Source organism: Ornithodoros turicata, chromosome 6 (assembly GCF_037126465.1).
Source record: "Ornithodoros turicata isolate Travis chromosome 6, ASM3712646v1, whole genome shotgun sequence".
Classification (NCBI taxonomy): Eukaryota; Metazoa; Arthropoda; class Arachnida; order Ixodida; family Argasidae; genus Ornithodoros; species Ornithodoros turicata.
The window spans coordinates 15718715-15769836 of record NC_088206.1 but is presented as its reverse complement, the minus strand read 5'-3'; the positions used below and the strand labels follow the sequence as shown (position 1 = coordinate 15769836).

The following is a 51122-nucleotide window of genomic DNA, read 5'->3' as shown; positions in this document are numbered from 1 at the left end:
GAGTCGTGGGAGCACACAACAAGGTACACACAGTGCTGCTTTCTGTAAGATACGACGGAGGTAAGCACTACAGCTTTGTCGAGCTTTCGAAATAACCGCGTGCAGGTGTCGTTTCTCACTTCCTCTTTATTGAAACACGTTACCTCCACTCTCTTGCGTGACGGAAAATACCGAGTCGTTTTAGAGGGAAATTGCGAGTGGCAAAAATGGCAAATTCCTGTCGAATTCCAATGTTGTCTTGCCGAGGCAACATCGTATACTGCGAATCATGCTTGTGCGTATTTCGAGTGGCAGTTAACAGACCTGTGCTTCGCCTCCCACCTCAGGAAACCCTCTGGAAACTAGAGAATCCAAACAGATGAAGCAACCTAATCTAATCCAACGCATATCTGCATTTCACAAAATGACCGCTTTCATCGTAGCACCGTCAGCAGGACCGTCGCCATGATGAAGCAGAATTGGTCAACACAAATGCAGATAAAACAAAGAAAAACAAAGAAACTACCTAGCCCACACTTTTTCCCTAATTCTTATATTCTTCAATATAGAAACCCGCCCTCACTCACGTTTTTTTTTTAATAGATGTCTTCTTTTTTGTATTTACGAATCTGCACCCGGCGTGCGTCTGGGTTGCAACCCAACCTCGTATCAATATAGGGTCGGGGTGGGTGGGATATGTTTATTGAAGAAGAAAAAAAAGGAAAGAACGGCTCGGGGGCCGGCGTACCGCTTGCAGTGCAACAAAAGATGGCATATGTCGGCGACTGCAGCACTGCAGGGACACATCGCGGACGTCCGTCTATCCATCTTAGAGAGGAGCAGCGGGGTCAGTGCAACATATAGGGTCTGGCTGATTACGTATAAAATGCCTTTCACAAACTAGGAGGATAAAAAGTCGGGTGTGTGTGCGTCTCGTGTAACAGATAAAGTTTATCTTCTCGCCAGCGGAGTCTATAGTGCCGATACGTGATACCTCGATTGTGGGACGCGACTACTTTTCTTGTGAAATAAGGGGCCACGCGGTCATGGCACAGCAGGACTCGCCGTGCATATACTTGGAATTCCTTCTGCAGGCACAGCAACGTGACTACTTATACGTGCTGGTGTCATAAGTTGGGTGTCGGATGTTAAAGCAGAGAAGGGTAAGTTTTCGAACAACATTGCTTGAGACCACGCTACATTGAGGACGTACATACATGATGTCCCTCGAGGAAGTGTCATTTAATTCCTAAAGGTGGGCAGCCGATGATGACATAAAAGTTCGCAACCTCCTGGGTTACAGTTGGATGTGTGTCAGTGTTGTACCCGTTACCGCGCTACCGATACCGGGAAAGAAAACGCTCAACCTGCTACGCAGAATCAGCGGTAAATCATGGGGCTGCAATGCGCGGTCATTGCTCACCCTTCACAAAGCCCTGATCTTGTCACGCATTCTCTACGTGGCGCCATACGTAGACCTCGCGCCTACACAATGGCAGGCCCTCGAGCGCCTTCATCGCGCCGGAATAAGAACTGCGCTTGGTCTCCCAACCTTCTCTAGCATCACCCAAACGTACCTGGAAGCTAAGGAAAAGCCTGTTAGTGTCCACTCTGAGCTCAAAGGACTCCAGTTTTTGGATGATGCATCAACATATATCAACAAGCATTCCCTCTTCACCGACCTCGAACAAAGGACACACACATCCCTAGGACGCCTGGCTAGTGCCACCAGCTCTCCAGCCAACAGGGGGGCTCTTCCTCGGCTCCCAGCTAGTCCACCTACGCCGCCGTGGCGGGAGTTCGTGCCCGCAACAACGCTTCACATCCCGGGTCTACGGAAGAAGAGCGAGTCCAGCCCCCTGGTGGCCAGGATGGCGGCTGAGAACCTGATAAGCGACGTTTATCACACACATACTCTGGTGTTCACGGATGGCTCCATTGACCACCGTTCCAAAAGCGCTACCAGCGCGTACTACATCCCGTCAATAAACAAGGCCTGGCAAGGGAAATCAGTTCGTTACCCAATCTCATCTATACGACGGCCGAACTCCTGGCCTTGTTACACGCAGCTGCTGCGGTTCAAGTCACCGGAATAACTACGGCCGTTTTGCTTACGGACTCCAGAAGTGCCCTCAACAGCGTGATAAACCCCATGTGTGGTAGCATTCTAGCCCGATGTATAAGGAGATCGTGTGCCCAGCAGAGGCTAACCGGAGGTGAGCTTACGCTCCAATGGATCCCGTCTCATGACGGCATCAGAGGGACCAGCTAGCTCCCTCAGCACACAACAGCTGCAGCCCATCCTTAGCAGTCCCGGCCGACACTGACAAGCTCATGGTCGTCAAACAGCTAGTTGAGGTGCGTCATCATGCAGAATCACCGACCCTCTCTTCCCACGAAAGATCTTCCCCGTGGTATGCAGACAATGCTCCATCGATTACGCACAGGATCTGCGTTCACGAGCTCGCAACTGTTCAAGATCGGCTCCAAGGAGGACTCCAGTTGCGGACACTGTAATCATCCGTAAACAATTGCGCATATCCTGACAGAATGCCGAGCATACCATACTATGCGGGAAACCCATCTTCCCCACGCCAGGCCTGGCATACTGACGGACGTCCTCTTCCCCGAAGGTTCTTGTGCGGAACAACTTACAAAAACTCGCGGCCTCGTGCGCTTTCTTCAAGAAACGGGCCTAGCGGAGAGACCACTCTAGTGCACCTCTCACCTACAGTGTGCTTCCGTCCCATCAGTATCGGTCATCCTGCCTCTACATCACTTTGAAGTCCTCAACTCTCCTCTCCTACTTTCCTTTTTTTTGGCTATAGTCGTGACGATGCCCACTTGAGTGCGGCCAACAACGGCAAGCTACCTCGACCCCAACCCCTCACCCGCGATACCGATACCTGTTAATAGAGTAAAAAGTCGCACTACACTCAGGCGACTTTTTACCGAATGAGGAGGTCAGCATCGCCACTATGCGCAACATGTAAGACGCTCGAAGATACGCTCCACGTGACCATCCAATACCCCGCCTTCAAACAGCACCGAGAAAGGATGGACCCAAACGGAACAAAACTTCCCGTGGTGTTCCTGGGGATATCCTTTCCCGGAAATTCGGATCTCCCTGGGAGACAGACATTTTTCCGACAGATATATCACCCACATCTCCGAGTGGCCACGGTTTGGACTTCCCACAAACATCCGTCGTTTGTCTGCACAGGAAGTTACACGGAGATGCCGGGACGTTGCACGCGGGCACACTTGCGTACGTGCTCAGGGCCCTGTATTTTCTCATTATTATTGATACTATTTATTGAGCTGCTGCGTAAGTGGACAGATTCCTACTATACGTCTATAGGCGTTTTCTTCTGCCATTTTGTTTCAGCTTCGGCCACTGCATCTTTCTTTCTCAGTTGCTCCTCTTTGTTTCTTTCTGGTATTTCTGTTACGGACAATGGGCATGAATTTTTAAAAAGCAAAAAGCTCTTAGAACCACGAACTTAAAAAGGCAGTGGCATATACCTTTCCAGAGCGAAAACAGATACTATAGATTGCTTGTCTCGCGAGCTTCCACAAATTCGAGAGTCCTGTTTGCCTGCGGGTCAAACTAAAGGGTGAGGTGTTTAATTTCAGTGCGATTGCGTATACTGATAACACTGGACTCAAGAACTGCTTGGCGTATTAACACACTATAACGATAACGTCTGTGTTTCTTACTGCTTTTGGAGTTGGACGGACTAAAAATAATACGGAGAGGTTGAATTGCTATTGATTTGAGGCATTTAGCTGGTTCAGCGAAAGTCGAACTCACGACGCGACCACCTTGCCATGTTTCTCTCTCTCCTCTGATAATGCTCCCTGCAACATCCCATCAGGGACCCTATTCGGACAATTCTTCAAACGGCCGTTACGGTATATCCTGCGGATGTACAGTTACGGACGTCCATTCATGTAGCTCCCAGAGACGTTAATCTGATATCCATTTCAGGACATAGACGTTGGGATCTATTTCGAACGTCCACAGGAGATAGTGTTCTGTCTGGGGAAGCTGTCCTAGGCAAGCTCGACTCGCGCCCCTTCAGTTTCTGTAAGCTGCTAGGTAAATGGCTGTGCTCAAAATTGACAAAGAAAGCGGAGAAAGCCCTCTTCGTTTTTCTTAAAGGAAGCGGCATCGTAGACCGCTTCTAAACTAGTGTAGCTTCTAATGCTGCAGGCCTCGCCCAATCCAGACCAGCAACGATCTGAGCTCAAAGCTCTTTTGACATTTCTGGACACCATCGGACTTCGATCGTTATTGTGAAGGGGCTCGTTATTTTATTCCCCACATCCCCACCAGCAATGGGGTAGAGTATCGCCTCTGGCGATGAACCTCCCCACTCTTCCTCTCAAAATAAAGTTGTTGTTGTTGTTGAGACTCAAAACCAAAAGTGTCACGAGTCATTCACTCACGAGTGACACGTGCTAAAGACTTTTCTGTGGATAAGTATGACCACCTGTACCACCTATAAGAAATGGAGTTGCAGGCGACATATGAAGTCACCACATAGCTCACGAAGAAGTGAGTAAAAAGAATCGAAATACCGATATCGATACTCCTTTTTTAAAGTAACGGAGGTAACTTTGCCCGATGCATTTGTTGAAAATGCACCAGCCTCAGCACTCTTGACCAAATCATACTGTGTAATCACCCAGGGCAACAATGCCAGACGAGACCAGAGAACCACAAATCATGTCAGGTTTAACGACGCATAGCTGCTGCTTCTTAGAATAACTGGATGGTTTCTGGAGCTATCTCCCTGGTGGGCATCTGCTGCTCCATTTCTTTTGAGCCTCTGCGTAATAGACGACTTTACAAAGATGCGCACGCCACCAAGCTCGCGGCGCAAAGCAGCATGGGAACTTTGAGGGACACTGCTCTGTCGTCTGCTTCAGTTATGGTTTACCCCTGCTGACGCTGCTGCTGCGCAAACCGGGAATGTTGTTGTTGTTCTTCTTCTTCTACCTCCGTCTCTCGCCATCTCGTAATGCTCTATGGCCCTCGAAGTTCCCATGACTCCTTGCGTGGCACAGGTGGCGCTTGCTTTTGCAAGAAGCTCAACAATACAAGGTCTATTACGGATGTGCGGCATAAGTGGATGTGTGTGCCATCCTGTAGAGTACTGTCCGTGAATAAAGCTGACCTATAGGCGGATTCTGTGGGTGGCTGTTTGCGGCGGTCTCTCCAGGCTTCTTGGGACAATAGCTGTCAAATTGGGATGGATGAAAGAGAGATAATCAGTAGGTCGGTGGGGCGCCTTCCAGAGTTCTCTGGATTCTTGGGCTGTCGTCTTCCTCAGATAGACTTCGCAGTTGGCTTTCCAGAAAGGTATGGCGCTGAGCTTAGTCTTACTTAGAGCTTCCTTGGTTGTTTTGTCTGCTGCTTCATTCCTTGATGTACCACAGTGGGAGGGAATCCACTGCAGTGTTACACTGTGACCTGACTGTATGGCATCCCTTAGGGTGATAAGAATTTTGTACACCATTTAATTCGAATCACTTCTTTGGATGATGGCAACTAGGGAAGACTTCGAATCTGCGCAGATGAGCCAAGTTTTCGGGGCAGATTTTTTGATGTGACATAGTGCTTTATACCGGGTGTTTCTCGAAAATTTGAGAACGTGTCGTGTCGTCCCTCCTCTGTCCCTTTCTCGGGTTCCAAATTTTCACCATGTACCAGCTGGCCTGCACCATTGCCCTTTTGCCATCACGAAAATCCCCGGCCGGTTCGTGAACAGGTGGCGTCACCGAAGAAATGTCTTTTCGGTAAAGATCCTTGGTACATCGGCTACAAACTGAGTAGTGAGCGGTTCATTTGCATACACTCACTAATTAAATAAACGTCCTATTTTTTTAATTTTACTTCGCACCTTACGGAACCCCTGTTTTACGCATCGGGACCTTCAGGGGAAAATATTGCAAGAAAAAAAACGCATCGACCGAACAAAAAACACAAACACTTTTCATGTGAGACGCAACTTGAGTCCTTTACCCATGACATCCATGCTAACCGCGACATGCGTTTCCTTAACAGACGTAATATTTATCGACTTCTCTCGTTGGCTTTAAAATACGTTACTTGTGTGGAAGTGGTTTGTAGAAAGGGCATCTGCTCCGCAATACGAAACCCGTAAAATGAATGCGAGAGGGAAGCTCCTTGCACGTGGAACATTACGTGTGTATGCACAATGTGTGACAGAGTGTGTCGCGCAGACAAGCGTGAAACCGACACGAGTAAAAAGAAACAGACAATTGCTGTTCGACAAACGCGTGATTGCTTTTCTGTGTGTACGTTTGTGTGTGGACGAATAGGAAGGAGCAAAGAACCCTCTGACCATTGACCCTCTTCTATGGGCCATCGATACAGACGCGCATATTCACGGCATCCCGCTTCCAATCTCTGGAACGTGGAAGGTGGCTGCTTACGCAGATGATGTTACGGTCCTACTGCGTGACGCTGGTTCGGTTGATGAGGTCCTACGCGTCTATGATGCATATGCAGTCATCTCGGGGAGGGTTACTCAACTATCGGAAGACCAAGCTAATGCGTCTCAGAGATTGGGCTTCCTATTCATTTCTGCCCTTCTCATGCGCTACATCCCTTAAAATATTAGGTGTTGTGTTCGATCGTTACTGTCCTACGGCCTCAAACTGGACGACTGCACTGCAAGATCTCTGCTCCAGGTGTAAAGCTTCTAATGCATACGCGCTGTTCTACCTAGAGCGTGCATATCTGGCTCGGAGTGTCTTCTGTGGCCGGTTGTGGCATCTGAGCCACGTTACAGTTGCTCCTCGTTCCGTACTTATACCTGCCCATACTGCCCTTCTGTCCTTCTTTTGGAGGAAGCGGCGCGGTAGGCCACTAGCTTGTACTCTGCTATGTTTTCCTCTGTCTCAGGGTGGACTGGCCCTACCTGACATAAGCCTGATGAGCAAAGGAATTGCCCTGAACACCGTCCTACGGATACTTCGTGGTGAGCCAACGCCAACGCAAGTGCTCCTAAAGTACTGGATGGGTCCATTAGCGCGATACCTTTTGCCAGAGGCATATGATCCATCATTCCCAGCGGCGCGATCTCCGCAGCGTTTCCATGCTACTGTTCATGCTTATCATCACAAACTGGAGTCTCTCTCTGTGTCTGTGAGTGCCCCATCACGAATGTCCCAAGCAGTTTTATGGAGCGAAGTGCAAGTCAGCGCAAACTGGATTGGACGCCTTCAGCAGGTTACAACAGTTCCATGGGCGTCAGCCATAGGCTCGTGGCTCCCTGCTCTCTTGCGTGACGTGGTGTGGAACTTTGCATGGGGCATCCAACCCACGCGGGACCGCCTTCAGACATGGAACTTGACCCCGACGGACAATTGCCCCTACTGTAACTGTGTCGAGACGAACCACCACGTGCTTTTTGACTGTCGGATTGCAAGAATTTTTTGGCAATTGGCTCGGCGGCATACGAACATCATATGCCCAGTGCCCTTACATCGTCGACAGTCCTGCCACCAGAGTAGCGCACTTTTAACGGCTTGCGGGGCACAGGTTCTGTGGGCAGCGCGCTGCAAAGCTGTGGCACTGCGTCTGCGCAACATCCCTGTTTTCCTATTGGTGCGGAAATTGAGAGTTAGCGTAATCGCCATCCTGCAGCAGGACCTCTTCGCGCTGGGAGGGGAAGGCTTCCGGCGTCGATGCCGTGATCACCCTTCCATTGTCATTCAGGATGCGTATGTTAGCATCGTTGGTGCACCTCCATAAATGTATAAAGGCCATCTCATATGTACATAGCCACAGTGGCGAATATGGTCGTCATATGTATATATAGTCACAGTTGTGTAGTCATATGTACCATATGTCATATGTCCCATAGTCATGCAACCATATATACATTGTATCTTGTGCATTATAACTAATTCCAACTAGTGTATTGGTGTGTATTAGTATTAGTATATACTCGTATGTTCTATAGTATGAGTCGTCTAATAAATTTTCTCAAACAACAAGAACCTTGTAACCGAGATCGCAAGATTTCATGGCAACGATAATAATATCATAGGGACAGAATGCACATACATAAAATGATGACGGGTTGCGAAACGTAGCTCGGGGAGAACAAATAAGTCCCATATTCCCCTCTGTTCGCTTGCAAGGTGTATATTGAAGGAAGACCAGGCCCAAAAGCCAGTCTTCGCGGACACGCCGCCAAATTAGGGTCCGAGTAAAAGAGATAAACACTGTACGACATATAGCGGACATTAAATTTTAGCCAAGCTCCACTATGTTCACTGGCCATTCATTGGTGTATTTCGCAACTTTTTAACGCCAGCTACTGTGCTATAGGTCCACATCGTGGTGTTCAACTGGTCACCGACAAATATACTAAATGCAAGGAATGAGATCTAAGTTAGAAGCAACAGATTGAGCACGAAGTTGGATGGATTGCGGTGAAAGAGCTCTCTCAAATATGTGACCGGCGGGACGATACAGCGAGAAGTAAGAAACCTTTACGGCAAGTTGCCTCTCTTTCACACTAACTTGGTTGTCGTGGCAGATTACCACATATAATGGGTTTCCATTTTATCTTCTCCTTTGACTTTCTATGCAGGCAGCTTCAAATTAATCGCTCTTTTCGAACGGCGAAACTCGCACAGCACTGCTAGGCGCTGCTGCCTGGTACCAGGGCATTACGCCGCGTTTCCCTTCGAGGAGCCGCTGTCGACAGAAAACTCTAGCGCACGGTGCCCATATGACGTGCGACCATAGACAAGATGGCAGTTTTGACAAAAGCACCCGCTTGAGGGTAGTTCCAACAATGGCTAATTTGTGTTACCCCTGTGATTTTAACGCAATTTGTCTAAGGCAAACTTCGGTCAAATGAAAAGCCGCAAAATACCCTCACATAACGTTGCACGAAGTTGGCATGTACATCTGCCGCGCACACCTATCGTCATCGCGTCGTGTTTTAATTTGTCGTCCGTAAAAATGTCGTCTGCGATTTGAGCGGCCGATCTGTCTGGCTGACCTTTCCTTTCTGCTTGCCTTTTTTTTTTTTTTTTTTGTAATAAACATACCCCCCCCCCCCCATTATGCGAAACACGCGTACACGTGGATCACGTGGTTGGTGCATGTTGCATTTATATTATATGATGCGCTGATTCGCATTGTTGCTCTGTCGGTCATGGTCGTGTGACTCCCTATCCCCCCCCCCCCTGTCTCTCTCCTTTTGACCTGAAGAAACATAACACACCTAGTTTGTACGAAGTATATACGTTTTGTGTGCAGGATGAATGTAGCGTAACAACACGTATTGACGATTTATTACGAGCCTTTTATTTGTACACCACTCGATAAATATTACATTATATGAATGCAGCGAAAGAAGACCGATATATAGATGTGTCCACGCACAGAAGTATATGCTAATAAGTACATGAATAAGTATAAAGAAGTATATGTATAAGTAACGAATCACCGTCCGTATAGGGCCGGTCACAAAAAGGACGCACTGAGGAGAAATTTCTTTAATCAAGTATCAAGTATCAAACGTCTCGACTATGTTGTTGGAACGTTGACTATACCCTATCCAGCCGACTACCACGTGACTGGCCCTTTTTTCTTTTTTCTTTCAGTAAACACATCACCCCCCCTCCCCCTCTGGTGCATCCTTCCTTAGCCAGCTGTTGGGCGTTTCTTCATTGCTTAGCATATCATATAGTACATTTGCATATATTAATGAAGCTCCACAACCGTAGTGTAGCATCCCAGCTCTCGGTCATCGCCTCTTATTCTGTAGGTGAGTCTCGTCACTAACTAGAAAAAGAAGAAGACGAAGAAAATGAAGAGAACACAAACATGATACGATAATGTAACTTCGATGTAACTCTAATTGTATTGGGTTGTTTGGGGGAAAAAACGCGCCATTCGGAGTTTTTCTTTGGCGCCAAGGGACCCTGCCGTTAGTGTAACCGTGAAATGCCTAAGTGTTTCCCGCACTCCGCCGCCCAGCGGCCCATAAAAGTATAGTCGACCCTGTCGCATCTCGTGGAGGTAAATGAGACCCCCGATGTAGACGACTTCAGAAAATCCCAGTGCTCTTCGCGAGCGCATTGCATCCTGGGCGCTTGCTGAGCGGGGAGAAATCGGAACAGTTTGGAGGCCACTCGTTTCTTATACGTGTTAGTAAACTCCCACAGTTCAGAGCTGCGCTAAGCACACTGGGATTTTCTGGACTCATCTATTTTGTGTCCGTTCGATGTTGCGTATTGCCCTAATACCCATTATGGACTTAAGTTTTCAACGATGATGATTTTAATGGGTTCGATAGTACCAGGGATGGGCAGTACTTAAATACATTGTAATTTAAAACATAAATACCTGTATTTATGTTTTGTATTTAGATACAGATTAGAGAAATGTATTTATAATTATATTTAAATATACCAATTATCGGGTATTTAATCTCATAAATACTTTATAAATACTCCTAAATACATAATATGCTGACGCATATCTAGGGTTCTCCGTTTTCGGTTTTTATTTTTGGGCGTATGTTTTTCGGTGTTTATTGATTGTCACAAAATCGGCGTTTTTCGATGGTTTACCCTGCAGTTATCGGCGAATAGAAATCCTAGCGCGCGACCGCGCGACGCTCATTAAACATGACGTTGTTCCCTGCGGTGGCGTTTTACGGCTAAGGAGAAAGTAAACGGACATTTTTCACAACCATCGTATTCCTGTATGGTTTTCTGATCTGCATCAATAACTTGCTGGGCATGTGCAGCAATTTATCTCTGTAATGTCCTGGAATGTCCCTCCGTATTCGGTGCTTTTCGATTAAAACAGAATGAGGTTAAATTTACCCGGCGTATGTTTTTCGGCGTTTTTCGGTTAAAACCGAAAACGCGGAACTCTAGTCATATCCTAAAATTTCCCTGCATTTGACCCTTCTGTAGCGAATCTGATTGTGCGGCCGAACAGAAGATGCCTAAACGATGCAGGATCTTCCATCAGGTTCTTCCAGGAACTTCTCAATATTAAAATCATCATAGTAATCTAACAAATAAATGTTAAGTTGCTGCTTGCTGATTTGTTGTTATAATCATCATAATTTCCGTGATTCCATACGCCACCTTGCTCAATTTATGATGGTAGTTATACAGACTTAAATACTGTATTTATATTTTGTATTTATAGACACTGATATTGAAAAGAGTACTTAAATACCCCCTTTTCAACAAATTATTTTGTACTTATATTTAAATACTCAAAAATGTATTTATGCCCCTCTCTGAACGCCTATACTAACGTCGGTGCTGATCACGATAACCAGTACTTAGCCGAGATATCGCTGCTAATCGAACTTTGCCGCCTTCCTGCCGGCGTATGGGTGCACGCTATGCCAGGGAAGCTGCACGCGTCAACACGTGTCACCGGTCTCTGTCTTCACATGTGAACATCGTGAGAACTGTTGAACATCTGAAAGTGAACTGTTGGGACTTACGGGAGGGGACCACATGCTTATGTAGAATGTCAGAGCGATACGGTAAGTTCTTTCAGCCACGATGGGACACGACACAAATTTGCAGAGGTTTGACACCACTCCTGGGATCGGGAAGTTGATGCCAAAAAGTGAGAATCTGGCGTCCAAAGTCAGTGTCCTGCTGTTGACGTCTGAAAGAGAGACAAACGCGATATACCCTCTCTGACTGTTCGCTCTATTCATCCGCACTATACCACAGAGGCGCAGAGATACGCATATTCCGTGTTGGCAAGCACACCTATTGTTAACGACGGTGGTGATGAGAGAAAAAAGCAAAAAAAGAGAGAAAAAAAAAGCGGGGACATCTTTAAAGTAGAACCGTCAACCACGTACCGCTTTCTTCTGCTCTCGAAGAAGCGGACAAGTCGCATACAGGGTGTCTCAGCTAAATGCCAACATCTTTTTGAAATATATATATATATATATATATATAATGCAGGAAAAAAAGCCATTAAAGAAACAAATAAATGATACTAGACGTGTTTGAAATTCAAACTTACAGATTAATATGGCTTCTATGGCTGCACGCAGAGAAACAGATACTCATAGAACGATGCGGCAGCACCAGAGGACACGTGTTTCGCCGTGTTTGCGGCTCGTCGGCTCTGGGTAGCTGCGCATCGTTCCGAATTGGCAAACCAGGGGTCACTCAGCGAGCGATATACACCTGGGAGGGTGACTGAGCACTCCTCAATGCCACAGTGCAAGCCAGTGAATTGTAATGCAGGAAAAAAAGCCATTAAAGAAACAAATAAATGATACTAGACGTGTTTGAAATTCAAACTTACAGATTAATATGGCTTCTATGGCTGCACGCAGAGAAACAGATACTCATAGAACGATGCGGCAGCACCAGAGGACACGTGTTTCGCCGTGTTTGCGGCTCGTCGGCTCTGGGTAGCTGCGCATCGTTCCGAATTGGCAAACCAGGGGTCACTCAGCGAGCGATATACACCTGGGAGGGTGACTGAGCACTCCTCAATGCCACAGTGCAAGCCAGTGAATTGTAATGCAGGAAAAAAAGCCATTAAAGAAACAAATAAATGATACTAGACGTGTTTGAAATTCAAACTTACAGATTAATATGGCTTCTATGGCTGCACGCAGAGAAACAGATACTCATAGAACGATGCGGCAGCACCAGAGGACACGTGTTTCGCCGTGTTTGCGGCTCGTCGGCTCTGGGTAGCTGCGCATCGTTCCGAATTGGCAAACCAGGGGTCACTCAGCGAGCGATATACACCTGGGAGGGTGACTGAGCACTCCTCAATGCCACAGTGCAAGCCAGTGAATTGTAATGCAGGAAAAAAAGCCATTAAAGAAACAAATAAATGATACTAGACGTGTTTGAAATTCAAACTTACAGATTAATATGGCTGCATGGCGCATCGTTCCGAATATTCGGAACGATGCGCAGCTACCCAGAGCCGACGAGCCGCAAACACGGCGAAACACGTGTCCTCTGGTGCTGCCGCATCGTTCTATGAGTATCTGTTTCTCTGCGTGCAGCCATAGAAGCCATATTAATCTGTAAGTTTGAATTTCAAACACGTCTAGTATCATTTATTTGTTTCTTTAATGGCTTTTTTTCCTGCATTACAATTCACTGGCTTGCACTGTGGCATTGAGGAGTGCTCAGTCACCCTCCCAGGTGTATATCGCTCGCTGAGTGACCCCTGGTTTGCCAATTCGGAACGATGCGCAGCTACCCAGAGCCGACGAGCCGCAAACACGGCGAAACACGTGTCCTCTGGTGCTGCCGCATCGTTCTATGAGTATCTGTTTCTCTGCGTGCAGCCATAGAAGCCATATTAATCTGTAAGTTTGAATTTCAAACACGTCTAGTATCATTTATTTGTTTCTTTAATGGCTTTTTTTCCTGCATTACAATTCACTGGCTTGCACTGTGGCATTGAGGAGTGCTCAGTCACCCTCCCAGGTGTATATCGCTCGCTGAGTGACCCCTGGTTTGCCAATTCGGAACGATGCGCAGCTACCCAGAGCCGACGAGCCGCAAACACGGCGAAACACGTGTCCTCTGGTGCTGCCGCATCGTTCTATGAGTATCTATATATATATATATATATATATAGGTCGAGCGAAGTACAAAAAATCAAACGGCCACGAAGTATCACACTTGTGGAAGGAAAAAGACGCTGGCAATTTAGGGAAGTTGGGAACACTAGTTCATTTAATGGTACGTTAAAAGTTAAATGTAAAAAAAAGAGTCGACGCTTCGACACGTTGTCGAAACCTTGACCCTTTCTTTCATTTAACTAGTGGATCAAGAGCAGAGTTGTACACGTTACTCGAAAAAGGTAATTGATTACAGTTACTGTTACTGCTGCACGAAAAGTAATTCTTTACCGTTACAAATTACTTCATCAAAAATGTAATACGTTACCGATTAAAAATGTAACGCGTTACTTTTCCCGTTACTTTTAAATTGCGGGCCATAGCAAAGCCAACAAAACTGCAGTGAATGCAACCATGCAGCTCTTGTTGCAAATTCTAATATGAGACACCAACATACATGATAAGTGAAATTCACAAATACACATGAAAGCAACATATAAAACACATACACGCGTTTAAAACAACATCGAAACTTCGGCTTCGTTTTGTTACTGTTGTTATGTTCAGCCCCCACAATTTATCAATACAGTCACCTATTTTACTGTTGCTCTAATAGGTCGCGGTTGTAATATTATCATATCATCATATTATCGCGGTTACTATCATATTACTGTGGTAATAACGCGTGTGTATAACACGTGTGGACTAGAGACGGCCGTCACAGTGACCTCTGCGTCATTGCTTCAGTCGAACTGGTGGTGGAACAGAAGAACAGATTGGCTTGCTGAAAAGGGTTGCCATTGTTGACAGAAGGTTAAAGAAGTAATCAATTACTCAGTAATTGATTACCGCAAATTGTAATCAGATTACTTGGAACATTACTTGCTCACAAAATCAATTGATTACGTTAAAAACTTACTGAAAAAGTAACTGATTACTAGTAATGCAATTACTAGTAACGCGTTACGTACAACTCTGATCAAGAGTAATGCGACAACGCCTATATACAGGGGGGTTTGCTCGTTGACTATCGAGGTAGATTGACTCGTCAAGGAAAGTACACGAAACGCGCTTACTGGACAGCAGGGAGTATACGGTGCACCCCGCAGATCAATCCGGTACCCATGCACATACCCAGGAGCGCGACCTACTAGATTTTAACGCCCATGTCATAATAAGTAATCCCTATGAGGAGCCCGTCCGCACGTTCCGCTAGGGGCCCTACTCATCGGCACGCGAGATCTGCACCACGATTGGACGATGGAAATTTGAATTCTGAACGCGCAGAAGCGTATATGTGCGACTACCGTAACAGACGACAGCAATAGCTCCCATGAAAACGCGTAGAATGATGATGATAACCAGCCTCAGAATGGAACATCTGTGGAATATCCACCAATTGTACAGAAATACTAAGTTAAGTTGAAGTACACAGTATTGTAGAAGTTGAGTAAGCAATAGCTGGGACGATGAGGAGCGCCACCGCTACCTTCCAAAAATGCGGCGCTGGGAAGCGGTGCCTACGACATGGTCGTTATAATCTAGTATGTCGTGCCCGGGAGACCCCCTGGAGGGACATGGGAGGTACCGGGTTCGAATCCTGGTCTCAGCTGTGCTATGTTCTTTTTTTTCTTCTTCTTTGTTTCTGTGTTTCCTGAGTCACTTTCAGATACATGTCGGCAAAGGTTCCTGAGAAGTCTGCCCAGGACGCACAATTCCCCATGGCGTCAGTCGCGACGTTGCCCACCTCTGTGAGGCCGACAACGGCGAGACCCTCCACTAGCACCACCACCACCACACCAACACCACCAATAAGCCTTTCTCGACGTGTGAAGTCATCTCGGCAATTAGCGAGCACAGCCCTCTAGCATGAGAGTAACCGTGTACAGTGCCGTGTATGCCAAAGGGAGTCTGGCCATTAATGGGACCTGCCTATACCCGAGGCTCCACCCACTTTTTGAGGTATCTAGCTAATCACAGGTCGAAATACAGTTGTCTCTTATGACATCCATCCAGTACTTATACCTCACCCATATTTAGTGGGTGCCACCATTTTGGAGAAAATTGATGGATTTGGATTGAAACGGGTACCACTGGTGACAGACCAAAACGACGGATTTTGCGCCCACTTTTATCAACGCCATCTGCACGGAGACAGGCATGTTGGGAAGGCTCAAAATTGCAGAAATGGTTGCTGGCAGAAGTCGGTACAACAGCTTCCTCGTAGCAGACGACTGCCGGTATAAAGTTTTGTAATGTAAGTAGATCGAATCAAAAATGAGCAAAGATGTATGCATAAATAAAATGCAATTATATAGTGCAAAATCCTACGTATAAGGGTCGTCCTTCTTGCTATTTTCTTTGTGTCACGGTCTTAAGTAGGCCTAACGTTAGCGGCGAAACACCCCATTTTCGCGTAAATAATGATGGCGGAGCGAAAGTTGAAGCTGATGTTGCAGGCGTACATGAGAATATATATACTTACAGTATGAAATTAAAGTAGACTGTGAAAATTTTTTGTCACGAAATCTCCGCTTCGTCGTTCCAAGAACCATCCTCCATCTTGGAGAAAATTTGGTGTCGTGGCAGCTCCCAAAACGGTAACCAATGGAGTACGCCTAAGTTTGATTGACAAGTCGAGACTCTTTTTTCGGCTCTTCCCAATGGCCAGACTCCCTTTGGCATACACGACACTGACTGTCTCTTCATACGAGCGACATTCGCCGTAGAAGCGGAAGATGCGAAAAACGTCATATAGCTTTCTGAGCGTGAGCGCTCAACGTCCAGTGTTCTGTAGCAGACGAGAGGAAAGACGCTGACGTTGTCGTCTGCTAACTGTCGTCTGCTAAGTGCGCAGCACGCCACTCCCGATATTCCGCACGGTGTGAATGCTCAATATATAACACGGGACGAAACTTCGTCTTGATGAGCAGTGTTTTTACTTTTTCTTCCACTAGAATCTTCCGTGAGGATGTCGCTCGTGTGAGAATACACAGTAAACTGAAACTCATCAATTCCGTAATCCCTTACGTGTCTCAATATCACTTACGTGGGATGAATTCGAATTCAAACCTCGTGTATATGCCCCGCTTGATAATACAAGGCACAGAATCGCAACGTTCGACATCGAGATGTACTAGTGTTGCCCTCGACGTGAATCCTGCAGAACAAAGCAGATTTTATCGCAGACAGAAAGTGAATTTATACCTGGGCTGCGTCAAACAAGCGACTACGTCCTGCTTACCACAGTTACTGACTGAGACATGTCCAGCATGAGCTAGTCCAACGAAGACCAGGAAGAAGACGAGGAGACGCATCTTGCAAAAGTGTCGAGCCGAGCTGAGGCCACGTCACGTTCACGGGCCTCGAATGGGTGGCCGGGTTTGTTTATAGAACTCTAACACCTGTCGGCAATTCGTCAAGGCTTGTCGTCTGCTTTTTTAATGTCCCGGTCCGGATGATGGTGTCACTGGTGCATTCACGCTGTCTGATTATGAGTCATCCACGACGCGGCACGAATTCATGGCACCGTCCAAGCTCTGGAATATCTGAAGTCTTGTCCACCCTATGAATGGTATCCTTTACCACGACTCAAGAGCCGAGCTACAGAACACTTCCGAACTTGAGGTACTATCTTCAAAATTACAGCTTCTTCAAACTGCTTCAAGAGTTCCCCACTGTTCCCTGCTGCTTGGGCATGATATGATTATCTCGCAATCAGTTCCTGATTACAGCAGTATCACAGGAAATGAGACAGCGGATGCTGCTGCTGTCACTGTCCACGGCGTCAATGTATGTGACCGTGTCCTGTTTGCTTATACTGATGCGAACTTGTTCCTGCGGCTGTTTCCTGTAGATAAATTGTATCAGTATGGTCAAGCTGTGGCAGCTGCAAATGACTAACTTAAATCCACAGAAGACGCTGCACAAAGAGGCGCCTTGAGGCAGACCCTTGGCCATCTCGACAGCAGAGACTTCAGTATAGAGAATGTCTTAGGCGTATGGGACGCTAAGCACAGGAACGCGGCCTTCAATGCTCTTGTCAATTTCATTGTGAAAGCTGGACTAGAAACCCTATACTAGACGGTGCGTGGACATTACTTGATCCTTGATGTGAACGGAGTCGCAGTCGTGACGCTCTCCCCGCTGAACCTTTGCGTTGCGCTCGCACCTTCTGTGGTGCGATCGTACCGTTTCTTCTTCTTTTTTTTTTGGGGGGGGGGGGAGCAGAATTCGCTTACGCGAATTCAATCTCCCCTTGTTACTTAACCAACCAACAACAACAAGACGCTGCAGATTTTTTTTTCTCTCTCTCTCTCTTTTTTTGTATATGGACGATAAACCTAACATACCTGATTAATTCTTATGGAGTGTACATTTTGTATGTTGGGTTAACGTGGTTGATTGATTGACAGTTTATTACATTCTTTTATTGGTACGTCACTTGACAATTATATTGGACGTGCAGTAAGAGACACATATAGATGTCCACGTTCGGAGCCCTAGCTTCTAGCCACTTCTAACCACTGTACCCCAGCTACGGGGTAGCGTTCCACTCCTAGGGTGGAAAGACCTCCCCACTTCATCGTCGGAATATAATTGTTGTGTTGTTCCACTACCATGTGGGAAAAAGGAACAAAGAGACCATGGTGACAAGCTGGGATGTGGAAGTAACTCGCCGAAAAGAACTCGCTACCACTTAAGGTACTGTGCAAAATATAACGAAGTTACGAACAAAGTCATGAGAATGGATTTTGGGTTTCCTGCGAAGCTACTTTGGAAAAGTAACTAGGCTACTTTCAACTTACTTGCTACATAATGTACACCTTTTAGTTTTTGACTTCTCCAGAATTCGTTCATTAAATAAATAATTAACTCCGTAATAATGATTCATTGAATAATTAACTCTGACATTGTTCTTACAATGGGCGCGGTGCAAGACTCTCTATAATAGTTTCGATGTACGAACACTATACTAATCTGTGATATGACGAAACAGGCCTATACCTTGATGCGTTTCTTTTGGAAGCGATTTGGTGATTCTTGAAGTTTAAGTTGCATGACATACATATACATAAACGCGCCAAGTTTTATTATTAGAGCACTAGAAGAACGAGGTTCTAGTTTTTCTTGGTTGGAAAGACTCGTTTCTCTGCTCTATTTAATCCTGCTACACCCAGTGTGTGGCCACCTTGGGGATACGTGGGTCCCTCTGTACTGTTGTCTTTGACATTCTTAAAGGTTATAACTAAGGAGGCGGCCGTTGCAGGGCACAATGTCGCATTTCAGTGTATCCTCGGATATGTCGGCATCAGCGACAATGAAGAAGCAGACATAGCCGCCTTGAACGCCCATCAGCCCGCGCAGCCTTTTCACCCGATAATGAGGTCCTGGAGCGACCGAAGACACCTGCTTTGGTCACTCACCGGCCCAAAGATGTTGGCTCAGTGTGGCAACAAGACATTGCTCACTCCCTTCTTTCGGATGTAGACCCCCGAAAAAAGTAGTCTAGTTACAATAACGACTTACCCCCCCCCCCCCCCCTCGTCAACACTGAACGAAAGTATTGCGAATTCACATTGTGTTTGCTCTTGCTGAATTTGAACACCACCCAAGTAAGCTATAGATGTCGTGCCCTACGCAGACAAAAGACGCGAATTAATCACGACCATTGATCATGTGAATCAATCAATCAATCAATCAGTTAATCATGTATTATATTTTTCGGGCAATATTTTCGCGCAACTTCAGCGACCGCGAGCAGTCAATGGACGATAAATGTAGAACAGAATGCATTATTTCCACGCGCTCTCATGCGGTTCAACGGTTTTCAATGACTATTGAACCAGTACAAACGAATTGTTTCTTCTTCTGTTTTCTTCAGACGCTGCCAGTCACATGTCAGCACAGTTCCCCTACTAGAAGTCGGTCCAGGACGCGCATTCTCCCGGAGCGTTAGGAACTTACCGGAAGCTAAGATGTGGAGATAGAAACGGGTCAAGACGGCACGTGGCCGTGAGGAGTCGAGGTAATGGTAATTTGAACGCTCGTGATGCGCACGGCTTGCACTGACTGAATTTTTCACTGAATTGCCATTCAGGCAACATAGGAGCGCGGTAAAACTAATATTCCAATGACGCGCAGTAGAGCTGACACAGTGCGGGTGGCGAAGCGATAGTCACTTTTCTATGATGCGTGCGGCATATAGGCAGAGAATCAGCTACGTCGGATGGAGCACACACTTATATAGCGAGTCGTAGAATGTGTATTAGCCCGGTTGTGCGTATAGAAGATATTCAACTGTCCAAGCAGCAAAATGTACTGAAAGTCGAGTGCAATAGGGGTGGTCGGTATGTGTCTTATCAAAGTACTTCAGTTTCACGAGTCTGTTCAAGGCCTTCTGCCTACCCGTCCACCCCTATTGCACTCGACTTTCAGTACATTGTGCTGCTTGGGTGCCCTCAACGCCTTGTCGGACGACTTCTTCTTTATTACTTAACATATCATGCTGTATGTGCATTTAGTATGCAATCTTCACATTCGTAGCGAAGCAACCCAGTTCTCCGTCGTCGCCGTTTATCCTGTAGGTCAGCATCGCCCGCGACTGAAAAAAGAAAGAAGAAAGTCCATTGTTACGGTGACAATGGCAGACTGGATCAGATTGGATAAGATAAAACCCCGAGGTGCGGAGATCTTGCACGGTTCTAAAGGGCTCGTTATTTAAACGTTAGCTAAATGCCCAATATTTAAAGGGGCTCTGAAATGTGACTATTTCTCCTGGCGCAGTGCAAGAACACCTTGACAACTACACAAAAGAAATGGGCTTCGTCCCTTGCGTCGTTCGTGACTTATGAGCGAAAGAAGACGCAATTCATAGATTTTACGATGAGGCAAATTGAACACTATTTACGATGCGAAAGCTCAGTCAAAACTGTAGAGAAAGGACACACGATTCGGCTGTTGTACGGACAAGCGGAATCTTGTCGATTTCGTCAATTCCTCACGGAAACCTTCAATTGGAGTATTTCCGGTCGAAAAGCGTTCTGTGGATGACGGGCCGTTGCGCAACAGGATCAAATACTACTGCACGATGTTGTATGGCCTGTCGCGCCAACTGGTGTTCCATATCGGATAAGGAAATTGGGTCCGAGTACATCATCTTTTATAGCTAGAGGCTAATACCCTAGTCAGACAGCATTTCAAATGTCAATTGCGAGAAATGGCCTTCGGCCTCTCAAATGACCTTTGTTCGGGGGCGCCTGCCAGACAGGCGGGAAAGGAGTGCTCCTCAACTGACTGCCCTCACCGGCTCCCTTTTTCGGTTTCGTTTTCCCTGTCTGCTGTGGAAATTTGAAGTTGGTCTGTGCACCACAAATCAAGATGCAGAGGTCATATGCACTTCTCTAAATAGGATCTAAATACGTTTACACAGTTTCACTCCATTATCCGCATTTTATAGGTTTTCCTACATTCAGCTGCGAAGGTAGCGAGGGTACAATGGCATAACTCTGTTGTCGAGATTAGCTCCTTTCTGCACCTCAAATGTCGTTGGGGGCCTCCTTTCGCGTTGATGGTCATTTCTTAGAAAGAAGGTGCTTTGAGCTGCCGTCTGACACGGCTCTGAGAGGTCATTTTTTGCAAATGAAAATTCCCCGAAGTCCTTCGAGCATGCCATCTGACTGGGGTATAAGTCTTTTCCAGTTTGTGGAACCTTTACCGTCGTGGTATACGTTATAACTTTGTAGGTCAAAGAGAGGAAATCAGACGGCTACGAAGTTGAATAAAACTAGAATAATAAGACGTGGATAACAGATTACGGGAAAGTTAACAAAAAGTAATTTATTTAATGGGTAATTTAACACACAGATTATAAAAGAGCGGTCGACGTTTCGACAGTGGCACTGTCTTCGTCAGGAACTTCGTCGTGCCGCTGTCGAAACGTCGACCGTTCTTTTATAATCTATGTGTTAAATTACCCATTAAATAAATTAGTTTTTGTTAACTTTCCTATAATCTGTCCTCCATGACTTATTATTTTACTTTTCTGACTTTGTATATAGACCATCTTCTAAATATCTGCATGGATGTAAACATCACATCTCATGGAGGTTAAAGGAGACCATGATGTGTTCAATTTATGTGCGTTCTATGTTCTATGTTGTGACATTTTGAATTTAAATGGAAAATGCCCGATTACTCTAATACAGTGAACTTTAATGGTGATAAAAATAATCGGGAAATTTTTAGAAGTAACATGAATCAGGGCCGAGTCAGGATCCAGTCGTTAAATGGTTCTAACGGTTGTGCTGATTATGATAATTAGCACGTAACCAAAATGTCAACTTTGCCCTAGAGCGCAGCGCATGGACGAATGCTGATTTGGATAGCCACACACATGAACATGAGTCAACATGTCGACATGTATCACCGTCTCAGCTCGTGCATGTGAACATCCCTCTCTGAAAGTGGCACTTACGCGGGGAACCCACGTGCCTATCATGATTTGCGCAGCGTCGTCGTAGGTTCTTCCTGCCAAGATGGGACACCTGATGTAACCGCAGAGGTTTGACGACCCCAGAGCCGTGACCGGGGAGCTCATGCCGACAAGCGTTAAGCTAGCGTCCAACGTCAGCGTCGTGCTGTTGACGTCTGAAAGAGAGACAACTTGATCGTCTTCCAGTCTCTGCCTGTTTACACTATTCATCTGTACAACACCCGTGACAACACTGGCTCATTTTGTGCTTGCTATATAAGGATAACTGCAGAACCTTATCCGTTCATTGGGTGCGGTAGATATACGGTGCTACGGAAGGTACTTTATCAACGGTCTACTAACAAGATAATAAGGAGTTTCAGTACACCATTGATAAAGTCACCGTGAAGTACACAACGAATCAATGGCGTGACTCAGAATGGTATCCTCTGATTGGGTGCGGTAGATAGGATACCTCGGAAAGCCACGTTATTAACAACAAGAGATTAGAGTTTCAGTAGACCGTTGATAACGTCACCGTGAAGCTATCGCACCTACCAGAACCAATGGCAGCGCGCACAGCTCAGATTCTTGTCCGTTGGCGACTGGGTGAGGCATTCTGGAAGTCTATCCTTGACTTTGCTGACCAAGAGTAAGCCAGTACATAAGCTATACAGAGTAAATTGAAACTTCTCAGTAATAATTGCTCTTATCACTTACATGGGTCGATTGCAAACATAAAACGCGTCCATCGGCCCCTCCTGATCACACAAGACTCAGAATCGCACTGTTCGATATCGACATGTTCTATTCTTGCTCTTGACATGGTTCCTGCAGAGAAAGGTGAATTCTATCGCATACTGAACGAGAAAGTACGCGGACGAGCAACTACATCCCGCTTACCACAGTAGCTGATTGGGACATGTCCACCGCAAGCTAGTCCAACAAAGACCAGGGCGAAGGCAAGTGAACGCATCTTGCAAAACCGTTGTGCTCCTGTGAGGCCACGTCACGTTCACAGGGCTTCAAAGGGCTAGCGGCGGGGGCTATTACTGTGGCTGCGTTCCAAAACAAACTACCGAGTCATAGCTGGTCACGTGAGAGTTGTACCACGTGACCTAGAGGGTACAGGCGATCCAATATAGAGTTGGTTGTGAAACGGGCGCGACTGTGATCTTCGCTATGGCGGCAGCAGACGACAGTGACGTTTGGTCCTCGGAACCTTCTGGCCGCTACTTCGCCTCTGCTGTGACGGTGTTCACTTCGGTATGGGATCATCTGCGTGACTTCATAAAACATTTATGCCATGAATTAGGGCTATTTACCGCGCATTCCGAGAAACGGTAGCGCTGTGCGCGTTCGCAATTAGCTTTAAAAACGCAAAGAAGAGTCTGCTTTCGACCTTTACATGCAACGAACTGACGTGTGTTGTGTATAATAATCATAATAATAATAACTTTATTTGGCCCAACATTGGACCCAGAGTACTGGGAAAAAAGCTACACTGGGTAGCTTGACGAGTCCCAGACACTGCATTCTCACACAGCGGAGCATACAAATACGTGTAGAAAGTACGTACAAATGGCATTCAAACGCGGAGAACAGAAACGGAAACAGCATATATTAATACATTTCGATATCACGCGTGAATAGTTAACACTGCAGGGGTATATTTACAACTATTAATTCGACAATGACAGTATTAACAAATATGACAAGAATGGAAATATGGAAATACAGTAATATGGGGTTAGTGGTTACGCACCAAGGAAAAGGAGATTGATATATGGTTTCGTGCATGCTACTCTGCATTTCCGAGCGCCCCTATGATCCAGCCGAGACGAGCAGCAGCAAAAGCACGCAATAGCTCTGACGTCACTACTCTTATAGCTACCCCCCATCTGATAGGGAGTAGCGCGAGTCGATCCGGAGTCGCTACCCTCGGGTACTCAACGGGGTAGATCCTGGAATGCAAAGGAACGCAAAGAGTAGAGAGAGAGAGAGAGAGAAATACATGATGACGATGATATGGGGATGACTTCCGCTCATTGAGCAGAATGCAAAGAGTAGCTATACACTCAACTCCCGGATTATGGTGTTACTGGTGCATTTATATGCTGTCCGATGTCATTCACGGTGGCAGACATTTATGGCATCGTCAAAGCTCTGGAATATGCAACCCATTAATGTGACTTTTTATCGGACTTAAAAGCCGAGCTACAAGGTACTTCTGTACTTAAGGTTCGATCGTAAAATTTTCGTTTATCTTCAAGCCGCTACAAGCGTTCACCACTGCTTGCTTCTGTTTGAGCATGGATTATCTTGCAGTCGGTTCCTGGTCACATCAGTATCACAGGAAATGAGGCAGCGGATGCTGCTGCTGTCACTTTCCTTGGAATTGATGGATGTGACCGTGTCCTGTTTTCTCTTACTGATCCGAACTTGTTGCTACTGCGGTTTCCTGTAGATAAATTGCATTTGTATAGTCGCTCTGTGGCAGCAAATGACTAACTATATAACTTAGATCCGCTGCTACAAAGTTTTTTATATCTCATGGTGTGAGCAGGCCACGAGCATCTCACGCATCGATCGCCACTCTGAGACATGCTATTTCGCAGGAGGGGCCCGGCACCAGCTGACAAGACTTACATCCAGCGCAGATATGGGCATAAATACAGTTTTTGAGTATTTAAATATAAATACAAAATACTTTGTTGAAAGGGGTATTTAAATACTCGTCATAATACACTTTTCAAAATGAGTATTTAAATACGAAATAAAAATACGGTGTTTAATTACTGTAACTACTGCCATAAATACTGTAAAGAAAATATCATCTGGAATTACATAAATAACGATGATCATAACAACAAATCAGCAACGAACGTTAGCATTGGTTTGTTAGATTATCATGGCGATTTTAATGTTAGAAGTTTCTCGAATACTGTATCTTTTAGGCATCTTCTGTTCGGCCATAGAATCAGATTCGCAAAGTAGAACGGCATCTCCACAGATGCCAATGAACAAACAAATGCTTGTATTCAACAACAACATATATATTGTGATGATGAAGTGGGGAGGTTTTCCACTCTAGGAGTGGAACGCTACCCCATAGCTAGGGATCTAATATGAGTGGTGGCAATGACCAGTGATGACGATGAGAGATGACGGGAATGATCGAAGTGGCGATGACGATGCTGGACGTGATCGTGGTGCTGGGAGTGTCCGAGGGCGCTGCTGGGGTCATAGTGAGTCCTTTAGGCCTGTCGCCTCAAAGAAGTCAACCACGTGACGTAAGGCCGCCCTGGAGTCGGCCGCGGTGTCCCAAGGGCCGAGGATGGTCGACAAGTTGAAGGGGCGGCAGCCAAGGGTGGCAAGCTGCGACTGCAGTGTACGCCTCTCGTTGACATAGGTCCGGCAGCGGAGGAGTATGTGCTCAACGTTGGCAAGTACGCCACACTCGTTGCACATAGGGCTAGCCTCACAGCCTAGCTGGTATCGATAGGACGGAGTGAAGGCCACATTCAGACGTAGCCTGTGGATGAGTGACTTTAGAGGACGAGGAAGCTTTGCAGGCAGTCTGTATGACAGCGTTGGGTCTACATTCCCCAAAGAGGACATAGTTGGAATGTCGTGTTGCCACTGTAGTGTAGACCAGGAATCGGACAAATGCCTGAGGAGGGATCTTCTGTCTCCTCTCGAGAGTATAATGGGCATAGAAGGTCGTTGTTGGTGTGCAGCGGCAGCGGCAGCGTCGGCCTCGTGGTTCCCAGTTATTCCGCAATGCCCTGGAACCCACTGAAAGGCAACGTAGTGGGAGCGATCTTGTAGGGACTTCAGGGCGCACAGGATGTCTATCACCACTGAGGCAAGGGAACCGCGGATGCCCATGTTTTTAATGCACAGGAGAGCTGCTTTGGAGTCTGTGTAAATTACCCAGTGCCGCGGTTCACAGTCTTCCGCATATGTCAAAAATAACAAGATAGCATAAAGTTCAGCGGATGTCGATGAGGTACGGTGAGATAGACGGCTTGTATTCAGTTTGACGAAGATGCTTCCTAAACCCGCTCTTCATTCCGAAAGGTCAAATGCAAGGCATCCTTAAGATATGAGTCAGTATATACTGTATTCAGGAGTATTTATAAAGTATTTACAAGAATTAATACCCGAAAATTTGTATTTAAATATAATTATAAATACATTTTTCGAGTCTGTATTTAAATACAAAATATAAATACATGTATCTATATATTAAATAGTATTTTAAGTACAATGTATTTAAATACTGCCCATCCCTGATCCAGCGGTACCGCGGTATCGCTGCAGCGGATGCCCTCTCATAAAGGAATTTCAGGGAATGACCGAGCTGATGAGCTGGCCAAAGCAGCTACAAAAATCGAATCAAAAGAACAGGCGCCTTCAAGTAGTTTCGCCTGCTCCAGAGCCATCAAAAGACACGTACGAAGGTTACATCCTGATACACGAACGGGAGACGGGTCTGCACCCCCACCCTGTGCAACGAGTGGCCTCTCCAAGGCTGAGGTTTCCCTCCTGTTTCGCATCCGATCTCGTAGTACCTATATTCACGTGCGCCCACACTTTCAAACTCGGCCGCACTTCCAGTCCAAATTGTCGTCAATGCGGTGTGAGCCAGAGACGGAGGAACACATTATAATGGTGTGTCCAGCTACATCCGACGCCAGGCGGGAGCTCCAGAAAACAGCGCAGCACCCTGGAACATCAGAGCTGCAAATTGAGGAGATCGTTCATCCACGTGGCTACCTCCAGAGCTGCGAATCCGTACAGAAAGCCCTGCTGAACTTTCTGAAGGCAGTGGGCCCTCACGGTCGGTTGTAGTGCAGGAAACTGTAGAACCAGACGTGTGAGCCTTCCCCCTTCCTCACCCCCCTTTCATCCCATCCTCGAGCAACGTGCCGCCAACCTAAGCAGGCAGACCGTTCGAATCCCCCCCCCCTCGAGCATCTCTACGGCACCCGCGCTCCGTCTGTTGCTAACACTCCGTTTCGGATGTACAGGATTCGGGGAAAAAGTAGCTCCCCGAATTGTCCACCTGTGTCCCCTCTTGCGGACACGAAACACGTCCTCTACACTCTTAAAAATGAACTTCACCACATAGCACGATCCTAGCCAACCATCATCCCGAATGACAACGTTCTCGCCCCTGATTTGTTGAAAACGGGAGGAGGAGCCTATTTTGTGCCATTATGCACGGCACAAAATAGGCTCCTCCTCCCGTTTTCAACAAATCAGGGGCGAGAACGTTGTCATTCGGGATGATGGTTGGCTAGGATCGTGCTATGTGGTGAAGTTCATTTCTAAAAGTGTACACTGTTAAAACAGAACTTCACCACATAGCACGCTCATAGCCAACCATCATTCCGAATGATATCATTCTGTGTATTGATTTCTTGAAAATGAGGAGGCGCCTATCTGGGACACATTATCGTGTCCCAGATAGGCGCCTCTCCTCTGTTTTTAACAAATCAGGACACAGAATGATATTATTCGGAATGATGGTTGGCTAGGAGCGTGCTAAGTGCTGTTTTAACAGTGTAGTTCCACCGTGCTGTTCACGAACAACGCTCCAGGTCACAGCGAGTCTTTTGAGTTTGAGAGCGGTACCCGGTCCTTGGGCCGAATCGTCGTTACGGCCTTTGACCACCCGGAAGTGTTTGGACATTTCCTTACTGATACAGGAGCAGCCTTTGGACAGTGTATCATATCAGTACTGGTGCAGTGGGTGCCCCGGCATACACGGCTATACACGGAAACACCTGTGCTGATGCGGCCACGCCGGTGCCCCTACACTCTTCAAAATGAACTTCACCGCATAGCACGCTACTGGACAACCACCATCTTTTAATGATATCGTTATGAAAACGGGAGGCGTACGCCTTTTCTGCGACAATTATGAACAGCATAAGTGTCACAAAAAAGGCGTACGCTTCCCGTTTTCAACAAATCAGGGCAGATAATGATATCATTACCTGGTGTCTGTACTCTTAGAAATGAACTTCACCACATAGCACGCTCCTAGCCAACCATCATCCCGAATGACAAAGTTCTCGCCCCTGATTTGTTGAAAACGGGAGGAGGAGCCTTTTTTGTGGCATTATGCACGGCACAAAATAGGCTCCTCCTCCCGTTTTCAACAAATCTAGAGCGACAACGTTGTCATTCGGGGTGATGGTTGGCTAGGAGCGTGCTATGTGGTGAAGTTCATTTTTAAGAGTGTGCGTGTCGCCTGCTAAAACGGCATCTCCGCGGCGACGGCACCCGTCACTTTCTTGTGGACGCCATCTGACCTCATGCATTCTTGCAGTTCATCGACCCCTCACTGGAGTTTGTCATCGGTTGCTGCTGCTGTACCCGCGAAGAAGAGTCCCTTCTACGTCGTCTACCGCTGAACGTTGCCCTCACCCGTTCACTCCTGTTGAAAATGGGCCGCGTCGCATCTCCCGCTTGGCCCTGCTGCGCCGTAGAAGACGATATCCCCCATCAGCTCCTGCACTCCTCCTGCACTGCTCCTGCACTGTCGACGTCACCGGTGTTCCTGGATATGGTCTGCGACGCACTTACCTCAAGGTTCCCATTTCTTGGGATTAATGAGACTCCACAGCGCGTCTTTACTACTTTTTATAATACAATAATTTTATTTGTACATAGTCCGGCGCTGTGACGTCACGCCTAAGTTATTATACAAGCGTTATATCCGTAGTGAAGCATACAACCTCCACGCTGTCGGCGATGATCTTGATAGTCACCGTGGTCGTCATCTGAAGGAGAAGGTTTATGATTGTCGTTAACAACAGTCAGTGAAAAAATAAAATTAAAATAAAACGAATAAAGCCGGTTTGAATCCACGAGGAGAAAACCAAATAAAGGCTAACGGCGAGCCATTTATTCTTTCGCGGGACGGATGACTGTCTGGCATGAAAATTTCTGCACAGTTTGTAGAAAGTGTGGGCGTGCGCCCTTTTGTGACACTTAACATAACCGCATAAGTGTGCGCAGTGCTGTAGCCAAAGTGGGATTTCGAGAGTTCAACCTCCCGCCCCAACGAAATCGCACTCTCTTAAAAATGAACTTCACGGCATAGCGCGCTCCTAGCCAACCATCGTCTCGAATGATATCGTTATCTGCCCTGATTTATTTATTTTTTATTTTATTTGGTCATACGTTAAAGACCCAAAGGGTACTACATAACGGTGGAGGGAACGGCACCAAAGGTGCGCAAATGAAGAAAAGAAGCAAGCAGAACGTGACATGAATTGTAATGGTCAACACACAAAGATTATAAGAATATTAACTTGGTAACAGTGATGCAAGATAACACTTGCGCTCTCGTTCTCTGTGGTACACCGAGGAAATTCGTCATACAAGATACACAAGGGCAAGTAGCCATCAACAAATCGGCTTACTGCAGCTTTAAAATCCTGAGGGTCACGGATATCAACAATGGACTGGGGAAGAGCATTCAAGGCCTTAGCCACCCGAGGGCAAAATGAGTAGAGAAAGAAATCGTGGTTGCAGTGAGTCATCCCTACCTTGTAGGAATGATCCACCCTGGGAGGAATAAATGATGCTCTCAACAGTAGCTCAGAATGTAACATGTGGTTGTGAAAAATCTTATGAAATAGGCACAGACTAGAAACCATCCGACGCCTGCTGAGATTAATGATAGAAAGCTGAGTTTTCATGCTGGATATACTATTCTGGGAACTGAACTCGTTATAAATGAAGCGGACAGCTCGATTCTGTACTGCTTCGAGAGCATGCGCATATGTGATTTGGTATGGATCCCATATTGGAGTGGCGTACTCAAGCTTAGGCCTTATAAGAGTGGTATAAGCAAGTTTTTTTTATTGACAGTGGGGTCAAGCGAAGATTGCGACGTATGAATCCTAGAGATCGGTTGGCGCTAGAAATGGTATGAGATAAGTGTTCTGACCATGACAAATTACAAGACAGATGAAGGCCAAGGTACTTGTAAGAGGAAACACGTTCTATTTCATAACGACCCAGAAGATATGTAAACGCATGCCCTGAAGACACTGTGCGAGAGAAGGTCATGACCTTACTCTTGTTGATATTGATTGGCATCTGCCAGGTATTGCACCATTCAGATATCTTATCTAAGTCAGACTGAAGAATCTGATACTAAAAGCTGTCACGAACTGAACAATAAACGACACAATCGTCGGCGAAAAGTCGAACTCGAGAAGATAAACCAACTGGGAGGTCATTAATAAAGATTAAGAAAAGTAAGGGACCCATAACTGATCCCTGGGGTATTCCGGATGTAACGGTCGCTAGAGAGGATGGAACGCCATTGACGGTGCCAAATTGCTTTCGGTGCTCGAGAAAGTTGAGGATCCCGATAAAGACAGACGGATCGATATTGAGACGAGAAAGTTTCTGAAGAAGGCGATGATGTGGCACCCTGTCGAACGCTTTCGCGAAATCAAGGAATACCGCATCCACCTGACCCCCAGTGTCAAGAGTGGAAAGTATGTCATGGGTTAGACCTGACAGTTGTGTCTCACACGAATATCCTCTGCGGAAACCATGCATGCTGAAAAGTGTAGAAAAACTCATTCGCCTCAAGAAAGCTGTGCTTGAGGATAATATGCTCCAAAAATTTGCAAGGAAGGGAAGTAAGAGATATTGGTCTGTAGTTAGATGGGCTGTGCTTGTCTCCGGATTTATACACTGGAATGATCTTCCTCACAAGCCAGTCACTGGGGATATCACCGGTCACAAGAGATTGTTCCAAAATTAAGACCAAGTATTTAGCTGATATGTACTTGGTATTTTTCAGAAGTTTTGAGTTTATGCCATCCATGCCACATGATGAAGATAGTTCACCTGATAGTACAGAACTTCACCACATAGCACTCTCCTAGCCAACCATCATCGCGAGTGACATCGTTCTCTCCCCTGATTTGTTGAAAACGGGAGGCGTACGCCTTTTTGTGACACTTATGCAGAAATGGTAATTGTCACAAATCAAGAGTGATAGAGGTATCACTCTGTACAATGGTTGGCCTTCAGCGTGCTATCTGGTGAAGTTCATTTTTAAGAGTGTAGCTTATCTCTAAATAGGTTCCAATTTTCGGCGACGGTTTTTTGTTGAAAACGGGAGGCGTACGCCTTTTTTTTCTGTGGCACTTATGCTGTTCATAATTGTCACAAAAAGAAATACGCCTCATTTTCAACAAATCATGGCAGATAACGATAGCTTTCGAGATTATGGTTGGCTAGGAGCGTCCTATGCGGTGGAGTTCATTTTTAAGAGTGTACTTTTGGTAGTGCATTTGGGAGAGGGAAGGCGAGGGTGAAACTCTCTTCCTCATAGAACCCCTCCCGCAATGCATTCTTCTGGTTACGACACCGAGTGAGTGTGTCATTCGGTGAAGTTCTCTTCGAATTCGGAGTGTGGTACTGTGGTACTTACTGAGGGAATCCATTTGCTTGGCTGAATGTTCTGAAAGGCTTCGTAGGTCTGTCCGGCCACGACGGGACACTTGATGCTTTTGCAGAGATCTGGTTCTGCGCCTGGCACCCAGTACTTGATGCCCCAGAATTTGAAGCGAGCATCCAAGGACAATTTCGTACTGTTGACGTCTGAAAGAGAGAGAGAGAAAAAATGGAGGATTGAATTGATCTGAATTGTCAGTAAAAATCTGGCATATATGATGCAAGTTACGTCAAATGAACGACAGCGACAGGGCTGAAGGGTTGAGGGACCGTAAGGTGTGACTACGTCAGTAAGAGGTAGTCGAGGCAGCCCCCACTTAATACAGGTGGAGTTTAGGAAAAAGCTTCCGGGGAACAGCACCACAAACGATACTGCCTCGACAACCATTTTATGGGCCGCGCATTATTCATACACTCTTAAAAAAGAACTTCACCTCATAGCACGCTCCTAGCAAACCATAATGTCCATTGATATCGTTATCTGCCCTGATTTGTTGAAAACGGGGGGCGTACGCCTTTTCTGTGACAATTATGAACAGCATAAGTGTCACAAAAATGGCGTACGCCTCCCGTTTTCAACAAATCAGGGCAGATAACGATATCATTCAAGATGATGGTTGGCTAGGAGCGTGCGAGGTGAAGTTCATTTTTAAGAGTGGAGACACGGCACACCCGGGAGCGGACCGCATTATCAAAGGTCCCTTCTCCAATATATGAAGGAGGGCTCCCCTTTGCCTCCTTCCACCACGTACGTCTTGGGTAGATAGAAAGTGTCCCTAATCTTGGTCACAATAAGGTGTACCCCTGCCGTTTTTCAACTTATCGGGTTAGAGAAAGATGTCATTCAGAATAAAGCGTGTTGCAGCACTGTTAAAACAGAACTTCACCACATAGCACGCTCCTAGCCAACCATCATCCCGAGTGATATCATCCCGTGTCCCTATTTGCTGAAAATGGCAATGGTGAAGTTCTGTCCTAGCAGTGTGGGACCGCGTTGTGCGGTGAAGAAAAGTAAGTATATAAAGGCCTGTTCCGACATATAGCAGCACGATATTATAGCGCTACAAAACAGCGCGCAAAAACATCGCTCACTGTTATCAGACGGTTTACACTTGGAAAGCGGCGCTAGCGCTATAACTTAGCGGAAGTTCGGTGGTCGTTTCCGGTTTCTCCCATCATGACGTCATGCGGACGAACAAGTTCCATCAGCTGACTGAACGAAAAATTACCAGACATTTTGGATGACAGACTCGCCGGTTCCACTGCGGTCGTCGTGCCGTGAAAGGCGGAAACAAACAACTCCACGACTTCCTCAACATCATAGCTGAAGGGCCTCCTCATTGGCCAACACGAATGTAGTGCTAGTATATTAGCGCTGAAAAAGTTGACACGAGCTCAACTGCAGCGAGCGCTAATTTTTAGCGGTTTGGAGCACTGCGAGAAGGGAAATATCGCGCTATTTTATAGCGCTATATAGCAAATCGCTATATGTCGGAACTGGTCTTAAGTAAGAAGAAGTGAATCGAAAATTATGAATTCGTAACGTTCCTTTCACTTACGTGGGATGGCTGCAATGGAGAGAACCGACCGCTTGCCTCTATGGACTACACAAGGCATAGAATCGCACGGGTCCAGCTTGACATGTACAATCTTTGCTTTTGTCCCTGTTCTCGCAAAGAAAAAGTCACATTCCGTCAAATTCCGTCACACACACACACACACACACACACAAAGCAGTATACTCGCTCGAGCAGCAGCGGCATCAAACGAGGCTGTTATATCCCTGCTGCTTACCGCAATCTTCGAATTGGAGATTCCCCGGCTGGCTGTGTGTCAGCCCGACAAAAACTAATAGGAAGGCTAAGTAATACATCTTGTAACGAATACGTAACGGTCGTTCCGATGATTAACGCATTCATTGAGCTGGAAGGGGTGGCTCGCGTTTTTATATGCATGTAATCTACAGCTAGCCGGTAATCAATATGGATACATCTGTTATAGAAAAAAAAAAAGTCAACGCCGAGTACGAGACATATAGATAACTGGAAGACAACGTCCGCGATATAAAGCAAATACAATGCGGCATTGCCACAGCTCTCATGCGTCATTCGTAAAGAAGAATGGAGGACAACACGCGTGATTCGGAGAACAATAGCATAGTACGACGAACTAAAAAAAAAAAGAAAATGGGTAATTGTGAAGCGATCACGTGTAAGACAAAAGTCAATATGGATGCGATGGATGTCATTAAAAATTTACAAATATTTCGGGTAGCCGACACAATTAAAAGAAGTTGTGCACCCTTTGCCAGGCTGCAAGAGGATCATTAACTAGCAGTGAAGGGTGAAAGAAAAGAAAAAAAAGTAATGATGTCGATGTTCATGTAATGGACATCGACGTTTGACATCATTTGGTCGACATCGGCATCATTTTGTCGAAAAATGATGAAGTTTTCGATGAAGCGGCCCATGTATGTGATGTCCATGTAATGGACATCGACATACAACATATAACACCCTTCGAGCATCAACGTATTTCCGACACCTGAGAAGGATGTGTTCTACATACTCTACAACGCCACACTCACTACAGTTCGGAGAGTCTCGCTTTCCCAGTTTGAAGAGGAGACGTGCGCTGTACGGTATATTGAACCGTACTCTCTAAAAACAGAACTTCACCGCATAGCACACTGTGCGCCAACCATTGCCACGAGTGATAGGGTTATCGCTTCTGATTCGAGGAGAGATGGGGGGGGGGGCATACGCCTTTTTGTGGCAATTTGAATACATGAAAATTCCCACAAAAGGGGGGGGGGGGTAATGGCAGGATAGGCTCGCCGTTGTTGGCCACACAGAAGTGGGCGTCGTCACGACTATAGCAAAAAAAAAAGAAAGAAAAAGAACGCAAAGCAAAACAAAACACAAAGGAAGGACGGACGGATGGAGGATAGAGGAGGTTGAAGGATGGGGATGTGGTGAGGGTGCACGAGTTCATCGGGGAGAGTAGAGTATTAGATGGGTCGATGAGCAAGGCCTGTCTTCAGCAGGAAGAGAATGAGGTTTCTTGCTTTGGCGGAACGTTCGGCAGAAGAACCAGCGGGGTAGAGGATGTCCGCTAGCGTGCCCGAGGTGGAGCGAGGAAAATTGCCACAAAAAGGCGTACGCCCCCCTCTGTCTTCCAATCAGAAGCGATAACCCTATCATTCGTGGCAATGGTTGGCGCACAGCGTGCTATGCGGTGAAGTTCTGTTTTTGGAGTGTAGCCCATGCAGGGCAGTCGTCGTTCGTCGCGTGAAGGAAGGAAGGTGGTACTCGAAAGCGTAACTCAGAATTAGTTGTCCGGGTTAGTGGTCTGATTTATTAGGGGTCCTCTTTGGGAAACACTTTGGAAGCCTGTGTCGTACAAGGATCGCGTGTACCCCTTCCATTATACAGGGTGTCCCAGAAAACGTGTCATTGAATTATAATAGAAAAACTACGCCATCTAGGATCATGCGGTCAACAGCATTTGTTCTTATTAGGTTTTTGCCACCTCCTAATGTGAATGTCATGCACTCCAAGTTTAATTTTGTAAATATTTGCGAACTGAACTCGGAAATTTGCCAAGTAAAGGTCACTTTTTACCCCACCAATATGAAGAGCGTGCCGAATTCACTCAAATTCATGATAATTCACAGTGATATTCACGAGCTATCCCATCGGAAAAAAATAGCCGAATATCATGCTTTTCGGAGCATCGGACCATAGCGCTCGATGACTTTTTGAGCGCAATCGCTCTCAGTGCGACGAAAGGAGGTTCCGAAGCCAGCCCACAGAGTGATAGTAGAAAAAGTAACAGTTACTAAAATTGGGAGAGGGAAAGCATTATTCCAGCGAAAGTCGGACGTGATAAGCCGTGCCTGTTTTATCTCGTTCTGCGATGTCGGGGAGGGCTGGGTTTCCAACCTCCCTTCGTCGGACTGACAAAGATTGCGCTGAAAAATTCATCGTGCGCTATTCTGTGCGACCTCCGTAGAGCATGATGTTCGTCTATTTTTTTCCGATGGGATAGCTCGTGAATATCCCTGTCGATTATCATTAATTTGACTAAATTAGACACGCTCTTCACATTGGTGGGGTAAAAAAGTGACCTTTACTAGGCAAATTTCCGACTTAAGCTCGCAAAAATTTACATAATTAAACTTACGTTACACGACATTCACATGAGGAGTTGGCAAAAACCCAGTAAAAACAAATGCCATTGACCGCATGACTCTATATAGGTGGTGTAGTTTTTTTATTATAATTCAATGGCACGTTTTCTGGGACACCCTGTATAGTGTCCTGACTGGTGTGTTGGTGTGCCACAGTTGTAACAGTCTTGGCTAGCTTCGGCCGTGATGCAGGGGAAATCCGTAAGGGGACTGCTTCGACAGATAAGCTGCTCTGGTGTATGTAAGCCGCAGGGTGGCATTGCAGTTTTCTTTTCGACAGATAATCCGAGGGTACTTATAGGTGAAATTGCGGTACACTTGTTCTTTACTCTGAGTACATTTCAAGTTGTCTGCTTTCCTAGTTTTCTCTTGCAACTTCGCATGAAGTTTTAGAGTACCTTTAAAGTACCAAATTGGTAATATACAGGGTGTTTCAAAAAACGTGTCATTCGGACTTCATAAAAAAACGGTGCGACGGAAAAATACGGGGTAAGCGGCATTTGTTTGGCAACCGAATTTGCCATCTTGCAAAAATATTTTCATTTGATTTTAATTAAAAGAAATTGATTTGAATTGAACTCCAAAATTTCTCAAGTCAACCTAACGTTTTTTTTTACAGAATGAGAGAGCCCGTAGCGAACTTAGTCAGATCCACCAAAAAATCCGCTCGATATTGCAAATCGAACTGCCCAAAAAAAGTCCCGAAACTGAGGCTTCAAAGTTTCGGGTGTTCAACTGCGCACCAAACCAGTCCGAAAGATGCGCGGAGAGGAGGACGTGCTCCTGCCCCCATGAAGCTAGAACAATTTATCGCCTAACCGGCGTGCAGCACGAGACGCGCCGATAACAAGGCGGGTGACATTCCACCATACGTTGATAAGCGGCAAAAGAACTGATTCCACCTCTTTTTTCCCTCCCTCTTCTTTCTTCGACCTTCTATCTTTCATGGGGGCAGGAGCATGTCCCCCTCTCCACGCATCTTTGCGACTGATTTAGTGCGCCATTGAATACCCGAAACTTTGAAGCCTCAATTTCGGGACTTATTTTGGGCAGTTCCATTTGCAACATCGAGCGGATTTCTTGGTGGATCTGACAAAGTTCGCTACGGGCTCTCAAATTCTGTTTAAAAAAAAAACGTTAGGTTGACTTGGGAAATTTTTGAGTTCAATTAAAGAAATTCAACTTATTTTAATTAAAATCAAATGAAAATATTTTTGCAAGATGGCAAATTCAGTTGCCTTTTACCCCGTATTTTTCCGTCGCCCCGTTCTTTTATAAAGTCCGAATGACACGTTTTTTGAAACACCCTGTATATATATATTGTCATCAAGCGGGAGAGACGCAAGACGCAATGTTGTATTGCCAACTGTATGTATACACAACAGAAACTTTTATTCGTACAATGTCTCTCGCTGTACGGTCACGCAGAAATTATTACACGAGCCTTAGATCCATAGTAAGACATCCAATCTGACCGCTGTCGCCGGTTACATCGATGGTTATTGCCGTCGTCATCTGAAGGAAATATTTATTATTGTCGTTAGTAACAGCAACAAATAAAAATAACAAGTTGGTCGGAACCGGGGAGGAAACCACACTATCAGGGGACCGTTATACCAATTGCGAGTCGTTCAATTTCGCGGGACACGTAACTGCCTGGTGTTAAAATTTCTGCACAGTGGCAGGCGCAATGGAGGGGGCTGGTCTGCCGGAAGCGTTGTCCAGTCAGCGGCATTAATTCGCTACGTCTCCGTGTCATCTAAGCATTCCTTTCAGCTTTTACGATTTACGCCTATCATGCCTTTCATATACGCCTTTCATGTAGATTTTTCGCTGCCGCGTCAAGTGGAGGAACAGCTGCGAAACGCGTCCATTTTCAAATTATTTACTTATTTTATATATTAGTATCCTTATTATCAGTAAAAACTTTATTCATTTCATAGAATTCAATTAGATTAAAGAAAGTAGAACCACATGAATGTCATGTTGTGCAGTTCTGGTATCAATAAATATACTATTTACACATTATTGTTACAATTTCTGTCACGTGCGGTCCTTGACCTCCTCTGAAACTGCACTCTCAAAACAGAACTTCACCGCATTTTTTTTTTGTTTTGTTTTTTGTTTTTCAAATAATACTTAGTTACTGTCACCGTCTAGCGTGTCTTCCCATTTCGCCTATTCCCATTTCGCCTAATGCTTTTTAGCGGATTATCTCGCAATTCCTTAGCAGGTTCACCGACTTCGAACCGCAGGGGGTCCCATTTGGCCTAATGTATGCTGCAGACAGTCCCACTTCGCCTACTGATCCGTGTCACGTGAGGAAAGAAGGCGGTCCCCTGTCATGCTGCCAAAAGTCACTTTCGCATCTTCACAAAACTTTAAAACCTTGGTGTTTTATTCAAGCATATATATTTTATCAAGCACAATATCGCGATCTGCACTCCGGTACCGAAATAGAGGATCGATTACTGTAACGGCGTTACGTACAACACTGCGGCGTACCCTTCTTTTCTTTCAACTGAGCAAAAATCTGCCCTCTGCCTTTTTTCTTTTTTCATTCAAAGTCAAATCCTCTGAGCCGCACGAAAGACCTGTTAGTAGTAGCTGATCCATTTCCGTGTCCAGCATCTAGGATTAGTGGTATCGCGCACGGATCCAGGAAATTTGCTCACCGTACATTTGTGCGAACGCTCAAGGCGGACCAATGCTCACCAAGTTTTATATGTGCCTATTTCTTCTCTTTTTTTTTTTTTTTTTCGTAAGTTACCGTAGGTGTCGTGTTTGGTGGGTGGTGGCACAGTATAATAGAGTGGTAGTTTCTCACAGGAGAACATACCTTGTTGTGGCTTGAGGAGGAGGAGGGTTGACTGGTGGGACCCTGGAAACATCAAATTGCAGCAAATGTGCGGTCTCTGCTCTTGATTGGTGAGCAAATGTTCGGTGAGGAATTGTCCGCCCCCCATCGCACACACCTTCATTTGCAAATGTAAAGGGTCCTTGTTTCAGACGACGTAAGGTGGTTGTCGGACGAGCGCATTCATTTCTTGCAGACGTCACCATCGAGGCGGGGCGTGTAAGTAACGCCCACTTGCCGACAGTCCCGTTCCGCCTAATGAGATTGCACGGCAGTCCCATTTCGCCTAACGCCTGTCACCCCTCCTGCCTCTCTAATCCGATAATCCGGATTAGGCGAAGTGGGAATAGGCGAAATGGGATGTAACCCCGTCTAGCACGCTCCTACACTCTTAGAAATGAACTTCACCGCATAGCATGCTCCTAGCCAACCATTATCTCGAATGATATCGTTATCTGACCTGATTTGTTGAAAACGGGAGCCGTACGCCTTTTTTGTGACACTTATGCTGTTCATAATTGTCACAAAAAAGGCGTACGCCTCCCGTTTTCAATAAATCAGGGCAGATAACGATATCATTCGAGATGATGGTTGGCTAGGAGCGCGCTATGCGGTGAAATTCATTTTTAAGAGTGTAGCCAATAACCACCGTCCCGAATGAGATCGTTCTGTCCCCTGATTTGTAAAAAAAACAGGAGGCATACGCCTCTCTGTGACGATTGTGCGGTGATGTTCATTGTCACAAAAAGGCGTACGCCCACACTTTCTACAAATCAAGAGCGATGACCGCATCATTCCGTGCAGTGGTTTGCCATTCGCGTGTGATGTGGTGTGGTGATGAGCTCTCTCAGCAACACCACCAGCACCTGTTTACCTCACTTTGAACCCTTCAATTCTCTTCCTCCTCCCCCCCCTTTTTTTTTTTTTTCACTGTAGTCGTGACGATTCCCACTCGTGTGCGGCCAACAATTGCAAGCTATTTCGCCCCCCCCCCCCTGTTTTAGGTGTGTAACGCGCCCTTCTCTTCACCACATAACACATCATTTCACCGCATAAGACGCTCCTAGTGATCCATCATCCTGAATAGCATCGTTCTCTCCACTGATTTGCTTAAAACTGCAGGCGTACGCATTTTGTGATAAATTTAACGTCATATAAGCGTCACGAAAGGGCGAACTCCTCCCGTTTTCAACAAACCAGGTGAGAGAACAATGTAACTCGGGATAATGATTTGGCCGTAGCGTGCCACGCGGCGAAGTTCTGTTTTGAGAGAACAGCTAGCCGGTCTCGTCGCAACCACCATGCACCACCACCACCATCACCTCTGTTTTAAGAGTGCGGGACTTACGGCGGGCATCCATTTGCTTGTTTCGATATCCTGAAAGATTTCATAGGTTTGTCCAGCAGCGACGGGACACTTGATGCTTTTGCAGAGGTCTGGTTCCACATTTGGCACCCGGTGTTCCATGCCCCAGAATGTGAAGCGAGCATCCAAGGACAACTTCGTACTGTTGACGTCTGAAAGAAAACTGTTGCTCTACAGCCAGACTGGATCCTCCTCGCACAACCCAAAGAAGGAAGACACTATACAGGTCAGGACACCGTGACGTGGAATTCTATAGCTACGAACGGGCCTACACGGTATACAGCGAACCCTCGTTAATATGACCATCACCGTTCCCGCAGATTTTTGTCGTAAAGCGAATTGTCATATTAACGAGAGATGCAACCTCCGCTGACCGCAGAGATCGCTTCGTTACGGTGATTCTTACGTGCACGACCGCAGCAGCAGCACGGTGTCACCGGGTCCTGTGATTAGAGCATTTTTAACGCACTACAGTGCTTTGGTAGTCCGAATGGCGCTATGAGTAATTCCGAGATCAACCATCCCAAACTTTGCCTAGCGCTACTCTGCGGGTCATGTGACGTGGTCATAATAACGACAAGATAATACTTGTGTTTTGCCCTACTTTTGCCAATGTCGGTCATAAAATGCAATGCATTAGACTGCAAAAATGTCGGATAAGCGGAGTGTCATGATAACGAGGTGGATTCATGGTGGCGGAACGGTTCCCAAGAAAAACTGTCATAAAGAGAGCATATCAGATTATCGGGGGTCATATAAACGTGAGTTCACTGTATACTTGACCCCATAAAGGTATCGCCTCGATAAACTCTTCCCTGAAAATGCTTAATAAGAAAGAAGAAAAAGCGCAAATGATTATGGTGTTCAGAGCTATGCAACGGGATGACCGTTGTCAGCGCAAGTGAGGGTACTCAACCTGATGGGTGCAAACTAATGGCAAATTCGACTGGTCGATCAAGAGCAAGCACCCAAATCGGCTACACAGAGTAACAAAATCCGGAATGGAGGAACCAAATCGGAATCCACCACCGGAATGCTCGGCCTTGAAGATGCGGAAGGTTACAACAATGCTTCGTTGGAGTTCCGGCTGAATCCGAGGTTTCTCGGCGGGGCAAGAAGGGATCACGCCGTCACCGTGCGAATTGATCTGAAACGACCAGTGAAATATGTGTTCTCCGCCGCGGAGCAGAAACAGTTGCTCCAAATCGACAAGACGAATTCGCCATGCGAATGAAACGGACAGGTCTTTCTGTTCCAGGTAAATGTAAAACATGGACGCAGTGCGTTTTTTCTTTCTTTCTTTTTTTTTTCTTCTCTTAGTTCGGTATGAACTGCACGGAATAAATCTTTCGTTCGATATTATGAGAATGCGTTTTTAGAACATTCCATAGCAATCATGTAGCCGCTCAATTGTTGTACTTGCACGTAACTTTAACTTCATTCCCATATCTCACATCTAGTGTTTCGCGTGTAATGGAGCAGTGTACTGCTCTCCAGTGGTGAATCACCCCAGGTCATAGTCACGATTTATTTGTTGTTGTTGTTGTAGCAGGACGGGTAGGTCGGATGGCCTGCGTTGGCGGAGATGGCCTGCTTTCACTTTGATGACAGTACACACGCTTTGACGTCAATGTCGGGAGAAACTAGAAATACAAACATTACATTGCATTATAAATGCTTTCCATTATCATGCATTTGTGAGAAAAATGAGTCATACTCCTATAGCAGAGTCGTAGTGCTCCTATATGGATCTAATTTTATATTTTTACTATATAAAAACGTATTCTGGTCTACAGTGATAAAAGAATGGGAATGTGCCTTGTGTCATCGCTGACCCGCCTGGATAATCGGCCATACTCCACCGAAAAGGTTCTTGGGTGCTGGCCAGCAAATCAGCGCATACCTGCCGTGCGCGCCCTTGTGCAATTTCTCTTCTCGACGGACCTCTTTGACACATTGTGACGCTTAATTGTTTTTTGTGCATTGAGATTTCGCACGTGGACTCTCCTATACACTGTTGCTTTTGGTGCCAAGTTTTGTGGTTATGTTTTTTCATCCATACCGTTTCCATTCCGTTTCAGAGTGTATAGATTTGTGTAGTTTCCCTTTCTTTTCTGAATAACGCGTCCTGGAGTAGCCAGTCCCGAGTGGCTCGAGACGCACATCTCAATTTTTTCTTTTACAAACCAATCAATCAGTGTGAGTAATTTTTGGGGAGGACATGTGATTCAGGTGCACAAGAGAGCTTCCAATTCTGCGGGTCAGGAAAGCTCCTTCCCCACTGGGTGGCCTGTCTGTGACGTCACGTTACCCAGCCAATAGTGAGGCGCGCGCCTTCTTTTATTTTATTTTTGAGGTAGTACGACGCGCCGCCCGTCCCGCACCTGAAGCAGAGCAGTCGAGCTACACTGTTAAAACAGCACTTCACCACATAGCACGCTCCTAGCCAACCATCATACCGAATGATATCATTCTGTGTCATGATTTGTTCAAAACAGGGGGGAGGCGCCTATCTGGGACAAGATAATCTGTCCCAGATAGGCGCCTCCTCCCATTTTCAACAAATCAATGCACAGAATGATATCATTCGGTGTGATGGTTGGCTAGGAACGCGCTATGTGGTGAAGTTCTGTTTTAACAGCTAGTTGAGGTGCGTCACCCTGGCATACAGGACATCATGCAGAATCACCGACCCTCTCTTCCCACGAAAGATCTTCCCCGTGGTATGCAGACAATGCTCCATCGATTACGCACAGGATCTGCGTTCACGAACTCGCAACTGTGCAAGATCGGCTCCAGGGAGGACTCCAGTTGCGGACACTGTAATCATCCGGAGACAATTGCGCATATCCTGACAGAATGTCGTGCATACCATGCCATGCGGGAAACCCATCTTCCCCACGCCAGGCCTGGTATACTGACGGACGTCCTCTTCCCCGAAGGTTCTTGTGCGGAACGACTTTCAAAAACTCGCGGCCTCGTGCGCTTTCTTCAAGCAACGGGCCTAGCGGAGAGACCACTCTAGTGCACCTCTCACCTACAGTGTGCTTCCGTCCCATCAGTACCGGTATTCCTGCTTCTACATCACTTTGAAGTCCTCAACTCCCCTTTCTCCCACTTTCTTTTCCTTTTTTTGGCTATAGTCGTGACGATGCCCACTTGAGTGCGGCCAACAACGGCAAGCTACCTCGACACCCCCCCCCCCCCCCTCTGTTTTAACAGTGTACAGACGATTCTCGGCAGCCAATAAAAGCACTCGCGCGATCTGACGTCATACTGGCGTCACAACGGAGACCGCCGCCGCTGCGCCCGCTCTTGCAAATTTTATCAGGAAATGTGCGCTTCTCACTTTTCTTCAAATTAAATATTTAAAATTCAATACTTATCTAGCAACAAAATGGAATTTTAATTGAATTTCACAATTATTGCATTGATTTAATTGTTGATGTGAATTTAATCCAATTATTGAATATCTACAATTGAAGCAAATTCAATTGAATTTCAACAGCATAATTTGAATTTCAATAATTAAAAAATAATATTAGACTTGAGAATATTTCAAATTAAATACTTGGCGTAACAGTTCCTGAAGGTAGTATGTTCCTATCCCAAGGTAAAAAAATATGCAGTTTTTTTTTACCCTTTACAGTTTCTTAAAACACTGTGAGAGCAGCACTGATGCAATTTTAGCAGGCGGCGGTCAGGCGGACATCCTGTGGAACAGCGCTTGTACTACTGACGACACATTACCTAAAATTCATTCAATGACTTCTTTTCGGGAAAAATACGAGACAGCAGAATGGGAAGCTATCATTATTTGAGTCGACCCTCTTTTAAAAATCCAGAAATGAACACGTACTTTGAACATAAAAGAATTGTTTCATGTTTCTTTCATGTTCAACAGTTGCCGCCTGCGTCGATCCCGTCGTATGAATGTGTGTATGAGTGAGCAAAAATGTAAGAGTGAAAGGAGGATGAGTGAGAGAGAGTGGCTGGTTTGTCCCTTCACATGACGCACCCTGGAAGTCGCTGAGAAGGCGTGTTAGCTTAGCTTAATTGGTAGAGCCCTGGACCGACAATCCCGAAGATGTGGGTTCGAGTCCTACAGCTGGCTAACCTTTCCAGTGACTTTCATCTTTCAACGTGCTTTGAGATACATATAAAGCGCCAAATTCTGATATGCTAATGAGAGATAAATACATGATGACGATGATATTGGGTGACCCGCTAATGATTGGGATGATGTTAATGAGCCGAAACCGGAGCTACGCACTTCTCGAGCGCAGAAACGACAAGTACCCCGGTTTTCTCAAAGACTCATACTCCAACGCCACTTGCGACAACTTGGCTGCCCTAACGTCAATTTGGCCACCTTGCTCGGCCCGGTCCTGCACAACCACTCTCCTGCGCTTTCTTCGTGCCACCGGCCTCTCAACCAGCCTCTAAGGCCCCTTTTGTGTGTGCGTTTTTTTCTTTTTTTCTCTTCTTCTTTCTTTCCTTCTTCTTTCTTAAAGGAATAGCAAGTCGGTCTACGCCTGCCTAACCTTTCCCCCCTTTCTTTTTTTTTTTTTTTTTTTCAATAAACATATTCCCGGTCCCCCACTTTCGGCTTATCTGTGCTGGAAAACGGTAATGAATGGTAGTTGAAAAACAGTGGTGGTGGGGGGGGGGGGGCTGAAACTGCTTGCCGCAGAGCCTTTTATCAGGAGAGTTTGACCATTGTGTGATCTTTGGCCGCCCGGAGATGGTGAGCCGCCGTGACGTCAGAGCCGTCATCGCTCCGCCCACTTAAACGGGATGAAAGACGGGCCGCGGCGGCACGGGGGAATTTCAAGGTTGTGCCTCTGCTCCATAATGGCGGAATAGGAGATTTCAAGACGATATGTCTGATCCAAAATGGTACCACTGACCTTGGCGCCGCCCATTGTGTGACGTCAAATGGCGCGCTTGGAGAGAGGCTCCTCCCAATGGCCAAACTCTCCTCATAAGCGGCTCTGGCTTGCCGCAGTCGGCAGCGCTCAGGCAGGCATCGTCAGGACCATCGCAGAGGGCGGATCGTGCGTCCTAGGCCGACTTCACAGGGAACTGTGCCCACGGTCTATCTGACCATTTGATCAGCGCCTACTCCAATCAGCTCCATGGCTAGAAAACACGTGACCCTCCGACGCAAAGAACACCCTTTTCCTCTTTTGGGGCTCAAGAAGGGTTACACCCCATTTCGTCCAAACGTTTATTTCTTCCAAGTGCTCACAACGTCCAAATATTGAATTCGTCCGAACAAAATCGGACGTATTGAATACTTGGACGAAATGAACAGGTGAGGAGAAACTTGCCCAGCGCGTCCAATACCGTCCGTACCGTCCAATAGCCCGTTTCGTCCAAATGGGGGAATTCCCAAAGGCTCTGCTCCTTTCGTCAGGTGACTCCCTGGCTGCATTCATGAAAGCACAGACTATTTTGACACTGGGTGAATGGCAGGTGACTGTATATTCATGAAAGCAAATGGATTATCGATCAAACGGGGAATCACAGAAAACACAAACCCGTTCACAGGACCGCTGACCTACAGTGACCGCCCAGTTAACGATGTGTTGTTTTCTATAACTGTGTTCTCGCTACGTACCGCGTTTCCCAATGTCAGTGATCTTTCTTGGAAACATCTAGGGATCTGAAAGGAAACTTGCGGCCCTTTGCCTTTACGTAGACTACTTCGAGCGGCAGTGGCTTACCAACGTTCATCTCTGGAATTAGTTTGCGGATGAGGACGATCTCCGCACAAACAATCACGCCGAAGGGTGGCATAATTCGCTGCGCATGAAATTCAAGAGCCAACCCCACATGACGTTTTCGAAGTTCCTCGTCGAATTTGAGTCAACCATACACAGTGTAAGCACAACCAGGTAAGCAACAAATTCGCATAATCAGGGAACATCATCATGATAATTAATAGAATATAGCATATATACTTTCTGGCTTGCTCTCTTTGTATTCATGCTTCTTACCGCCATTTGCAGGTACGCATTCGGCTGCTGTTGAACGGGGCTTCGCCAAGCAGGAGACGATACAAGAGGCTCGCTCTTCCTTCTCATGGGCGTACGGAAAATACAGCTCAGGGGAAATGATGCTGGGAAACGAAGCACCCTTCACAGACGTAACAGAGCAGGGGGGGGGGGATATGTTTAATACAAAGTAAGAAAAAAGAGAAGGGAAAGGTTAGCCACGGTGTGGGCTTGCTATTCCCTAATGCTTTCAAGCAAACAGAAGAAAACAGCTGAGATGCAGAAAATTATCAAAAAATACAGAAGAAAAGCTCGTTCACTAATCCTTGCGCATAGGACGCATCAGAGAATGCCCAGGAGTTTAGATTCCCGAAGGAATCGTGTCAGCGCAGACGTGACTTCAGCGTGCTGGGTAGGGCCAAGTAGCACCGCGAGGGAAAGCTCTCGGTAGCCTAGATAAGCAAGGCGGCGCCGGAGACTCGATCGGTGGTCTTCGTACCGCTGACAGGCAATGAGAATGTGTGGCACATCGGCTTCTACGTTGCACGTTGGGCAAAGAGGTGATGGGTGCTGATTCATCTTAAATAGGAGGAGAGGAGTTCGGGCTACATTCAGCCGCAGCCGATGATGCAGCGATTCCTCGATGCGCGGGATGCGGCCAGGCACAGCATATGTCATTAAAGGGTCAATGGATTTAAGGAAGGCATTGGTTCGTATAGCTTCTTGCTGAAAGAGCTGTGTGCGGTTGGCAGTGAAGCGGCGGATTTTCAGCTGGCACATAGAGTGCGCAAGGGGAAAGGGGAAAGACAGTTGGTTGCTCAGCGTCGTGGGCTTGCCGAGCAAGAGCGTCAGCACGATCATTGCCTGAAATTCCGACATGGCTCGGAATCCATTGGAACACCACTTCGTGTCCCAGTGATACAAGCTCAGAGTGCAGGGCGATGATCGTGGTGTAGGTGTCACTGATGACTGCGGCAGAGTAAGAGGCCAGCGCCTCCAGAGCCACTTTACTGTCGGTGAGGACCGACCAGGCCCTGGGCGCACACGAGGAGACATGTCTCAAAGCGGCCAGTAGTGCGAATGCCTCGGCCTCAGCAGATGACATAAGAGGGAGCTTGAAGCCGTGCTCAGCTCCATCCTCTGGGATGCAGAAGGATGGGAGGCAGCAGTTACAGCAGTGATAACAGAGCAGTTTGCTCATGTCATCAAGGAATACCTGCAGCGCATGTCCCACTTGCTGGGCCATTCTAACTAATAAGTTAGTCGTTTAAATGAAAAAAAGAAAGAAAAAAAGAACAACTAAACGGAGCAGGCTGAGCATTTGTTTCTCGTTTTACTCGGTGTATAACATCTTTCAGTGGGAATGTTTAAATCTTACCTTCAACTAATAAGTCAGTTGTTGGAATGAAAAAAGAAAAAAAGAAAGAAAGAAAAATAAATGAACAGAGCAGGCTGAGCATCTGTTTTTCGTTCTACTTGGTGTATGGCATGGCATCTTTCGGTGTGAATGTTTAAATCCTACCTTCAATCGTAAACGAAGCAATTGTTCACTCGCATTCGGAGATCCCCCTCCCTTTTCGGACGAAACGAGCATTTGGAGACGGTACGGTTATTTGGACGGGTTGGTCAAGTTTCCCCCCCTTTGGTTCATAAACATAAACATTTGGACATAAACAATAAACATTTGGACGAATCGGGGTGCTACCCTCAAGAAGTGGGTGGCACCCCGATTCGTCCAAATGTTTATTTCGTCCAAGTATTCACAACGTCCAAGTACTTAGCACGTCCGAAAAAAATTGGATATAGTGGGCATTGGACGAACTGAACCAAATGGGGGAAAACTTGACCAACCCGTCCAAATAACCGTACCGTCCAAACGCTTGTTTCGTCCGAAAAGGGAGGGGGATCTCCGAATGCGAGTGAACAATTGCTTCGTTTACGATTGAAGGTAGGATTTAAACATTCACAACGAAAGATGCCATGCCATACACCAAGTAAAACTAAAAACAAATGCTCAGCCTGCTCTGTTTATTTATTTTTCTTTCTTTCTTTTTTTCCATTCCAACAACTGACTTATTAGTTGAAGGTAAGATTTAAACATTTCCACTGAAAGATGTTATACACCGAGTAAAACGAGAAACAAATGCCCAGCCTGCTCCGTTTAGTTGTTGTTTTTTTCCTTTGCATGGCCCAGCAAGTGGGATATGCGCTGTGCCTTGATGACATGAGCAAACTGCTCTGTTACGTCTGTGAAGGGTGCTTCGTTTCCCCTGAGCTGTATTTTACGTACGCCCATGAGAAGGAAGAGCGAGCCTCTTGTATCGTTCAACAGCAGCCGTATGCGTACCTGCAAATGGCGGTAAGAAGCATGAATACAAAGAGAGCAAGCGAGGAAGTATATATTCTATTAATTATCATGATGATGTTCCCTGATTATGCGAATTTGTTTCTTACCTGGTTGTGCTTACATTGTGTATGGTTCGACGAGGAACTTGGAAAACGTCATGTGGGGTTGGCTCTTGAATTTCATGCGCAGCGAATTATGCCACCCTTCGGCGTGATTGTTTGTGCGGAGATCGTCCTCATCCGCAAACTAATTCCAGAGATGAACGTTGGTAAGCCATTGCCGCTCCAAGTAGTCTACGTAAAGGCAAAGGAGTTTCCTTTCAGATCCCTAGATGTTTCCAAGAAAGACATTGGGAAACAACACATCGTTAACTGGACGGTCACTGTAGGTCAGCGGTCCTGTGAACGGGTTTGTGTTTTCTGTGATTCCCCGTTTGATCGATAATCCATTTGCTTTCATGAATACAGTCACCTGCCATTCACCCAGTGTCAAAATGGCCTGTGCTTTCATGAATGCAGCCAGGCAGTCGCCTGCCGAAAGATTTTGGGAATTCCCCCATTTGGACGAAATGGGCTATTGGACGGTACGGGTATTGGACGCGCTGGGCAAGTTTCTCCTCGCCTGTTCATTTCGTTCAAGTGTTCAGTACGTCCGATTTTTTTCGGTCGAATTAAATATTTGCACGTTGTGAGTACTTGGACGAAATAAACGTTTGGACGAAATGGGGCGTAACTTAAGAAGTGCATCGTTTCGCTTTTGGCTCATTTGCGTAGTTATTTATACCTGTAAGTAAGTGCTTGTTTCAGGATATTTAGAAAAAGGCGGCCTTTAAATAAATGACTGGCTCGAATTTTGCTATCTCCAATTCTTGCCAATATATCGCATTTCCCCCAAAACATCTAGTTAATAAGTGAATTAATGAATTGTAGGTAACTATAGTCGTGCAGTACATAGTTACATGCGCTTTCCGACAGGATGTTCACCCTGCCACATAAACCATCATTGATTAATTTATTCATTTATCGGGTCAGACTACTCCAGAACTCATGAGACTGCGTAGCTTTCATGGTTTTATTATAAAAATTCTGTAAGGTATATAAAAAAAACACCCGGTATGTTCGAAGTGCGCCTTTAAAAATATATTCGTTACTCGGCGTTAATTTTGGGCAGCAAGGTCGGTTGCTTGGTGATGAAAGAAAATAGAATGTGTCACCGTTTCATTGTACGCGATTGAAAATGAAATTGGGAAGAAAAAAAAAATGTCACCCTACGCGTCCCTCGATTTCAAGGAATGGTAAAGTCTGGTACGCGTTTCAATGCATCCTTCAGCGTTGCGTCCGTCTGCGAGACGACGCAAGCTCCCACGAAAGCGACGGACGCATAGGTTCGCAGAGTTGCATTTTTTGACGAAGCGACGCAAAAAATTGCGGTCGTTGCCCCGGTAACCGTGCAGTCGCGTGCTCTTTTACTTCACTTCACTTCACGTAGTCGGCTGTAAGCCGTTTTTCGTAAAGCAGCGCCGCAAAAGTGCGTCCCATGCGTCCGTCACGGACGGGCGGACGGACGTATTGAAACGCAATAGTGAACGCAATGAGTAAAATTAAAAAGGACTATTCGATTATATAATGTTCCCCTCACTTACGTCAGATGGTCGCAACGGAGAGAACCGCAGGCCGCCCTCTCTTGACCGCACAAGGGACAGAATCGCACGGGTCCAGCTTGACATGTAGAATCTTTCCTTTCGACCCTGTTCTCGCGGAGAAGCAAATTCCGTCACATTGAAAGAAACTAAAAGTATACTCGAGCAGCAACGTCGCCAAACAAGGCAGTTATCCCGCTTACCGCAATCCTTGTATTGGAGATTCCCTGGCTTACCGTACGCTAGTGCGACAAAAACTAATAGCAAGGCAGAGTAATGCATCTTGTTGTAAATGCGTTACGGTCCGCTGAAAAACGCGCCCTGAGCTGGAAGGAGCGGCTTGCGTTTTTATAAGCGCGCTCCACATTGCACTGCTATAGCGGGAAACCCATAGACAGATACAGGGAGACAAAAAGGTCACTGACACAAGATCACATGTGATACATATAACGGATAGCGAGCAGATAATGCCCGCGATATCCAAGAAATACAATGCGGAATTCTGAAAGCTTATGTGGCAATAAGGCCATGTGAATGGATGAAAACATCATTGTAAGTTACAAACCTTTCGGATAACCGATACAATTTAAAAATTGCGCACTCTTAGCAACCCCTTAGCACCCTTAGGAGAAACAAAAATAATTGTAAGGTTTAGAAAAATGACGTTGACGTTCATGTTTCAGGTTCAATTTATTTTACTAGAGGAAGAACATCATGTAACAACTGGGTCTGCAGCGCAAGCCCGTGAAGCTGTCCCATATTCAAACATGAAACGAGAAAGTAATATTGGCTCGTGAGGAACAGTCACGAGTATAACAGCACATATTAGTGAAATACATTTATCAGAGGAAAGGGAAAAAAAACGGGGGAAAAGTCAGCCAAACGGGACGTCTGTTTGCTATTCCGCAAAGAAAAAAAATAAATGAAAGAAGAATAAAATAAATAAACAAAGAAAAGAAAATAATTAGGAAATAAAGGATAAACTAACAAACGGTGAAAGAATGATTGGATTTCAGAAGATGACTTTAAAAGGAAAGCATGAGGTTAATGCGTTGGGGGTAAGAGTGGGGCACTGAAGAATGAGATTGCACGACTGGAGTTCACAGGCTGTTCATAAGACATG

The 51122-nt window shown here is 46.1% G+C and overlaps 3 protein-coding genes and 1 long non-coding RNA gene across 4 annotated transcripts; all 4 read right to left on the bottom strand.

The window, feature by feature from the left end:
• Positions 1-9317: 9317 nt before the first annotated feature.
• Positions 9318-17129, bottom strand: LOC135397655 (mite group 2 allergen-like Ixo r 2). Its single transcript, XM_064629265.1, has 4 exons — positions 16870-17129; positions 16675-16785; positions 11511-11680; positions 9318-9820 (listed from the first exon to the last, which is right to left on the bottom strand). The coding sequence occupies exons 1-4, from the start codon at positions 16940-16942 to the stop codon at positions 9740-9742; spliced, it is 435 nt and encodes a 144-aa protein (XP_064485335.1). The 5' UTR covers positions 16943-17129; the 3' UTR covers positions 9318-9739.
• A 2963-nt stretch (positions 17130-20092) lies between these two features.
• LOC135397653 (mite group 2 allergen-like Ixo r 2) lies at positions 20093-24050 on the bottom strand. The gene is made up of 5 exons (XM_064629264.1): positions 23864-24050; positions 23002-23384; positions 22819-22929; positions 22102-22274; positions 20093-20229 (listed from the first exon to the last, which is right to left on the bottom strand). Exons 2-5 carry the CDS (start codon positions 23072-23074, stop codon positions 20146-20148), a joined length of 441 nt encoding a protein of 146 aa, XP_064485334.1. The 5' UTR covers positions 23075-23384; positions 23864-24050; the 3' UTR covers positions 20093-20145.
• A 4694-nt stretch (positions 24051-28744) lies between these two features.
• On the bottom strand, positions 28745-33564 carry LOC135397652 (mite group 2 allergen-like Ixo r 2). Its single transcript, XM_064629263.1, has 4 exons — positions 33394-33564; positions 33159-33263; positions 31577-31746; positions 28745-28895 (listed from the first exon to the last, which is right to left on the bottom strand). Exons 1-4 carry the CDS (start codon positions 33470-33472, stop codon positions 28815-28817), a joined length of 435 nt encoding a protein of 144 aa, XP_064485333.1. The 5' UTR covers positions 33473-33564; the 3' UTR covers positions 28745-28814.
• Positions 33565-37151: 3587 nt separating this feature from the next.
• Positions 37152-50102, bottom strand: LOC135397651 (uncharacterized). The gene is made up of 3 exons (XR_010423687.1): positions 50003-50102; positions 39997-40166; positions 37152-37306 (listed from the first exon to the last, which is right to left on the bottom strand). It is a non-coding gene; the product is annotated as an uncharacterized LOC135397651 (long non-coding RNA).
• Positions 50103-51122: the final 1020 nt, after the last annotated feature.

Coding starts and splice junctions, on each gene's coding strand:
- LOC135397652 (XM_064629263.1), bottom strand. CDS start 33,472: ATGTATTACTTAGCCTTCCTATTAGTTTTTGTCGGGCTGACACACAGC. Junction 33,264..33,393: donor TCTCCAATTCGAAGATTGCG/GTAAGCAGCAGG, acceptor TTGCGAGAACAG/GGACAAAAGCAAAGATTGTA. Junction 31,747..33,158: donor CTCCATTGCAGCCATCCCAC/GTAAGTGAAAGG, acceptor TCTCTCTTTCAG/ACGTCAACAGTACGAAATTG.
- LOC135397653 (XM_064629264.1), bottom strand. CDS start 23,074: ATGCGTTCACTTGCCTTCGCCCTGGTCTTTGTTGGACTAGCTTGCGGT. Junction 22,930..23,001: donor TGTCCCAATCAGCTACTGTG/GTAAGCGGGATG, acceptor CTTTCTCTGCAG/GAACCATGTCAAGAGCAAGA. Junction 20,230..22,101: donor TAGGCACGTGGGTTCCCCGC/GTAAGTGCCACT, acceptor TTCTTTTTTCAG/TCGCGGGCGATGCTGACCTA.
- LOC135397655 (XM_064629265.1), bottom strand. CDS start 16,942: ATGCGTCTCCTCGTCTTCTTCCTGGTCTTCGTTGGACTAGCTCATGCT. Junction 11,681..16,674: donor TGAATTCGAATTCATCCCAC/GTAAGTGATATT, acceptor TCTCTCTTTCAG/ACGTCAACAGCAGGACACTG. Junction 9,821..11,510: donor TAAGCATGTGGTCCCCTCCC/GTAAGTCCCAAC, acceptor TTCTTTTTCTAG/TTAGTGACGAGACTCACCTA.